Source organism: Gymnodraco acuticeps, unplaced genomic scaffold, assembly GCF_902827175.1.
Source record: "Gymnodraco acuticeps unplaced genomic scaffold, fGymAcu1.1, whole genome shotgun sequence".
Classification (NCBI taxonomy): Eukaryota; Metazoa; Chordata; class Actinopteri; order Perciformes; family Bathydraconidae; genus Gymnodraco; species Gymnodraco acuticeps.
The window spans coordinates 14151-86239 of NW_022992097.1; the positions used below are offsets into that span (position 1 = coordinate 14151).

At 41.6% G+C, this 72089-nt stretch overlaps 2 protein-coding genes and 2 long non-coding RNA genes across 11 annotated transcripts in view; all 4 read right to left on the bottom strand.

The window, feature by feature from the left end:
* Nucleotides 1-1716: 1716 nt before the first annotated feature.
* On the bottom strand, nt 1717-49502 carry LOC117537567 (NACHT, LRR and PYD domains-containing protein 12-like). 8 transcript variants are annotated; one of them, XM_034202824.1, is made up of 18 exons: nt 49439-49502; nt 48953-49087; nt 48337-48536; nt 46112-47939; nt 42929-43102; nt 41992-42165; nt 37670-37840; nt 37048-37221; nt 16497-16670; nt 15849-16022; nt 15340-15380; nt 11149-11189; nt 9080-9126; nt 7838-8100; nt 6762-7021; nt 5754-5870; nt 3348-3489; nt 1717-2580 (listed from the first exon to the last, which is right to left on the bottom strand). In XM_034202824.1, the coding sequence occupies exons 2-18, from the start codon at nt 49075-49077 to the stop codon at nt 2261-2263; spliced, it is 4425 nt and encodes a 1474-aa protein (XP_034058715.1). In that variant the 5' UTR covers nt 49078-49087; nt 49439-49502; the 3' UTR covers nt 1717-2260. The 8 variants fall into 8 exon arrangements, 7 of the variants coding, with proteins under 7 accessions (XP_034058715.1, XP_034058710.1, XP_034058712.1 ...); XM_034202819.1 differs by lacking the exon at nt 37048-37221 and having other exon boundaries at nt 46112-47936; XM_034202821.1 differs by lacking the exon at nt 37048-37221 and having other exon boundaries at nt 7838-8055.
* A 5086-nt stretch (nt 49503-54588) lies between these two features.
* Nucleotides 54589-55278, bottom strand: LOC117537571. The gene is made up of 3 exons (XR_004567741.1): nt 55155-55278; nt 55006-55076; nt 54589-54675 (listed from the first exon to the last, which is right to left on the bottom strand). It is a non-coding gene; the product is annotated as an uncharacterized LOC117537571 (long non-coding RNA).
* Nucleotides 55279-55553: 275 nt separating this feature from the next.
* LOC117537570 lies at nt 55554-56723 on the bottom strand. The gene is made up of 3 exons (XR_004567740.1): nt 56691-56723; nt 56335-56403; nt 55554-55698 (listed from the first exon to the last, which is right to left on the bottom strand). It is a non-coding gene; the product is annotated as an uncharacterized LOC117537570 (long non-coding RNA).
* A 14306-nt stretch (nt 56724-71029) lies between these two features.
* The window catches only part of ndufaf6 (NADH:ubiquinone oxidoreductase complex assembly factor 6), a gene marked incomplete at its 5' end in the record, with an annotated part of 4214 nt that continues 3154 nt past the window's right edge, over nt 71030-72089 (bottom strand). Inside the window, 2 exon segments of the mRNA XM_034202825.1 lie at nt 71030-71270; nt 71522-71578. Of these exon segments, the coding sequence (XP_034058716.1) occupies nt 71142-71270; nt 71522-71578 (186 nt within the window).

Consider the following 72089-nt stretch of genomic DNA (forward strand, 5'->3'; position numbering starts at 1 on the left):
ATACGGTGTGATGCGCGCGCATTCAGGTAGGCCCGCCCAGGGCCGGCTACGTCTATAGAAGTCTCAGTGGGAGAATGCTTGCGGGGTAAGATAGTACCCAGAGTCCAGTAGAGGGCTCCGCCTGTGCTAATATAACAAGGGTTACACTACGTAACCCGACGTTTCCTGCTGCTGCAGTGTGACGCAGGGAGAATACAATCAAAAGGCTTGTGTTAGTGTCTTGTTGTGATATCTGAGTGCACTGTGGCTCCCTACTACTCTGTTTCTCATCTTTTCTCCTCTCACTCACTCCCGACCTCGCTCATATCGTCACTTATAATTATCCCGCTTAATGCCAGAGACGCAGCAGCTGATGCTTTCTCTGCCGCAGTAAAAGCCTCGCTAAGTGTCTGAAAGTGTAAACAGAAATCAGAGGTTACTTTGTTCAAGAGGCTTTCGCACCCTTCCTCATTCAGGTTTTGTTGTTTTGTTGCAGGACAAAATAAATAGTAGGCTACCGTTATCTTCTTCTTGCTTGGGTTTTGCAACTAATTGAGTAATTCATGAATCCCTATGTTCAATATTTTCATACTTGTTTGCAAAGTAAGCTTTTAGCTTTGAGCTCTTTTCTCTTCCCTGTAGTGTTCTATAGGTGTTAGTGCATGTAAATGGTCTGCAAAGGCTAAAATCCCTGTGTTCCCTCCAGAGGGAGTTTATCTCCCACAAACTCGGTTTTAATTTGTACTTAAATACATATTTGATCATAAACTGTCTTTTTAAGTTAAAGTTACCTTTGGATTGAAATAGTTTACACATTACCGTTTACCTCTTGAAAATGTATCTTTGACTACTTTTCTAACTAATGATTTAAATGGGCTCTTTCACTAGAGATCATATTTACTTTATAAAATGTCAATAGTTGCTCTTTTATAACATCATAATTTGTGTTACTGTTTCTATATCTGCACCACGATACACCAAAGCAAATTCCTGAGAAATGTTCTAATTCTGAAAGTCTGAGCACTTTAGAGTCCTGACGTGTTCTGCCCCCTGGTGGTCCTAGTGGTTAAAGCAATGGATGCATTCACCTTTAAAGTGACTTTCAGTGAAGTTGAAGAAGCGTCTCCTCTAATGGCCTTTGACCTGCTGCAGCAGATATGGACTCCTTATTGCTGCTTGTCTGCTGATGCAAACAGCTAGGCTCTCTGGGTAATTAGAGGCCTCTGTGCTGACAGGGAACAAGGCTTAATCAGGGCCTAACGAGGCCACTGTCAGGGAATGAACCTGCACTCACATCTGACATGAGACCAATTAGATCTGTGACCCCTGCAGGATTAACCTCATCGTTACCTGTCGTGTGTTTACAGTTTAGTGTTTCAGACTCGTTAATGAAGCTGTTCTTTCAGCAAGACACCAAATGGAAAACTTCTGTTCATATCCTTGCAGAGCTTCATTGAAAGTACTAATACAGCAGTGTAGAACAGTAGCAGTGTTACTTAAGTAAAAGTACAAAAGTATTAGCTTAAAAAAAATATGTAAAGTACTAAGTAAAAGTACTCACTATGCCAACTGACCTTTTTCACAATTATTTATATATAACATTACATTATTCTCAACTTGAAGAGTAAGTGCAATAAACCATGTAGCGGCGATCGCTCATCAAAAAAGGCCACTCATCGAGGTTAGCAGTCAGAGTTCCCAACGCGTGTTGTGGTGAAGGATGAGGTCCACCATGACGTCATTTGTAATGCTTTATTTCTTTCTCCAAGGTTAAAATGTTATTTTACGACTCACGTAGGCCTATCTAAAATCTTGGTTAAAACATAACTATCACACTCAGACACAAACAATCACGGTCAACACGGTTGAAAAACGTGTGGCTTCCTCTCTAACCTCTCATCCCAGCTGATCACCTGTGCCCACATATAAAGCTTAATTACCTCCCGTGCTCCCAGGTGCGCAGATTGGATGATGACGCGTTCACACACATAGACAAACCCCGTGCACAACCCAAAGCAAATTGGCTCCAACAAACCATAAAGATACAAACTCTTACAAGTCTACTACTAAATGATTACATCAACATATCATTTATCACTTGCATTTGAGCTAGAGCCGCAACCAAATCATAAACGCTGAAAAGCATTGTCCTCATAGGATGATGTGATAGTCCTAGCGCAATTAGTTTATCATTCATACATCGTTTATTATCGTTTGTACCAAAAGGTGAGACGGTACACCAGGCGGCTGATCTAGAGATTCCACTCATCTCACGTTTGCTTCAGCTCAAGCCGAGCTCTCTGTAAAGATACGGGTCTATCTCTCGGAGAGCATCGATCAGAACCCTGCTGGCTGCAGCTCCTTTTCGTCGCACCGTGTCCACCACCTCTCCGGCTTTTTCAAATTGGGGTTTCACTCTGGCTGATGTCATTTCAGAATAAGTGATCACTTCCCGCTCAATAAGTTTATCCAGAAGCTGATTCAGAACAGCTTGAGACACTCTGTTAATGAACTGTGTCCGAACTGAGCCACTGAGCCTCTGGTCTGCTGGGACTCTGTCCTCTGCTGGGACATTTCTCTGGGTAAATTCCCGTCTTGGACCTGGAAGATAAACAAGCAAAATACTTTGTTATGTAACATTACTTTTAAAAAAAATACAGTAAAGTTGAAAATACATTTAAAAAAGTGTTCACTCAGCAGATAACATGTACTCTGTGAATGACTTTCCCCCCTCAGAGATAAAGAGATATTTATGTTCCTCAACATTCCCAGTGGGGGATTTTTCTTCACTTCAAAGTTATTTTATGTAACATCAAAATGTCTAAAAACGACTACTCCTTTGTTATATATTTTAATGAAGGTTACGGTGCATTTCATCTGGTCTCCTGTGACATTGTGTATTCCCTTTAGTCATGCGTCGATGCTGTCTGCTAAAGGTCATAAAATGACTTTTTATCCAGTTTGTAACCACAATTTCCCCATACACTTATGACATGTTAGCATCAGCCGAACAGCATGCAGGGAGAAACTGTGATTTTTAAACACCAAACTGCTTCATTCAGAGTTTTTACCGGCCTATATATGAGGAGAGGAGGAGACATTAAAAACATCCTGAACCAGGAACACTGAAGGTATTCTAACCGGGAGAAGCTGAAGACTGAAACTCCATGCTGCTTCAGAACCACAACAAGCAGCTTTTACTATTGTTTGCATACAGAGACTTCTAGTAGCAGAAGATGTAATTGTGTGTTTGAAGTAGTAATGATGCGCTGCAAGCCGCATGGAGCATTAACAGAGATCGACATGAGATGGAAGATTAAAGCTAAACTTTTTCTATTGTATATCCAGCCTATCACTGGAGTCTGTACCTTCCAGTGACACGTGCCGTTTCCAGACTTCATTTCCACCTTGGTCCTGGACCTTCAAATCCACTCTCTCTGTTCTCGTCGTCAGGAAAACTTCAAATGTCGGATCGTAATCTGGTCCAAACATTGATTCAAATTTTTCATGCTGGAAACCAGAAGCAGAAGTTAAAGTGTATCTGTTTCTTTCCTGATGGTGAATCCACATGCAGCGAAACCTGTGTTAATGATCATTGTGTTTCTTTAGAGCAGTGTTTCTCAAAGTGGGGGGTGCAGAGGCATGACAGGTGGGCGAGAGACCAGGAGGAAAAATTGTTTTGAATTTTTATTTTTTATAAAATCATAATTTGAAAAATTATTGATTCGAAAATAATATGATACAGTACAGTACAAGTACGTCTGGGTCTCTGTGTTTCATTCAAGCTTGGCTCTGTGTGTGTGTGTGGATCGAGCCATTTTGTGTGCGAGCGAGTGCGAGCGCGCGCACCGGTACCGGAGATCGTTGTTGTTAGCTTCTGGTGCTAGCGAGCTAGTGGCCAGGTCTCAAACGTTTTAGTCACCATTAATGTAAACAATTATTTCCGAGGCACACGTTTATATGATCATTATAGTTATACAAAAATAAGAGAATAAATGAAAAGCAGTTATGAAATACTATATGACAGTAAAACAAGAATAAAGTTTGAAAGGGGAGTGATTTGTAAAATATCCATAAAGAAAAAGAAAATCTGTTTACAGTTCTGTTTCATCTGGGTGTTGACAGAGGTATCCATAGATCTCTTAATGTTGCTCTCAAAGTGCACCAGATTGATGCTTTTAACTTCAATATTTAGAAATAAATCTTCCTGGGGGAGCTTGCCCCCGGAACCTCCTAGAGGAGGTGAGGTCCACCCCCCACGTATAAAAATAGCACTTGACCCCTGCTTACACCTATATGCCGTGAGCTGATTACCGAGCCTTCATTGTAACAGTCGCGGGTACACTGTGTGTGTGTGTGGGGATTGTTGCAGTAGAAAATTCCACTCTAGCGCCCGGTACATTAATGGGAAACCCTAAATGTTTGAGCACCCTCTATGAAACGTCAAGCTACCCCACAGCACGCCCAAAAGAAATCTCTGGCGCCGCCACTGAGCCTGCAACCCCGTTTTGAAGAAATGTGCGGTGGAACCAGAGTTCCCGTTAGAATATTTTTTCGCCGGTCAACATGTCCGTTAAAGTTTAAATCTTCCGGACAAAATGAGAAAAGTGCCGGTCAAAGGTATTCTTTGTTATTTATTGTGCTTTAAAACCAATTGATATGATTCGATATTAAACAAACTAATTATAGTAGATTAACTACATTATTCAAACGTGTTCAGTAATTTACAATAACACGGGAATAATAAACGGAGCGCTCTCCCTCTCCTGACAGCCCGTCAGTATCATGCAGCTCGCGGATCCAGTAATGAGTGACCCGACAGTAAAACTAAACATATCTATAACTAGTTACGGTAGTTTGAGAGATAATTAAAATAGCTACGTGTGATATTCTAACCTGAAGTGTGTGTTTTGTCCGCTCACCGCTGCATGTGATCATGCAGAGCTGCGTGTCGACTCGTCAGCAGCAGCTGATCTCTCTCTCCCGTCAGATTAGACTTCACTCGCGTTTATGTCCATATCGATCAGATCCAGCTAGTTCTAGCTAATGATAGGACTACCTGCTTATCAAAAGACACCAACACAATAAGTGTCGCTATGCAACTGGGTGAGGCCACAAAGTATAGCGCAGCATTATGCATTTGTTTACATGCCCACCGGAACCCCGAGGCATTACCAACAGATCAACGCACAATCAACCCATACAGGACATCTCTTTCTCCACATTACGTGTTAGACATTAGAGTTGACTATTCTTGTCTGTCACATACTCTTTTGTCTGTCACATAAATGGCGCAAGTTGCGCAACTGATGTAGTATTGCGCTAAACGGAAATTATTTTGAACGGACACTTTGACCGGAGAGATTTAGATTTGCCGGTCTTCAGCATATTTTACCGGTCGTAGTCCGGTAATTACCGGCTAACGGGAACTCTGGGTGGAACACAGGCTCATTGAAGCCACTAGCGATAAGCCACACTTTTTTGCACAGATTGCAAAGTGGCAAAGTATTATAACTTATTGTTCTAGCAAAGGGATTGCACAATTGTATTATGTATTTATTTTTATGACCAAACAGAATTATGGAGCATTATTTTATTATCACTGTTCTAGCAAAGGAATGCTCACGTTCATATTGATGTATTTTAATAAATGTTAACTTGGCCCATTACGTGACTATTTGTGTTGGGGGGGGCCGACTTTTTTTTTTCTCCAAAGGGGGGCCTGACAGAAAAAGTTTGAGAACCACTGCTTTAGAGGAGCATCAGTGACTCACCTCAGGCTGAATGAGGAAGCCCTCAGGTTCACAGTGCACACTGTAACTGTGATCAATGTCCAGCTCACAGCGGGAGGACATCTTGATGAACACAGCACTTCCTTGTTTGACAGCAACCTTCAGTAACAGGACATTTTGTATCACTTTAGTTCATGCTCTCAGTCAGGGAACATTGATTTAAAGATCACATCAAAACACAACAACATAACAACCGCAGAGTGATGAGATTTACAATCAATTACAAACATAATAATAAGGATGTATTGCTCTCTGTATCGGGACATTTAAAATAGTTATTTTAATTCTTTGAAATAAGCTATTGAGGAATACTGCTATTTTTTTAACAGGGATGTGGAATATAGAATACTTCTCACATAACTCTTTGAAGTCTTTTCTGTTAATAGCATGTATGCAACACAAAAGACTGCTGCCCGAGCGTCAACACATGGTGAGTAAGGATGAGATCACGTGATCCATCTCAGGAAGCCTTTCAGTTTTGCGCTGTGTTTACCATAATGCCGTAAGTATCACAAATGACACAGGCAGACAGAAATACAAGCTGAGAGAGAATCCAAAAAAACCACAACCATCGAACCATCTGAAGATTCTGTTCAGATAGATCTTACAGCCCGTCCACCCGGCGAAGTGTGTTGAAGCGTCAACGCTTCTGCCCATTCACTTTTAATGGGGTGACGTCACGCTTTGCCGAACTGCATTGTGGTTCCGTCGCTTCAAAAGTAGAGCAATGTTCTACTTTTGAAGCTTCGACGGAAGCGTCAGCCAATCAAATCATATGCCAGTACAAGATCTAGCCAATCAAACGACGTGCTTGTGTGTCCGGGGCGGGAGATTCATGTGATTGGTTGTTGGTCGAGTTTCAGACACGCCCACCGGCAAGCTTCAACGCACGCCGCCGTGTGGACGCTGCGTTACTCTCTTTGTGGAAACATCTGTGGTTAAAAACAAGTGTTTAGTCTGACAGTGAGCATGAATAGAGGCTGACTTTACCTCCTCCTTAAGGACGTTGTTCTGCAGCAGAAATACATCCAGTATTTGCTCCTCTCGGTCCGGGGGTCGCAGGAACAGCAGAATTTTGCCCTTTATCCGCGGAAGCAGAACCCTTTTAATGCTATCCCAGACCAGGCCAAAGAGAGAGAGGTGAAGCACCTTCACCACCACGTGAGTGGGTGTGACCTCCAGCGGCTCCAAGATGCTCAGGCCTTCATCAGTGATGTGGCCGACAGACAACAGGCCGTCCAGGAGCAGCGCTGTGGAGCAAAGAGCTGGTCATCTGTTGCTTTGCTGCTGAAACAGCTTCATCTCTGCATAATCAATGTCTTGAGTTCAAAGTTAAAATACTTTTTTTGTCCAAGCATGTACCAGTTTATATCCTTCACATGTTATTTGTAACGTTGTATTATTTTCTGTCCCCGTTGTGATCTGTCTGGATGTGAGCATTAACTCCATGAACTTTATTTTTTCTAAAAACAATATCGCCAGATAGTTTGTAATCTGATGCCAGAAAAACTTGATTGTGTCCTTTTTCATTATTTTTGTTTACAGAGTTTAACCAGACTGACAGTGTAAAGGAAACAGCAGGTGCATTAGGAAAGAAGAATAAAACTAACTGTTAGCTTAGCATCAGTATATGTGCAGATTTGAACAGCTTCCTGTTTCAGTGTCAGGTGCACAATAAAGCCTTTAACAAGCGACAGGCACTGTGTTGCTTAGCAGAGTTCTTCCTCAAACTTCACAACAGAAACACAAGTTTAGTCTTGAGTTAGCAGCTGACCGCACTCTGAACTGAAGAATCTGTTTAAATCACTTACATCTTAATATTACTCTGAGGAAACGGCAGCGGTTTCAAAGAAATCTAACTCTGTATTTAGAGCTGCATTGCACCGATACATTTCTTTGATTGAAGTGATACCTTTGGTGTCTGAATTATACTGTTGTTATCCTTGTTAAACTAGTTTTAATAAAGAAAGAAGACCAATAATATCATCAAAACTCTTAAACAGTAGTGGAGAGTATAAGGTGCTAATCATTATATAAGTATATTTGTTAACACTAGATGTCTTTACCATCCTCTGTCTCACTGTGTGGCAGGTGGAGCTGGCAGACGGCAGCTTCATCAGAACTCTCCACGTTGAACAGCGGCCCTGCTGCCTGCTTGCCAGCTGATTGGAGGAGGCCCTCCTCCCAAGGGACCGCCCTGTACAGAAGCTCCGCCTCCTGAGCCATGACGAACACCAGGCCAGTCAAAGCACACTGGAACTCACCTGGACCAGGACACCTGAACCTGTAGACACACAGGGGTCTCCAACCTTTCTTCATCTGAGAGCTACTTTGAAAAAATGAAAGTGGCCAAGAGCTACTTGCATCACATCGCTTACAGCACATTTATTCACATAGCACTCATCAGTTGAATTAAGCTACTTTTGTACACGTGTGAAATTGCAATACCCAAAGCTTATAAAAAATCTTAACTTCACATCAAGGACCAAGAAAATGACATCTTAAGAAAGTTATCTCCAAACATTTTAAGAATGTTTTTAGAGAATGTTATCCTACCTTTCAGAAGAACATTCTGGAAACCAAAAGAAAACTTCCCGCTGAAAACATTCCTAGAACCGTGAATGGTAACATTCTCAGAATGTTTTTAGAACCAAAAATGTCTAGCTGGGTACCCCCTTAGGTTCACTCTAATAGAGTCATTTAAATGTTCATCACTCAGTCTTGTTCTGTATTTAGATTTCATTCATGTCAGAAAAAGCTGCTTCACACAGATCCGACTGCAGTGTTCAACGTGGAGAGTTCTGATGAAGCTGCCGTCTGCCAGCTCCACCTGATAATTTAAGTTGTGCCTCGAGATCATCATGTTTACTTTCTTTTGACCACAACTCATACTAGGCCCTTCATCTGGGTCAGAATTTATATTAGTCCAGTTCAGAGTCTTTTCAAACATTTATCCATCACTGTTCATCTTGTCACTGCATCCTCTCCCGCGCATCACTTAACTCTACTGTCATAAATTAAAGAGGTCATTAATGCGCTACCTACTGCCATCCACCGGCATGGGAGAGTATTTAGTTACTTAGAAAGCCTCTTTTATTGCAGGCACCGACCGGATTATTCTGAGGGGTCGTGACTGGAAAAGGTTGAGAACCACTGCTGTATACCATCTTACAGATAGAGCCATTATATTATATATGTCTGCTGGAAAGAGATTGAATACAATACCTCATGGTGAAAAGCACAATATTAAATACAAATGATTATATACATACTTTTTAAAAAGCAGTAGGAACAGGTTATAGGATTACCTGTATGAAGATTCAGTTGTGTGTTCAGGTGAGAAGGAAACTGGAGCCTGGAGTTATGATAGACACAGAGTTATTTATTTTAATAAAAATCTAACCAAAGCATAACATCGTAAGACCAAATGAAAAATTCAAATGAGTCTAGATCAGGGGTTTTCAAAGTGTGGGAAGGTGAGCCTCCCCTCAGAGGACATAAGAACAGCCGCGCCCCCCCCCCTCTCTCAATTATTATTGCTATTATTATTATTGTTGTTGTTGCTATAATGCAGGGGTATTCAATTGCATTTCAAAGAGGTCCAGTAAGAGAAAAATGTCATTAAATGCTCTGTTTTTGCTGTCTACCTTCCGCCATTTGAAATTACTCACTGCTGTTTCTCTCCTCTTGTCTCGTCTCTGTGTTTGAATCTATCGTGCTGACTCACTGACTGCACCGATTTGATTGGCTCCTTAAAACATTAAACAATAACTTTTTTAAACCTTTCTATCTTTATATTTTACACATATTGTATAAAACTCCCCCACTACTTGGACTATTCCTGCACCCCTCTAGAATAAGCCAGAATGGTCTCAACCATATTGCATCAGTGACGTGCACTTGTTGTTATAACAAGATCTCAAGGACACTGGTAGCGATCGGACAATTGAGTGTTGTTCAGTTTGTGTGTTGTGGAACATGCGTGTGCGTGCATGAAAATATACCACACACCCAATTACAATTGCATGTTCAATTCACTACCCTGGAAGTTAATACAGTTGTTAAAGTTGGAACAGCCTGTGGACAGCCGTTCTTCCTTGCATGTCAGTCGCCGACACCTTCTCACAGAGGACAGGCAAATCTAGCTGCAGCACGACCCGTATATTTTCGCACGCCGTGTTCTCGACAACACATATTTTTTTAACATTTTCAACATCGTGGATAAACCCTTATATGCTCCCGGCAACACACTGAACGTCAACGTTGCCTCCTTATTACACTCACCCCTACTTTAGTGGGAACAATGAGTCTGCGTCTTTGATGCACACAGGAATAAACACAGATCATCCTCTGGCTGCAGCCTTGACCGGCACTTGCTTTTGAAGGGAATGAGCACTTGTACAGCCTTTTTGGCGAGGTGGGGGAACTCGGTCTCCACAGACAGCCAAAAGTGTGCAAGTGTGACTTTACTCATCTTTTTCTCGTTATTTTTCTTCTCACGCTGCGCCTCCCCTGAAGCTCTCTGGCGCCCCCTAGGGGAGGCGCGCCTCACACTTTGAAAACCGCTGGTGAAGATCATTGTTGATTTCCATAGGGTTATTAAAACCTGAGATTGCAGATTTGTCTGGATCCCAATAAACAATTAGCAATAATTATACACTATATAGACACAAGTATTAGGCCATTCGTCTTAATCATTGAATTCAGGTGTTTCATTCAGTCCCATTGCTACAGGTGTATAAAATGCGCTGATGCGCATAGTGCGTAAAAGTGGCATTAATATCAGCACCAAAACTGAGCGCCGGGAGCTTCATGGCCGAGCAGCTGCATCAAGCCTTACATCCCCAAGCACAATGCCAAGCGTCAGATGGAGAGGTGTAAAGCCGCCACTGGACTCTGGAGCAGTGGAAACGTGTTCTGTGGAGCGACCAATCAGGCTTCTCTATCCGTCTGATGGACGAGTCTGGGTTTGGGGAATGCCAGGAGAACGTTATCTGCCTGACTGCATTGTGCCAACTGTAAAGTTTGGTGGAGGAAGGCTAATGTTATGGGTTGTTTCTCTGGGGTTGGCCTCTGCCCCTTAGCTCCAGTGAAGGAGATTCTTGAGGCTTCATCTTACCAAGTCATTTTGGACAATTCTATGCTTCCAAATGTGTGGAAACAGTTGGCAGGAATCCTTCCCAGAAGAGTGGAAGCTGTTATAGCTGCAAAGGGGGGGACCAACTTCCTATTAATGCCTACTAATTTGGAATGGGATGTCATAAAAGCTCCTGTAGGTGTAATGTGTAGGTGGCCCAATGCTTTTTTCTATATAGTGTATTTTATTCAGTGGTGAAACCTCAATAAATATACTTCTGCATAACTGCTCCTCTCTCACCTTTCTGTCTGTTGAAACATTCTGTTCCACATCGGAGACACCTGATGGAGAGAAGAGGCGACAGCGAAGGAATAATTATATTAATACAACTTAAAGAAAGAGAAACATTGGCAGCCAAAAATAATTTAAAGAAGAATATATTGAAAATGGAATTCCAAAACGTTTTTTGTTGTTCTATGAGGGCATGCATTTAAAAAGGGACCTATTATGCAAACTGCACTTTTTGATGTCTTTTATACATAAATATGTGTCCCCGGTGTGTCAGGGAACTCACAAAGTGTCAGAAAACAAAACCTTCTCTCTTTTCCTCCATACCCACATCTCTAAAAAAAAAAAACGGGGGTGCAAACAAGCAGATTCAGAATTTGGCTCCTATGACGTCAATGGCAAAATGTGGCACACGTGACACGTCCCAACCAGGGCTCTCGACTAACTTTTTTCACCATCCTCCCGGAACCTAAATACCTAGGTATCTGACTTGATGATTGTCTTACTTTTAAACTTCAGGTCATTAATCTGCTTAAAAAGTTGAGGGTTAGACTAGGTTTCTTTTTCAGAAACAAGTCCTGTTTCTCTTTTGAAGCCAGGAAAAGGCTCTGTGACCTTTTTACCTGTGCTGGACTATGGTGATCTGATCTATATGAATGCACCTGCCCATTGCCTGGAAAAGTTAAGATGCCACAGTGCTCTGAGATTTGTTACTAACTGTAAAGCACTTACTCATCACTGTACCCTGTATGCCAAGGCAGGTCTGCCTTCAATAACTGTACGGAGGCTCAGTCACTGGTACATGTTTAAACTACCAACTTATATATGCTCTTTGATCTCACAGAGAGTGGCAAGTAGCTATTGCCTGAGATCCCTGGATGTGTTTTTTTTAGGGCCGGGACTTGATTAAAAAAATTAATCTAATTAATTAGAGGCTTTGTAATTAATTAATCGAAATTAATCGCATTTTTAATCACATATAAATATTTGACCTGAGAACAGTGAGAAGCAATTTTTTTCACATGGATTTTAGTATACCATTAGGCGCATTCACACCGCAGTACTTTTCCCACAAAGGTTCATGAGAACTTAGTTCATGAGAACTCTTTGAACCTGGGGGTGGATTAGGCAAATGAAGCCGCTGACGTCACTTGTTCTTCTTCTGCTTTGGGTTTACTGGCAGGCCGCAAACCACTTCACGGCATATACTGCCGCCCAAAGTCCCCGGGGTTGGGGACTGGCTTCAGTAGAAGCTGCTGGGACTCCCAGCAGCTTCTACTGAAGCCTTCCGAGTAAATCGCCAGAACGCCGACACCTCCTCATCTCCACCGCTCCCATGTTTTATTTTGTGTTGCCATAAGTTAGTCTCTCTGCGTTTCTGCGCTGGGCTAATGCTAATGCTAACAATGCTAATGCGAGGATAATAAAATGGCGGCTTCACAAAACTTTTTGGGAGTTTTACGGGGCGTGGTTTGCAATCCGCCCTGCCAATCAGACATATAGGTCTTTTCTCACAAGAGAGCCGTACGAAATACCCTGCTCTCTAGCAGGGACTTTCGTGGGGGTAAAAAGGTTCTCATGAACTAATTTTAGTACCGGCTCTTTTTGGTGTGAACGCGATAAAAGAGGCTAACGTCCACACTAGCTTCCACGCTAGCTGCTATATGTTTTGCATTGAGGTGATACTTGAGGCTTGATGTGCTGCGGTGATATGCGAATTCCTTTTTGCATAATTTGCACACAACCGTGCTCTTATCGACGCTTCCATCCGTCCGTTTTTTAAAACAACAGTGGGAAATGTTGTTCACTGTGGTTTGTTGTTGTCTGAAGTCATGAACGTTAGTTGGTGCTCCAGTATAATCGGTACGCCTGAAACTCATCCAGTGAGAAACGTTCCGCGGTGCAAAAATAAGTGCGATTAAAATGCGTTAATTTTTTTAACGCGTTAATTTTTGTGTAATTAATTAATCTTAATTAACGCGTTAAAGTCCCGGCCCTAGTTTTTTTATTACATGTGCCAAGTGCTATGACTGTTTTAGGTACTAAAGCTTTTATGTGCGCTGCTCCTCTAGCTTGGAACACTATGTAATTTTTTTTTTGAAGCTGAGCATTTTGGTTCCCTTGCATCATTTTAAAGCTCAGATTGATGAAATGTTATTAGATATCTGTCATTGTGAATAGGTTGCTAATGTATACCCCTTTAATTATGTTGTATGATGTCCTTTTTGTTTTCTGCTGTTTTTATGTGTAACCAATGTGCTGCAGGTCTCCCTTGAAAAAGAGATCGTTGATCTCAATGGGATTTTCACCTGGTTAAATAAAGACTACAAACAAACAAACAAACCGTCCCGAAATTAATGTGGACCGTCCGGAATTAAAAATATTAGTTTTTCTACATTATCATTAGTTAAAATCATTCAAAGTGACCTTTAACATGAATAAAACATCATACAAATCATTAGATGATAATTCATCAACCTTTTTATTTGAGTAAATCATTCAATCACATAAACAAAGGCCAATATATATTTTTTTAAAACGCACAAACGAGAAAGTTACTCTAATATTGAATCCAATCAAGTCCCATCCAATTAACAAAAAAACCCAACACTGTGTCCTGAAGACAGAACCCAGAGTAACCACTAACCAGGATGACAGTCTGTAACACAGTCAGGAGACCTTTACAAACGGCCCCGCCCCCTCGCACACAGACGGGAGAGAGAGATCTCGTCTGGATTGGAAAGCTAGAAAATAAGATCGAAAATACATCATAGACGCATTTTGAAGTCATATTAGAAACGGAGTTGGCGAAACTAAAACTGCGATATAATGTGTATGTAGCAATAATACATATGACATATATTTTTTAAATGTCTCCAGTACGATAAAAAGTCTGATAACGTCGGAGCTTAACGTTACCACTGTCTTTAATTCCGGCCCGGGGCCCGTTTAATACCGGGGCTCGGTACCCATCCCTACATGGGGAGAGGCGCAGCATATTGCTAAGGACTAAATACGATGGAGAGTTCTCTTCTCAGCCTTATTACCCATAGGGGATGAAGAGGAGTAAGTAAATAAAGAGGCCGGCGCTCCAGGGTCTGGTTCTGCTGTGCGTTTTTGTGATGTAACGGTAAAACATTTCAGAATTCCTCCACGGGATACCATTGTACATCACTCAACCCGCGAAATACACACACTCAGTACATAGCTAGACCCGCAAATTTGCATCATTTGTGTGTGTGTTTCGCGGGTTGCTAAATGTGTTGTGTGTGTTTATGTTGACAAGGAGGTTTAATAACTGTGTGCTACACAAAACGTGCAGTCAGTTTCATTTTCATCGCCGTTCGTAGAGTTAGCAGGGTCTTTTTATTTTAACTCTCGTCCCAAAATTATTTTGTATCCTCCCCGACCCTATTTTTTTCGGCCCCGGGACGACGGGACGTCCTTAAGCTCGAGCCCTGGTCCCAACCCATCGTCTCCGGCACACGGGACACATCCCAACCTATAATCTCCGTTTACAGTCGAAGCTGTGTGTCTGTGTATTCAGCAGGATGTCTACAGGAGGCACTTAGAGTTAAGTTGTTATATATAATACATATAATGGCACTGTTCTAGCGTTAAACACTTAAGGAAGAACATGTCAAGCTATGTGCTGTATCAGAAACAATCCACGGCGTGTTTTGGGAGTAATATGGTCTGTGTTTACATTAGCAAGCATGCTAACACTCAGAGCTAACGCAGGCTACTGGAGAGAATATGTGTAACGTAATGTCCTTGTGGAAAACCCTGCGAGAGAGAAAGGTTTGAGCTCCATACTGTTTCAGAAATAATGCTTGAAGTGGTTTGGAACATAATATGGCATTTAATCACCGCAGCGTTTAGCTGAGTTTCTCTCGGTAGAAATCTCTCTTAGCAGGGGAAAGTTGCCTGACGCTACAAAGGGGCGTGGCTAGCAGCAGCCGTTCCATTTAAAGCAGAATCAGCCTTTTTGGAACAGGGCTGGAATAGAGGGGTATGAGCAGTATGAGGGATGGCTACAATGGGTGATCTGTTTGGAATTTTAAGCAAAAAACTTCACAGACATGTTTTGTAAAGGTATGGCCCAACAATATAGTTTTCAAATATAGCATGATAGGTCCACTTTAAGTTCCGATTTTATTGTACAATATCTTGATGAATGGTGGATATGGTTCCAATACTCACGTTTTTTCTGTATATTGGCTGTGATCGTTCTGCCATCTATCCTGTAGGGATGAACACAAACCAACAGTTTTGGATCCAGTTTAAAATAAGTGTTTCTTCTTTGAGTCAGCTTCAGAGTGCTGACTGATCCAATGCTTTAAATCCCATCCTATCTTCTCTGCAAACATTACGACTGACAGCCACAGCTCTTAGCTGCATTACAGGAAGTAACTGCTCGTTAATCTAGAAACTAAAAACATGAGAGGAAACACAACAGAATACATTTCCCACTCTTCTGTAAAATCACTTCATGTCTTTTAGAAAGTTCCTTACTATCTAAAGTGTGGCTTTGCATTGTAAGCTTGCATTCTATTGATGTGAAATAATTAAAGATAAGATAAATAAGAAGAAAAGGAGCAACTGCAGTCAGTGGTAACTGATCTGTTGTGATTCCCCAGTGAGAGAAACACCTCACTGTGTTTAATACAATACTGATGAACCAGCAGAGACTGAGTCGACCCCTTACTGACCTGAGAGTCTCCAGTCTGCAGTCTGGACTCTCCAGAAGATCACAGAGCAGCTCCGCTCCTGAATTCTGCAGATCATTGTTACTCAGGTCCAGATCTCTCAGATGGGAGGGGTTGGACTTCAGAGCTGAGACCAGAGCAGCACAGCTGATCTCTGTCAAACTGCAGCTCCTCAGTCTGAATAAAGAACACATGATGAGGATAAAAATATATTTATAATCCAATCAGAGTTTAATATGTTTAACTCAACATTCCTGTGTTCTAATCAATTAGCTTTTCCCTGAATTACAGTGACTTTGTCATTCTGTTATTGTGGATCATCATAATATCAGCCTTCTGTTTATTATCTGTGAAAACACATTGAAATGAATGTAAAGCAAGACAAATATCTATACTTCAGAAAGTAAACTTTATCAATGTAAAACTAATATTAGTTCAGATGACCTTATTTATTCAGACTTGAACATTTACTAAAGATTGAAAACATAAATATACTTTAACAACTAAAAGTGCATATCTAACATATTTCCTTCAAGAAACAGTCAACTGTTATGACTGCAGACTAAATGTAGTACAAGAAAAAAAAAAGTGGTTCAATTGTTAATGAAACACATGAGATCTCCAGCTGTAACAGAGAGTGAGTGAACTGACCCGAGAGTCTCCAGTCTGCAGTCTGGACTCTCCAGAAGATCTCTCAGCAGCTTCACTCCTGAATCCTTCAGATCATTGTCTCTCAGGTCCAGCTCTCTCAGGTGGGAGGGGTTGGACTTCAGAGCTGAGGCCAGAGCAGAACAGCTAATCTCTGACAAACTGCAGCCACCCAGTCTATATGAAGAAAACATGATGTAACTTTAGAAAACAATGTCCATGTTTTAAATAATTCAAGGTTTCATAATCTGTCCAGAGCTGAAGAAGTTTAGAAAGTGGAAACTCCAAATAGGTTAAAAACTGTGAGATACAGAAAGAGAAAAATAGCTCTCATTAACCTGTTAAACCCCATCCCCCCGCCGGCGGGTGGAAAAACGCATCATTTGCAGGAAACAGCGTCTGAGGGCTTCTTAATATTTAATAAACTATGAATGTTTCATATCCATGTAACGGGAAGAAACTCAGCTAACTGATGATATGAACAATTTTTAGCAAAAAAAACCACAAGACTAACGCTGAGCCTCTGAATTAGCCCTGAGCGAAAAATTCTAACGCCGTTAGAACAGAGCTCACTCATATAACCCTTATTACTTATCGTAAATGCACATCCAACCCACCGATTAGCATCGTGAGAGTACACAGAATCGATAGGTATCTGTATCATCACTCCATGATAAGAACTCGCGAAATGAGAAACAAAAACAGACCTCACAACACGTGGCATTAGGTAGCAAACACAGCAATATGTCTTACCTTTGTCGTTGTCTGATCAAAAGTTGTGTTCAATGGCATTAAAACGATAAAAATGCTGCTGAAGGTTAATCCATAGGTTAATCCAATGTGTCTGTGTCTGTGTGAAATGATTTCTGATAATCCATCAGCCATAAACCTAGTTTTAAGTTTTCAGATTTCAGAGCGGAAGATAGGTTTTGCTTTGGGCAAACTGCGTGCGCATAGCTCTCATTCCTTAATGGTAACGTTGGTGTGTACAGTATGTGGAAATTCCCTTTCAATTATATTGGCTCTAACGGTTCAAAAGAGATGTCAATCATCAAAATCGACCAATGGGTTCCAGAGAAACGGAAAAAATGCCCATTTCCAACCAAATGACCTCAGAGGTGGAGTTTTTTTCTTCTAAACCTCTCTAAAAAGGTCAAATGTCACTTGTTTTGCATCAATCTTGATACAGGGTACTTATTATATGTTGTACTTTGGATTCCTAAAGCTTTTAGTCTACCTTACCATCATCCAAGGGTGGTTTTCAAAACCAGTAAAAAAATCATTTTTGGACGGACACTATAATTTACATTTTTTTACTATGTTCAATCTGAATTTTCTTTAAAATAAAAAAAATCTATATTGATTCTGACTTTTCTACATCCAACTCACAGGTTTAATGTCAACATTTCATTTTCGAGCCTGAGACCTGAAAAACAGGCTTGGGGCTTAACAGGTTAATAGAATAATGAGAGCTTAACCTGTTAAGCCCCAAGTAGTAGTACAAAAATGTAAATTATAGTGTCCGTAAAAAAAACATTACTTATAGTGAAAACTACCCTTGGATGATGGGTTAGTAGACTAAAACCTTTAGGAATCCAAAGTACAACATATAATAAGTACCCTGTATCAAGATTGATGCAAAACAAGTGACATTTGACCTTTTTAGACAGATTTAGAAGAAAAAAACCCACCTCTGGGGTCACTCATTTGGGTGGAAATGGGCGTATTTGATGTTTCTCTGGAATCCATTGTTCGATTTTGATGATTGACATCTCTTTTGAACCGTTAGAGCCAATAGAATCGAAGGGGGATTTCCATATACACACACACGTTACCATTGAGAAGTCAGAGCTATGCGCACGCAGTTTGCCCAAATCCAAACCTGTCTCATGCTCTGAAATCTGAAAACTAGTTTTATTGCTGATGGATTATCAGAAATCATTTCAAAGTGACAGACACATTGGATTAACCTTCAGCAGCGTTTTTATCGTTTTAATGCCATTGAAGACCACTTTTGATCAGAAAACAACAAAGGTAAGACATATTGCCGTGTTGGCTACCTAACGTGTTGTGATGTCTGTTTTTGAGTTTTGAGATTTGAGTCCGATATGACGTAATATCTGACATGCGGACCCACGGCGTTATCAGAAACGTTGCTATCAGAAACATTGCGCAACGTGTTTTGGACGTAATATGGTCTTTGTTTACATTAGTAAGCATCGCTAACACTCAGAGCTAACCTGCACTGGAGAGAGTATGTGTAAAAAAGCAAGAAATAAAAAAAGGTTGTGGTAAACCTGAGAGAGAAAAAGAGTTTGCGCTCCATACTGTTTCAGAAATCATTCTTGATGTGGTTTGGAACATGATATGGAGTCTAATCACTGCAGCATTTAGCTGTATCTCGTAGAATTCTGAGCAGGCATTAGCTCAACCTCCTCTTTTTTATTTTTTTCAAGATAAGGACCCAGAATCAGCGTTTCTCTAACAGGCCTGAAATAGAGGGATATGAGGGATGTCTAAAATGCCTGATCTGTTTGGTATTTTGAGCAAAACACATCATAAACATGTTTTTTATATATTTTTAGTATATATCTGAGACCCCTAATATATGCCTAAAGATAGCATTATAGGAAACCTTAAAGACAACATGCTTCTACTTAAATATATAAGTGGTAATCTTAAACATCCCACAGGTGTCAAATTCAAGGCCCACCACCTAATTTGTATGTGGCCCACAACCAGTGTTGGGCAAGTTACTTTTAAAAAGTAACTTGTAATAGTTATAGTTACTGCTCTCAAAAAAGTAACTAGTTACTTTATTAGTTACTAAATTATAAAAGTAACTAGTAACAAGTTACTTTACTTTAAAAATAATGACAATAAAAATACAAGTTTTTGTGTTGTTTTTTGCTGACTAGTTCTCTGAAGGCAACAGACTCGACCGTTGCGATGGGCAGCATGTCCTCAACAACATACCTGGCAATCAATCTATTTAGTTGGCTCTGGGTGACATGTGACGATTTTAAAAAATCGTGTTTTGACTGTTTAGATGGTGTTGCTCCATCTGGGTCACTGCCGGTGGTTGAGACGTTGGGGTCTTTGGCGACTAGTTTTATAGCCTCATGTACATTACTTAGGTGCTTCAGGAGATTGGCTGTTATTCGATGTGGACAATTATTTTTGTCCTGCACAGTTTACATTTGACCGTAATATTTTTTGCGTCCTTTATCCCCACAAATTGAAAATAGTGGTTATATCTCCAAGTTGTAAATGCTCGCTGATACTTGCATCTGCCATTGTGTGTGTGTGTGTGTGTTGTGTTGTATGTGTGTGTGTGGGTGTGTGTGTGTGTGTGTGTGTGTGTGTGTGTGTGTGTGTGTGTGTGTGTGTGTGTGTGTGTGTGTGTGGTGTGTGTGTGTGCTGGTGGTGGGCGTTGCCGTGTATGTGTGTGTGTTAGCAAGTGTTTGTGTGTCTGTGTATTTTCCCCATAAGGCAAGACCCGCCCAACTCTGTCTCTGATTGGCTTACCCTGAAATGTTACCCCGCGTTAACCAATCATCACTCCTCTCTGGTCACTTTCACTTTTCCATGGTGCTGTGAGAGGACATCACTGTATTCGCCTGTAAGTTACATCCACAGGGAGATTCGGTTCAGTTCCATCACATAATGTAACGCAGTAGCGCACCCATTTAAATCACAGTAACTATAACGGCGTTACTGAATGGGAATAGGTAACTAGTAACGATATTAGTTACCGCAAAAGGTAGTTGCGTTACAGTAACGTGTTGGTTTGTAATGCATTAGTCCCAACACTGCCCACAACGCATCTCGTTTTGTGACATGCGCACTGAAATGACTTCACGCCAGCTGTCTATAGCAGCGGCACTTGTGAGGCGGTCAGTGACACAGAGCTGAATGAACAGCAGTTAGAGCAGCACAGGGACACCAAACATGGAGCAAGGTCTGCTTCAGCAACAGAGACTGGACTGAAATGAGAGAAGACTATGAAATGGACAGATTATGCAGAATGGAACAGTGTGTATGGGATGTACAGCAGCAGGTCAGGATGTTACAGAGCACACTACAGATGTCGTTGGAGCCCGGTAGGTGTACGCCACATGCTCACCAGCTTATGTCTGGCCGTGCTGCTAGTCTGCCTCTCCTCTCTTCAGACATCAGACGACCTGCAATCATCACTGATGAAGGCCGTGCGGATATGCCTCTACCTACATCACCTACCTCGGTGCAGTCATCACCTGCTGTGTTCGAGACATTGCCTCCAAATGCACAGCCCTTTTCTTTCCAGCCACCTCGTCAGCAACAAGCATCTCTCCTCAGTCCATCACAAGCTCCAGTCTAACTACCTCCAGGGTTTGTTTCCCCAAGACATCACGTCCCCTTTCCTCAAATGCCTGTCTCAGCTGCGCATTACCCTCTGGTGCCACGGCCTGGATCTGCTCCAGCTGGCCTACCATATCCACCTTTGCTACAGCAACAGCAGTACAGGGAGCTGCAGCCTGCTGCATTTTCAACTGCATGACCATCACCTCACCATCACCACTTTTATAATGTTTGGCAACCTGCTCCTCCTCAGGCACATCCAAATCCTATACAGGACCCACGGCACGGGCCTGCTATGATTCCCAGCATAAACTCACTCCCTCTGGGGCAGCCTCTTGTTCTCCAATCACAGCATCCCACTCAGACGGCTGGCCAACAGTATATGTCTCAGCACTCAGCTCTCCATACGCATCTGCCTGACTCCACTAGCTATCCAAACTCTTTTCTCCAGCCAGTTCATAATAATGTGCCTATGCACGCTCAGTCCCAGCCAGCGGCACATATGCCAAACCTGATGGAGATGGCCATATCTTCCTCATATGGTATTCCGCGGCCCAAGCTAATCAGTTTCACGACTGGGAAAGAGTGATTTCCAGCTGCTGAAGAAAGGGCTAGATGGGGTATTAGGTCCACACTATCACCTGTCTGAAGACTATAAATTCCAAGTGCTGTTAGATCATCTCAAATTCCCCAGCGCTTTCCAAATAGCCAAGAGGTATGTCCATGACCCCATACCATACACCAAGGCCATGCAGGCGCTGCAGCAGTGCAATGGACAGCCCAGACAATTAGTGCAAGGTGAAATAAGCACCATCCTTAATGCGCCTGCTGTGAAATATGGAGATGCAGGGAGCTTTGAGGACTTTGCTCTGTCAGTAAATAGCCTTGTTGGTCTGCTTAACAGCCTGGATTGGAGCAGCTAAAAGTAAACTCTTGTGCGGCTCTCATGTGGATAGACTGCTTGCTAAACTCCCATCCTCATACAGGGACAGCTTTGCAGAGTATTGTTTAACAAAAGGCATTCTGCAGAGTGGCACTACTAACACCTACACACTCCCTGATCTTGCTGTGTGGTTAGCAGTGTTGGGACTAACGCGTTACACAGTAACGCGTTACTGTAACGCCGTTATTTTTGGTAGTAACTAGTACTCTAACGCATTACTTTTTAAATTCAGTAACTCAGTTACCGTTACTAAATGATGCGTTACTCCGTTAGTTTTTTTATATAGTCAACAGCCAGGCGAACAGAGATGAGAACTGTACTTAAGTACAGTACTTGAGTAAATGTACTTTGATACTTCCTGTGTCACATGCGGAGACGGGCTGTGGGCGTGTTTGTGTTGTTTACTAACAAGACTATCATGGCGGCGGCGGAGCTCAAGTCTAGTTTCTCCACCTGGAGATTACATTACATTACATTGCATTTAGCTGACGCTTTTATCCAAAGTGACTTACAATAAGTGCGTTCGTCCAACAAAATACAACTTGAAGAAAACAGAATCATATAAGTACATCAGGTTTCATAGAGCAAAAACATTTCAAGTGCTACTCAACTGGCTTTAGAAAAGCCAGTCCTTTATTAGTATAAAAGTGCTTCGTTAATAGTTCTATCGCTCGAAGTGGAGTCGAAAGAGATGAGTTTTCAGTTTGCGCCGGAAGATGTGCAAGCTATCTGCCGTCCTGATGTCAATGGGGAGCTCATTCCACCATCCTGGAGCCAGGACAGCAAACCCACGTGTTTTCGCCGTTGAGAACTTGGGTCCCCCTCGCAGCGAGGGCGCAACGAGTCGTTTGGCTGATGCAGAGCGTAGTGCACGCGCTGGGGTGTACGGTTTAACCATGTCCTGGATGTACGAAGGGCCAGATCCATTCGCAGCATGGTACGCAAGTACCAGTGTCTTGAAGTGGATTCTAGCAGTTACCGGAAGCCAGTGAAGGGAGCGGAGGAGCGGAGTGGTGTGGGAAAATTTAGGAAGGTTGAAGACCAGACGAGCCGCTGCATTCTGGATGAGCTGCAGAGGTCGGATGGCACATGCAGGTAGACCAGCCAGGAGGGAGTTGCAGTAGTCTAGGCGTGAGATGACGAGAGCCTGGACCAGAACCTGAGTCGCTTTCTGTGTCAGCTGGGGACGTATCTTCCTGATGTTGTAAAGCGTGTGTCTGCAGCAGCGGGTTGTAGCAGCGATGTTTGCAGTGAAGGACAGGTTGTTATCTAGGGTCACACCCAGATTCCTTGCAGTCTGAGTCGGGGAAACAACTGAGGTGCCGATGTTGATTGTTAGGTCAAGAGTGGGACAATCTTTTCCCGGAAGGAAGAGCAGCTCAGTCTTGTCAAGGTTGAGTTTGAGGTGATGAGCAGACATCCACTGAGAGATGTCAGCTAGACAAGCAGAGATGCGTGCGACGACCTGGGTCTCTGAGCGGGGAAAGGACAGAATTAATTGGGTGTCATCAGCGTAGCAGTGGTAAGAAAAACCATGCGGGCTAATGACTGATCCGAGCGAGTTTGTGTACAGGGAGAAGAGGAGGGGACCAAGAACAGAGCCCTGAGGGACCCCCGTAGTTAATTGACAAGGGTTGGACTCGGACCCTCTCCAAGTCACCCTGTAGGTACGGTCTTTCAGGTATGAGGTGAGGAGGGAAAGTGCAGAGCCTGAAACTCCAAGTTTTTGGAGAGTGCGAAGGAGGATCTGATGATTCACCGTGTCGAATGCAGCAGACAGGTCCAACAGGATGATGACAGAGGAGAGGGATGCAGTTTTGGCAGTGTGCAGTTCCTCCGTGACAGCAATGAGAGCAGTTTATGTGGAGTGACCTGCCTTGAAACCAGACTGGTGCGGATCCAGAAGGTTGTTCTGATTGAGATAACAGGAGAGTTGTTTAAAGACAGCGCGTTCAAGTGATTTAGACAGGAACGGGAGGAGAGAGACAGGCCTGTAGTTTATAACATCAGATGGGTTGAGAGTGGGTTTCTTTAGGAGAGGGTTTACTCTTGCCTCCTTGAGACTGTTTGGAAAGTGACCAGAAGTTAGAGAAGTGTTGATGAAATGGGTGAGAAACGGTAGAATATCAGGAGCGATAGTCTGAAGGAGGTTTGAAGGGATAGGGTCCAGAGGACAGGTGGTAGGGCGGGCAGAGGTAATGAGCTAAGAACCTCACTTGGAGAGAGAAGGGAAGAGGAGGTCAGTGTGTGGGTGAAAGGTGGGTCTGGTGACCCAGCGGTAAGTAAAAGTGAGTCAGAAAAAGAAGAGCGAATATCATCAACCTTTTTTTGAAAGTACGTAGTTAACAAAGTCGCTTGACAGAAGGGAGGAGGGGGGAGGAGCTTTTGGAGGGTCCAAGAGGGTGGAGAAGATGGAAAATAGTTTTTTGGGATTGGAAAAGGAAGATTGGATCTTATCTTGAAAGAAAGTGTTTTTTGCCTGAGAGATCGAAGCAGAGAAAGAGGAGAGGAGAGCCTGATAGGTTAGGAGGTCGTCACAGTGTTTGGATTTCCACCGTTTCCGCTCTGCTGCCCGAAGGATGGTTCTATTAGCACGCAGTGCGTCATTTAGCCAGGGAGCAGGAGGGGACTGACGAGCCTGCCGAGATGTGAGAGGACAGAGAGAGTCCAGAGAGGATGAGAGTAGAGAGGAGAGTTTCTGCAGCAGAGTTTGGAGGTAGGAGTTGGAACGAGTCAGAGGAAGGGAGGGCTGAGAGCACCGACGAGGCAAAGGTAGAGGGGGAGAGGGAACGGAGGTTACGGCGGACAAGTGTAGGATGGGAAGAGATTAGTTTGTTATGTTTGGAAAGGGGTAGAGAGAATGAAATGAAGAAGTGATCGGATGTGTGGAGCGGGTTTACAGAGAGGTTAGAAGTAGAGCAGTTCCTTGAGAATATGAGACCAAGGACATTGCCAGCTTTATGAGTTGGTGGGGATGGAGACAGTGAGAAGGCAAAAGCGGTTAAAAGAGATGTTAGTTCAGATGTCTTCCCTGTCTGGAGGTTGAAGTCTTCGAGAAGTACAGCAGGAGGGCCAGTTTCAGGGATGTGTGAGAGGAGATTATCTAATTCCTCCAAGAAGTCCCCCAAGGCGCCTGGTGGACGATAGAGAACAACAATGGTTAATTGTATAGGATGGGTTACTGTGACGGCATGGAATTCAAAGGTGGAAGGAGTGAAGTTAGGTAGCTTGAAGAGGGAAAAGCTCCATTTGGGAGAGAGCAGGAGACCAGTGCCACCTCCTCTGCCAGTGGGTCTGGGTGTATGGGAGAAGGAATATGCTGTGGAGAGAGCTGCTGAGGTGGATGTGTTGGATGGAGTAATCCAGGTCTCAGTGAGAGCAAGGAAATCCAGGGACTGCAGGGAGGCGTAGCCAGAGATGAAGTCAGCCTTAGGAACAGCTGACTGGCAGTTCCACAGGCCACCTGAAACTAGATGTTGGATCTCAGAGGAGCATGTGGGATAGACGAGAGCAGGCCGGTTATATCGATTAGGAGATACACGGGGCCAGTGATAATTGCGAGAAGACACATGAACAGGAATGGAGAAAATACACATGATTATAGCATGAGAGGCTAAACAATTAAATTAAATTAAATACTAGAGATACTTAGCTCAATCAAAGTAGGATTTGCCTCCTCTTTGACTCCCGCAGGACTCCAATGTCTTTGTCAGTCTTCGTCTGTCTGACGCTCCAGGAAAGAGCTACCTAAAATGGACACCTGATTGCTGAGTTCTCACAGCTGTGGGGCCACGCCCCTCTAATTAGTTAACTCTCTACAGCTGATGGGCGACAGCAGAGTCATCCTGCCTATTGTAATGCATGGTTGAGACGCGTGACCCACTGAGACCTGAATATCTTCTTCAACAGATTTGATCAGTCATGCACCTCCCCCCCCGACCCATTCCCCCCTGCTGCACCCCCCATTGTCCCCACTGCCTGGAAATTGCCCTGTTACCTCTCCCACCTCTACTCAGCCACCGGCCATCAGCTCACAGACACTTCTCACATCAACCCCCGGTTCTTCTCCACTCGCTGACGACACCTTGTCCTTCACAACCTACCAGGTGAGGAGGGAGCTGCAGAAGTGTAAGACGAGGAAGGCGGCGGGTCCAGATGGCATCAGCTAGAGGCTCCTCAAATCCTGTGCAGATGAGCTGTGTGGGATTGTGGAGCTTCTGTTCAACCTGAGCCTGAAGCAAGGGAGGGTACCACAACTGTGGAAAACGTCCTGTGTGGTACCTGTGCCAAAGACCCCTCACCCCAAGGAATTGGGGTGACTCCGCCATCGTTGGCCTCATCACCAACGAGGATGACAGGGAGTACAGGGAGCTGACGCAGGACTTCACTCTCTGGTGCCAGAGGAACCACCTCCAGCTGAACCTCCTCCAGAGGAACCACCTCCAGCTCAACGCAGGGAAGACCAAGGAGCTGGTGGTGGATTTCAGACGGCGCCAACACTCCCCCCCGACACCAGTGAACATCCAGGGAGTAGACATTGAGATTGTGAAATCTTACAAATACCTGGGTGTTCATCTGAACAATAAACTGGACTGGCCTGATAATTCTGCTGCTCTGTACAAGAAGGGACAGAGCAGACTCTTTCTGCTGAGGAGACTGAGGTCTTTCGGGGGGCAGGGGGCACTCCTTCAGACCTTCTTTGACTCTGTTGTGGCATCAGCCATTTTCTATGGTGTGGCCTGCTGGGGCAGCAGCATCTCGTTTGCTGACGGGAAGAGACTGAACAGACTGGTAAGGAAGGCCAGCTCTGTCCTGGGGAGTCCTCTGGACACTGTGGAGGTGGTGGGAGACAGGAGAATGGCAGCCAAGCTGTCCTCCCTGCTGGACAATATGTCCCACCCCCTCCAGGACACCATGTCCTCACTGTGCAGCTCTTTCAGCGACAGGCTGCTGCACCCCACCTGTCACACGGAGAGATACCGCAGGTCCTTCCTTCCTGCAGCGGTCAGACTTTACAACCAGCACTGCCCCTAGTAGACCCTACACACACACCACAACACAGACTATAACACCCCTTGCTGCTAAATACAAACCAACGTTGTGCAATATGTGCTATATGTGCAATATATATATGCCATTAATAACTGTGTAATTTATAACTGGCTGATAAACCCTTGTTACTGTTACAAGGTATGTATCTTGTATTTTGTAAATTGTGTAACTTGCTGCTGTTAAATACCGTCAAACCATGGGCCATTATAAGAGGGTGGGACAAGTCCCCCCCCACTTTTTCAAATGATTAGTTTAGACCCCCCCACTTTTACCATGTGGAAAGTCCGTGAATCGGTCTATCCACTCGCCGCACTTTGTAGAGCGCTGTGTCAGTGCTTCACTATCAAATCCATTCCACTTGCTTATTGAGAGAATGCCCAAATTAATGAAACTCCGTACCATATTTTCACTGCTGCTTTGTACCAAGGCAGATTCTCCCATAGCGCGCGCATGTTCAAGGAGTGTTGTCATAGTTAGACAGCTCAGATCTGTTGCATGAAGCGATGCCGGTAGCGGAGGTAAGGCACACACACCAAGTGTTCAGGACATTGTTAATACAGCGAAAATCAAAACTGACGATCTCTTGGTTTGATATGTTTTCTCCCCCAGACAACATGGACATAAGAACATTTGTTTCAAAAAAGAGGAAAGTAATGGCGCATTTCCACTGCAGCGGGGTAGCCCCGTTTAAGCGTCCTCGCTCAGGCCTCGGGCTGCCTCGCTGGCCGTCCGAGGCCGTGGCGCATTTCCATTACAGTTTAGGACCTGGGGTAGCAACGCAGTGTAGGCGGGGCGATCGGCTTTTTGGGCGGAGCGACGCTGGGTAAAACTGCAGTGGCGTCATCTTCAATGCGACACAACTCACAAAACACATACAACAATGGAGGATGTGGAAGCGATCGTTTACTTGTTTCTTGGTGTGTGGCTTGTTAACATGCTGTGCTCTGCATAACCTCTGCGAGAGTCATGGAGAGGACTATGATGATGGGTGGAATGCACCAGCAGCAGCAGAGCCTGGGGTAGCAGTGGCTCAAGGTGCAGAGGAGGAGGGCACTGACATCAGAGAGGGTTTGATGCACTACCTGAATACCTAAATATGCATTGTATTGTATTCATTGTATTGAACATAAATACATCTTTTTTTTTTCATATGCGTTTGTCAAATGTTTTAAACAAATGTTATCTGAATTTAATATTTAGTAAATATTTGAATTTCAAGCACCAGTAAGTACTGCCCCATAATAAGAACATTTGAGGAAATATCAGATCATGAAAAGAAAATCTTTCTAATCAATTAAGCGAATATCAAAGCTAACTATAAACATAAATACTAAAGTGTAAAACACAGCAAAACTATATTCATAAATGCAAGTGTAAAATAGTGTGGACAATTGTAAACATGGATGGAGGCTAAAGTATCCACAACATAGAATAATATATTAAAATATAACCTCAATCTTTCTTCTTGTTAAAAGCTTGCTTGAATTTGTTATAGGTTTCTTCTTTTGTTCTCTCGTCTTTGAAATATATAAGGAATGTGTTGTTTGAGTCTAGTAGAACGAGGGTATTACAATCGAGCAATTTCTACTACATGTATTTATCATGTATTCTTAATACTATTACAAAATAAACATGTAATAATGTTTTAGAGGAGGACCTCAAGCTAGCAAACTCAATTTCTTGCTTTAAATCTCTTAAAACTAAGGGGCTTTTTCCTAACTGATGGTGTTTGTTATTGCTTTATAAATTCATGTATGTTTATATCTTCTCTAAATCAAGATTATGTGAATCTGATTTTTTTCTGTTGGGTGCAATTCATTATCAACAAGAGATAAGATAAGTCAAATAAGTACTTTATTGATGGCAGTATAAAAAAATAAAAAATAAAAATTGTATCAAAAAGGCATGCCATTAAACAATACAAATAAAAAATGTAAAACTGTATTGCAGCCAGCATAAATATACATGGCATTGTAAAAATAAATATAAAAATGCACATTTTAAAGAAAATAAATAAACAAGAAAGTACAAATGTTGCATTTAAAAATTAACTAGATAAAAAATATATAATATGTACAATAACTATAAGGTTATTTGAAGTATCATGGAGGAGACGGGCCACGTCGGCTGCCCAGTCCCCCTAGCACCTCGCCAAGAGTGCGCAGGAAGGCTAGGTTGAAGGTCTCTGCTTGAGCGGCCTCCTCCCTTCTCAAGGCCGCATCCAACTCCCATCTCCGCTCAGCAGACGCTTTGGCCCAGTCCAAGTGCCGTTCCTGCTGGGCCATGTGCTGTTCATGGTGCCGTTCCTGCTGGGCCCGATCCTCTCCTCCTCGTTTCCTCTTGCCTGGGTGACAATAAGATAATAATTAGCAATAAGGAAAAAACACTGGACAGGTACAGGTCACACAAGGATATAAGAATAACATGTATAAACAGAACAACAGTAAGGTGAACTAAAGAAAGTTCTGGCCCTAGATGTTTACAATGATTGTGAATTACATTATGTCCAGCCTGTTGATAATGAATATAAATATATGTATATGATAGGATGTCACACACAACTGTACTAGCTGCTTACTAGCTAAGACTTTACTTGTAACAGAGCATTTCCACACAGTGGTATAGCTTATTTTAATTACTGACGATGGATGATCCAAGGTTTAAAAAAACAAAACACAATTCCAGTCGTTTTGCCATTTCTATTTCTTACCTAGAACCACACGCTGCGGTGTCGTGATGGCACTCGGCGTTGGTGGTTGAGTTGGTGTCGGTTCTTCGGCTAGTGTCTGTGGTCGAGTTGGGGTCCGTTCTGGATTCGATGACGATGTTGTGGACGGAACACTGCCATCACCAGTGTTGCCAACTTGGCGGTTTTCTCGTTAAATTTGGCGGCTTTCCAAACCCTCCGGCTACTTATCTGTGTCAAAAGCGACTAACGACTAATCTAACGATTTATAATGGTGTTATTAGGGACTTTTCTGGTGTTTGGAGACTCACATTATTACTCGTATTGTTCTGCAGTTAACGAGCCGCGGGTGCTGCCGTGAGCCCCGCCTCCCTCCCATAGTACTCACAGGCGCTCAGACTGACAGTTGCCTGGCCGCAGCAGAGCTGCTCTGCAGTCAGAGCAGAGCGGAGACAACCACACTCCCCCGCGTCGAGACTGCAAATGAATTGCGCATGCGCCAACTGCCAAGCCGTCCTGGTTTTGAGCGGGATTTAAATGTAAAATGTAAATGTTTCTTCACTTACTTTCACACTATAATAAATAACGTTTCGCAATTATGCCACATCAAGGTGGAACGCTCTTCCCACAACTGTAAAGGAAAGTAAAACTATACTTACCTTCAAAACCTCTCTTAAAGAGCACCTTCGGGGGAGAGCATTGCAAAACTGGCCCCAGTAATGGTACAAATCTCAACCTGTCGTTCAATGGACAGCTTCCCCCCCCCCCCATCTATGTATATACTCGCATTTTAGACTCTGTTACTAACTGTATATCTGTAGACTTGGTATGTCTTAAATGTCCGGTTAGGATGTATTAGAACGAAATCTAAAATGAAAATTGTAAATAAGCAATCTGTATTGGTCTGCATCCCCTTAATAATTGTATGTTTTGAGCGGTACTGTACTGTACCCAATATACAAGCTGTTAATAAACTTTTCAATCAATCAATCAATGCCTTTGCTTTGCCTCACAGCCTCAGTCACTCAATCACCTCGTCCACTGTGTGTGTGCCTCTCTGTGACAAGCTAAACATCTCTGTGACAAGCTAAACATCATGATGCTTTCCTGGAGAAGTCCAGAATTTGATCCTTGAAGGATTGGGAACGTTTTTTGTACTCCCCTCTACCATGCTTTCTCCTACAGCTGCCATTACATGATATGCAAATTAGACGATGACGTCATTTAGCGACTTCTGGCGACTTTCCGGACAGCCAATAGCTACTTTCCTTACTATGGAGTTGGCAACACTGGCCATCACCCGTTGTTCGGGAATGTTCCTCCTCACTAGTCCCAATGTAATCATCTAGAACAGCAAAATGACTTGTTAATTCCACAAACTACTGCAGCACAATACTAAATAGCAACAACAACTATAGAAAAGAAAAACTGAACGTAAACAATGGCACATATGGTGTTAGCAAACAATAGCTCTAGCTAAGGCTATCTGCCTAGGCTATCTGCCTTAGCTAGCTATGTAGCTCTTCGGGGCTCCATAAAAGCATGGGTTGTCGAACATTAATGTAAGGATAAAATAGACTTCTTTGTTAGAAGTGAGCGTACCTTGCAGGGACTCCAGTAAAGCCGTTGCAGAGTCCAGGCCTCCCTCCCTCCCAACGATGGCCGGTCTATGGCCGTAAATCTGGTCCAACAAGTCGAACCACTTCCATTGTTTCCTACCCGCACCACTCGTGTTATTGTTGTCCTTTACTTGGCGATATTCACTCTTCATCTTTTTGAGTTTTTCCCTACACTGCAGGAAAGTCCTCGGAAATCCGCGTTCGGACATCTGTGCAGAGACATCCTGGAACACTTTCACATTTCACGTTGTTCCATTGAGCTCCCGCTGAATTGTATCATCCCCAATAAGATGTAGGAACGTCGTCACCTCCTCGGTCGACCACGGTGTGCTTTTCTTCGACGTTGCCATTTTTGTAGCTCCTCCGTTTACAAAATGCTGTTTATAAAAATGCTGCATGCTTGCTTCTAGATATATATGCGACGCTAGGGATGATCTCGCGCGCGATCTTGTGACGATTCTCTCTGACCAATCAGCAGTCGAGAGTGTTGACGTCACTAGTTTAGCCCTGGCCTGATAGAACCACGATTTTATGGGGCCGGAAAAAGTACCCGCTAGCCGGTGCTAGGCTATATGGAAAGGCCACCAAAAACTGGCCTGGCCGCTTGAGGACGGTTAATGACGCTTAAACGGGGCTACCCGCTGCAGTGGAAATGCGCCATAAGTCTTCAGCTGGTAGCAGTTAATCAGTTAACAGTGATGGCGGCGGCGGCTCACTTCTGGAGAGGAGTTTCGTCTTTATGTCATGATAGAGAGATACAAATACTGAATAGTTTAGATGAGAAAAGGCATCGAAATGCCAGGTTACTAGTATTTATCATGTAAACAGGGAACATGAATAACCCGATATCTCTGTGCTCATGTAAACACCATGATGTCCATGTAGAGATGCAGTCAGTGTGTTTTACTGGTTGTTCTTTAACTTCGGTACTCTCTCTCAAAATGGTAATGTGCATTATGTTTTAATTATACTTCTTATCATTCAGAAGTTTTTTGTGTGTGTTTATGTTTTACTGAGTGCTTATAGGCAATTTCCATCCCAGTATTCAGTTAACTATTTATTTTCTGTGCACATTACATATAGACTAGCTAATATTCTACCTACTGCTTGGGGCTTTGAGTCTTCAAAATGTCCAATGTCACAGACGGGGACTTACTTTAGAGTCAGTTGTATTTACATTCAGTATGACTTGTTATGATTCAATGTGAAAGAGTATACTGCTCAATAAATAATGATCACTTCACCACCTCTCTTGACATCTAGGCGCTTGAGAGTGAGTCAGAAGCAGAACACAGGGACAGTGGAGAGAGGTCCGTTGCTGAGGTGAGGGATGAAAGGGAAATGACAGTTTATAGTAAATTGTGATGTGGACTCTCATCCCAGAATGTTAAGGAAGTCAGTGGGGATATTGAACAGGAAACATTTCAGTCAAGGGGCATCATATGACCAATATAGACAGAAGAGCACATTTATTTGAACATTTAAGTCAATAATACCATTCCTAGGTGAACTTAACATCTGTATGGAGTCAGATCAGTCTCAATATTAATAAATGCTCACAGAAGGATTCACAAATGTATTTTGCGATTTATATATAAATGACTCTCCACACCAATATCTCTCAATGCACTCACAAATATTTATTGTTGTATATAAATGTACAAAAAATGGGCATTTAAACTGCTTTTTATTAATTCAAAGACGGCTCTGAATTAATAATCAAATATGTTTCCTTTCTTTACTACTGGATGAAATTACAAAATTTACCCAACCACCTACAGGAAATCTATTTTTTTTTTCGTGGGGGGGAAACCCCCACACCCCCCCGTTAAAAATGTCCCCCCCCCCACATGTCCCCCCCCCACATTCAGGATGCTTCCATGCGTCAAACTATGTGCAATATGTGCTTTATGTGCAATATATACTTACTTATGCCATCTTTAATACAGGCATGAAAACGGGTCAGGGGTGAAAAAGTTGAGAAGGATATTATCCCTCTAGGGGGGTCCGGGGGCATGCTCCCCCGGAAGAAAATGTTGAATATTCCATATTTTAAAGCATCAATCTGATGCATTTTGAGATGCATTTTTTTGCCAACCTGGGGAGAGCTGGAGAAACTTAACTTCAGCCATGAGTCAAAAATATTATGGCCTCCTTACTAAGTATTATCAGGGATGCAAACTCATCAGGTATGGAAAGGTGACAAGGACCCGAGCCCCCCGACCCCACGGAATATCGGCTTTAAAATGAGGAATAACAGAGGATTTTAGCAGTCAAAACAACTAAAGCAGCAGTTAATAATAACAGAAACGCCAAAGAGTCACATCTAATAGAAATATATAAAAGCATTTATTTTAATTGTGTAGCAGTCAGTTTATAATTTTGGCAGCACTGTTGAGCATTTTGAAAATCTATTGTCATGCCTCTGTGCAAGGCTTAGTCTTTCTATCTTTATGGCACCTGGTGTAAAGTAACTAAATTCATAAACTCAAGTACTATAGGCCTACTTGGGTACAATTTTGAGATACTTGTACTTTATTTAAGTATTTCAATGTTTTGCTACTTTGTTCTTCTTCTCTTCTACAGTTCAGAGGTAAATGGTGTACTTCTACTCCACTACATGTATTTAATACCTTTAGTTACTTTACAGATGTGGATGAATGATGTGAAATCTAATCAAGTGTTGAATCAGACTTTAGTTCCACCTGGAGTAAATCCACCAGCTACCCTGCAGTATACAAAGTACTTCAAACTAGCTGCACCTTTACCAGCTTTGAGAACACTTTCATGATCAATCATTATACAACATATCATATATATTATTCTGAAATGGACCAATCTGCACAATGACTACTTTTACTGTCGCTACTTTCACTATATTTTGATGAGAATACTTTTCTACTTTTACTTGAGGAACATTTTGAATGCAGGACTTTTACTGTAACAGAGTATTCCTACACTCTGGTACTTCTACTTTTACTCAAGTACAAGATCTGAGTACTTCTACTTTTACTCAAGTACAAGATCTGAGTACTTCTACTTTTACTCAAGTACAAGATCTATACTTATACCACCTCCGTTTATAGCCTATGAAAAAAAACTATTAGAAAACGAAGGCTAAAGCTAACGTTAGCAGATAGTGACAATGTATGCTACTTAGCTAGCTCAACGATAATATTGCGACAGAAACACTTTTCAGTTCACATCAGGCTCTGCCGCTCCAACAGGGAGCTCTGCTCTGAACACCTGAACGGCCCGTTCTAACAGCTGTTCACCAGTGGTCCAGTCTGTGCCACAGTGACTCCGGACCGCACAGTTAATATTAACGAACGCACCCGTAGGTAATGTGGCTGCTGAAGCTAGACCATCATCGCGGAGCAGCAGAGCCTTATTATACATCCATGAGCAGAGCCGACAGGCAGGAAGACTCGAGCACACAGCTCGCGCTTCATTATAATATAAAAAAAGAACACCATGCTTGTCATGATGGCACATAACAGCTCGCGGCCGCAGAGTCCGGGTCCCAGACCCCCCCATACCCCAAAAATATTTTTATTGCAGATCTACGTGAATCACACAAACGACCTATTTTGGATTCAAAACGGCGAATTTCGCCGAAAGGTGAGTGATTTTCATGCCTGTTAATAACTGTAATATATACCAGGCTGCTAAATCCTAAGAACTGCTACAGGATTTGATTTGTTTTTGAAAATTATGTAACTTTTTTTGTTTTTGTCTTTTTTTAGCATATTGTTTATTATATTATAACTTAGTACTTTTTTAGCATATTGTTTATTATATTATAACTTTTTTAACGCATGTAAGATATGCAACACTACAACAACAACACTTTCCTGCTGTAACGCTGCAAATTTCCCCTCTGTGGGACTAATAAAGGTATTCTGATTCTGATGACCCTAGCATTTGATATTTATCCATTGCTGTTCGTCTTGTCTCTGCAACCTCTCCCGCGCATCACTTAACTCTACTGTCTTAAATTAACAAGTTACCTTCTGCTACCCACTGGCATGGAAGAGTATTTCATTACCTAGCCAGCCACTATATTGCAGGCACAGACTCTTAAAATTGGCAAATTATTTTCAGCAACTAAATCGATTTCCCACGGAACACCTGACGATCTCACACACTAATCTCACAGTGGTTGAAACTCACATATTTTAGCTCTAGAAATAACTCACCTGTACTGGTGACATCATTAGCCTGAAAACAGGTGTTATTGAGTGAGAGTCAGAGTGTGTGCACAAGAGTTTCTGACGGGGGACTTCCAGCAGGTCGGAGGACACCGACCGGATTATTCTGAGGGGTTGAGACTAGAAAATGTTGAGAACCACTGCTGTATACCATCTTACACATAGAGCCATTATATTATATATGTCTGCTGGAAAGAGATTGGATGCAATACCTCACGGTAAAAGGCATGACATCAAATAAAGATGATTACATAAATACTTACATAAAAAAGTAGAAGGAGCAGGTTATAGGATTACCTGTATGAAGATTCAGATGTGTGTTCAGGTGAGAAGGAAACTGGAGCCTGGAGTTATGATAGACACAAAGTTGGTTATTTTAATAGAAATCAAGTTCAACTCAATGAACATAAACTACAGAGCATAACATCAGAAAACCACATCAAAAATCGAAATTAGTCAAAAAGATCCTCCCCCTCTCGGTTCATTGTTGATTTCACAACAATTAAAAGAAGATAATAAAGATAAGAAGTACTTTATTGATCCCAATGTGGGAAATGTTTGTGTTGCAGCAGCATAAAAAGACATGGCATTGTACAATAACAATTAGAAGACTAGAAATAAACAAGAAAGTAGAAAATATAATATAAAACAGAGACTAAGATTTGTCTGGATCCCAATGAACAGCTATGACATTTTATTCAGTGGTGAAACCTCTATAGTTACTTTGCACTCTACACTGCTCCTCCTCTCATCTGTTGGTCACTAACGGGTTAACATATGAGATAGCGCTGAGCAACCATTGTAGCCCACCAGCCAATCACAGCACTTTGTGGCAGGACAGCAGACGAGTACATAATTTTATATATTTCTTCATTTCCCAAAATGTACTGTTTTCTAGTCTATGTTTATGAATAGCTCGCATCTTTCTCTGGATCCCGGAAAAATAATGAGCAATAATTACATTTGATTCAGTGATGAAACAATAATAAATAAACTTCACTCTGTATAACTGCTCACCTTTCTGCCGGTCTTCACTTCCTGTTCCGAGTCACCTGAGAGAAGAGGTGACAGAGAAAAGTAATGATAATAAAACTTATAGAAAGGGAAACATTAAACAACTAAATGAAAATGGAATTAAAACAAATGTTTTGTTGCTCTATGAGGGCATGCTTTTAAGATCAGATTTAATGTACAATGTCTGGATGAATGGAGGACATGGTTTCAGTACTCACAGGTCTTCTGGGTCTTGGCTCTGATCGTCTCACCATTGATCCTGTGGGGATGAACACAATCCAACAGTTTTGGATCCAGTTTAAAATAAGTGTTTGTTCTTTGAGTCAGCTTCAGAGTCCTGATCTCTTGCTTTACATCCCATCATATCTTCTCTGCAAACACTACGACTGCCTGCCTCAGCTCTCAGCTGCATGACAGGAAGTAACTGCTCGTTAGTCTAGAAACTAAAAGCATGACAGGAAACAAAACAGAGAACCTTTTCCACTCTTCTGTAAAATCCCATAAGTCTGTTAGAAAGTTTCTTACTAACTAAATGTGGCTTTGCATTTTCAGCTTACAATATATAATTGATGGAAGAATGAGAGAACCTGCAGTCAGTGGAAACATCACTGATCTGTTTCCCCAGAGAGAGAAACACCTCCCTGAGTTTAATACAATACTGCTGAACCAGCAGAGACCCCTTACTGACCTGAGAGTCTCTAGTCTGCAGTCTGGACTCTCCAGAAGATCTCTCAGCAGCTCCACTCCTGAATCCTGCAGCTCGTTGTCTCTCAGGTCCAGATCTCTCAGATGGGAGGGGTTGGACTTCAGAGCAGAGATCAGAGCAGAACAGCTGATCTCTGACAAACTGCAGCCCCTCAGTCTGAATGAAGAGAACATGATGAGGATAAAAAATGTAAAATCCATTTATAATCCAATCCAATAACTGAATGACTTTGATCATCATAATATCAGCCTGCTGTTTATTATCTGAGAAAACACATTGAAATGAATGTAAAGCAAGAAAAACATTTATACTTCAGAAAGTAAACTTTATCAATGTCAAACTAATATTAGTTCAGATGACCTTCTTCATTCAGATGTGACCATTTACTAAAGATTGAAAAACTACATTTACATTAACAACTAAAAGTGGATATTTAAAATGTTTCCTTAGGAACAGTCAACTTGTATGACTGCAGACTAAATGTAGTACAAGAACAATTTAAATATGAACAAAATGACATATACTAAATAAATGTATAAGCATTTGATTAAACTGTTTATAATACATGAGTTCTCCAGCAGTAACAGAGAGTCAGTGAACTGACCTGAGAGTCTCCAGTCTGCAGTCTGGACTCTCCAGAAGATCTCTCAGCAGCTCCACTCCTGAATCCTGCAGATCGTTGTTACTCAGGTCCAGATCTCTCAGATGGAGGTTGGACTTCAGAGCTGAGATCAGAGCAGAACAGCTGATCTCTGACAAACTGCAGCCCCTCAGTCTGAATAAAGAGAACATGATGTAACTTTAGAAAACAATGTTCCTGCTTGAAATAACTCCAGGTTTAATAATCTGATCAGAGCTGAAGGAGTTCAGAAAGTGGAAACTCCAACAGGTTAAAAACTGTGAGACACAGAAAGAGGAAAAGAGCTCTCATTCACATTAAAGACAACGTGCAGCTACTTCAATACAAAAAAGACTTCACATCTGAGACTCTGCTCCATCTACACCAGGGGTCACCAACCTTTTTTAGGGTGAGAGCTACTTTCAAAAATTAAAACAAGTCGTGAGCTACTTTTACTCCTCTTTTTTGTTTTTTGCAGTGTATATATTTAGCACATTTTAACATTATTATTATGCTGACCTTTAACCTTTGTGCTGTTTGGGTCTGTGGGACCCGTTTGCAGTGTTTACTAAAAGAACATGTATTCAATTTAATTATTTAAACTTCTTTATTTGGGAGGGTCCTCACCTCCTCTAGGGGGGTCCTCACCTCCTCTAGGGGGGTCCTCACCTCCTCTAGGGGGGTCCACACCTCTTCTAGGGGGGACCTCACCTCCTCTAGGGGGGTCCACACCTCCTCTAGGGGGGACCTCACCTCCTCTAGGGGGGTCCACACCTCCTCTAGGGGGGACCTCACCTCCTCTAGGGGGGTCCACACCTCTTCTAGGGGGGTCTTCACCTCCTCTAGGGGGGACCTCACCTCCTCTAGGGGGGTCCACACCTCCTCTAGGGGGGACCTCACCTCCTCTAGGGGGGTCCACACCTCTTCTAGGGGGGTCTTCACCTCCTCTAGGGGGGACCTCACCTCCTCTAGGGGGGTCCACACCTCCTCTAGGGGGGACCTCACCTCCTCTAGGGGGGTCCACACCTCCTCAAGGGGGACCTCACCTCCTCTAGGGGGGTCCACACCTCCTCTAGGGGGGACCTCACCTCCTCTAGGGGGGTCCACACCTCCTCTAGGGGGGTCCGGGGGCATGCTCCCCCGGGAAGATTTTTTTTTTTAAATGTTGAAGTTAAATGCATCAATCTGGTGCACTTGGAGCACAAAATGAATTTATGGACACATCTCTCCACTCTCAGATGAAAGGGAGCTGTATACTTTTCAATAATCCAAACATCTTTAGAATATGATCACAACCAATAACAAATCATTTAAACTTGTTTATTTTTATCTTATGTTACCTAGTTAGCATTCTTTCTTTTTCTTTATGCATATTTTACTAATCACTCCCCTTTGAAACTGTTTACTGTCCGAAAGCACACATTGGAATGATTTCTTACTTTATCTATATTAATAAAGGGGTGCTCTCACTCACACACACACACACACACACACACACACACACACACACAGGTGTGCTCCTCCGTGGCGATGACGGCTTGCGTTAAAAAATAATAATAAACATATTTGTAAAGTGGGGGGACACAAACGGGATTTCGAAAAGTGCTGGGGACATGTCCCCCCTGGAGATTACGCCATGCGTGTGTGTGCGTCAAGTGGAATAAATAAATATGCAAGTTACAACACACACAGTAAAACTCTGCCCCTCATGTGCAGTATAGGCTGGCATGATAGGCTGTTCAATGGGGCTGATGTGTAGATTCTGCCAGAAGGAAAATCAGCGGGGAGGTGCCACATTGCTTTTCTTCCCGACTGCAACGCTGGTCCCGCAAATCAAGCAAGAACGTGATTGGTCGATATTCATTGTGGGGGTGGGGGAGGAGGGGTGTTAGATAGATATAGAGTTGTAGTAAGTAGATAGAGTTCGCTATGATTTAGGTTTCATTTATGCATGGGGTCGATTCTTTTAATTACATTTCCTTTTTAGTTTTGTGTATTTTTTACATTTTGGATTTGCTTGGCGAGCTATTTTTAGAACGTGCCCGGCGGGCGCCTCCCGTTGCCCCTGCGGGCGACTGAGTGCCCGCGGGCACCGTGTTGGCGACCCCTGATTTAAACCAATCAATGTTGTGTAATTAACAAGGATAATCTGGTGTTTTTTAGTCGATGAGTAGTGCAGATATCACTGTAAAATCAATCGACAGTAAGGGGAATACTTACTTCCGTGTGTACAATTCTCCGTTATCCAATGGGAATGGACGCTCGCATTGCCTTTAAGGGCAGCCGACACAAACGAATGCCGTGCTTCCATGAGCGTCAAATCCCGCCGCAGATGGGAATACATTGCAATCAGTTGAAAGCTATTTGCGTCCCTTTATGAAGCTGAAGGAGCCTAGGAGCGTCACAACTGCACGCCACGGACCCTGACCAAACGTCGCTCCTGGACGATTATGGAGTGAGAGTGTGTTGGTATGAGTTATGCCGCTGAGAGGCTTAAACGTTGCTCTTCACTGTGATACGTTCCATACAAGAGTCCGTACTGTAGTTAGATTTAACAATGTTTCATAACGGGAAAAAATAATAATATCCAAGTCCGGACCTCAGTCAACAGAAAGTGTCGGAGATATTCAGCCTGTCCTCTTAGTCATACACAAAACCAGCATCCAACAGGTGACTCATGGCAATAAACCACACCCATGGGACAGTTGCCAGTGGTAACCAATAAGAATTAAACATGGTGTAAACAAATAAAGATAATAATAGAAATAATAAGCAATGGCAAAACAAGAATTGTGGCTACTTTATCATTTTACTCCACTATTTTGTAGGCAAACGTTGAACTTGTCGCTCCCTAAACTTATGTTATATATTTAGTTACTAGTTACTTTGCAGATTTTGTTAATTAATTAAACAAATTAAATCGACCCACATTATTATATATTATAAAAGTAAAGCTACCCAGCAGGGGAGAGTGGGATGAGCCAGAGGGTAAGTTGACCCACCCCTGTATCCAGGCAACTGTGCACATTTGTTGTCATGTGACCATAAATTCAGGAAGCACCCATCATTTCTATTTCACTGTGAGGGAGAGAAGCACATGGTAAAGTGGTAAATGGTTTTTTTTACACAATAAACCATGTTTTTTACTTTTCAAAGTAACATTTCAATATGTCAGGTTTAATTATTGAGCAAGGTGTAAAATCATTTGAATCATTCAGCTAAAGATTAGCACAATTGACTAAGTTAGACAGTTGTTTTCCCCAAGAAGTGGCAGTGGGGAAAAGGGAGCCAAATGCTGTGGGTAAATTGAGACAGTGGGTATACTTATCCCCCATTGAGTAACTGGAGTTAAGTTAAGTCTCTGTAGTATAAACTTGTATTTAAATGTAGTTTTACACAACTGATATGTTTTTTATGTTTTAAACATTGTATCAAACCCATCATGCCAAGAAAGTCCAAGAGAAAGAGTGAGGAGATGGAGAGAGCAGCAACTCATGGCGAGGCTGGAGAATCCATCAGAGCAGTGGCAAAAGACAGAAATATTGACAGGTCAACCCTGAGTAGATACTTAAAAAGGAAGGAGGACAGGAAGTGGAAAGAGTAGGGTACAGTGGAACAGCAGAGAGGAGGAGCTTGCAGACTAGAACTAATAACTGTCTGACCAGTTCCACGGCCTTACTCCAAAGAGATGTTGTGAACTGGTCTTTGAATTACAGACAGAAACAACATTCCTGTACCAAACAACTGGACAACAAGACAAGGGTTCAGCATGTGGGCTGTGAAAGAGATCACATGATACATTCTCTCCAAACTTGATTTATAGTGTTGACCAAACAGGTGTCCCTACAGTTGAGACACCAAAGCAGGTAGTGGCAGAGAAAGGATGTTATAACTTTTTACTTATGCAGGACTTTTACTTGTAACTGAGTATTTGTACACTGCAGTATTGCTACTTTTACTTGAGTACTTCTTCCACCTCTGGAAACAGAAAACACTGAATACTTTGTTAGGGTGGGATTGTATTTATGTATTTATATAATTTATTCAAAAACATGATAGAGAATATAAGATGTTTAAAAGGTTCAGAGTGAATTATGCAGTGTTATATTTTTCTTGTTATATTTAAATCTAAAGCTCAACATAGCTCTGCTACAGTCAATGAACTAAACCAGAGAAGAAGAAGTTAGACTTTAGCATTAAGATGCTCAGTGAGGATCAGAGTGATATCAGCCTGATGTCTGCAGCTCAGAGTCAACACAACTCTCACATATTCATCTCAGCACAGAAGTTACAGATGGAGAACTGACCTGAGAGTCTCCAGTCTGCAGTCTGGACTCTCCAGAAGATCTCTCAGCAGCTCCACTCCTGAATCCTTCAGAGCGTTGAAACCCAGGTCCAGATCTCTCAGATGGGAGGGGTTGGACTTCAGAGCAGAGATCAGAGCAGAACAGCGGATCTTTGACAACCTACAGCCACTCAGTCTGAATAAAGAAAACGTGATGTAACTTTAGAAAACAAAGTTCCTGTTTGTATAGTGAATACATTTGTTAGGGTGTAATTGTGTTTAAGTATTTTCCATATCATTTAATTAAAAGATGATGTTAGAGGTTCAGAGTGAATTACGCAGTGTAGAATGTTTCCTTAAATCTAACGCTCGTCATCGCTCTGCCACAGTCAAAGAACGAAACCACAGAAGAAGAAATAGACTTTAGCATTAAGATGCTCAGTGAGGATCAGAGTGATATCAGCCTGATGTCTGCAGCTCAGAGTCAACACAACTCTCACATATTAACCTCAGCACAGAAGTTACAAATGGAGAACTGAGAGTCACCAGTCTGAATAAAGAATACATGATGTAACTTTCTTTAAATAACTAAAAGTTTAATAATCGGTTCAGAGCTGAACAATGTGTTATTTTCAGCAATGACGTAGATTCAAATCTAAGATAATCTGAGCTCAAACTCTCTGAAGCAGTTTCTCTCTGTCATCAGATCTTTGACCTAACCTGAACTCCTTCATCTCCCTCACAGCTCATCAGTCCTGACAGTGTCTTCACTGACTCATGGAGCACAGTGAGAGTCTGTGGAAGCTCAAACACTCTCTTCTCACACATTGACCTTCTATAATGTGTGTTATTCTGCTAGATATTCCATCATTAGCAAAACAGAAATCATATGAAATAATTTAAATGTTCTTAATCATAAACACAAACAGATCAGTATGGACTGCAGTCAGTGAACTGACCTGAGAGTCTCCAGTCTGCAGTTTGGACTCTTTAGTCCAGAACTCAGCAGCTCCACTCCTGAATCCTTCAGCTTGTTCCAACTCAGGTCCAGATCTCTCAGATGGGAGGGGTCGGACTTCAGAGCTGAGGCCACAACTTCACATTCAGTCTGTGAGAGCCCACATTCAGAAAGTCTATAATAACACATATTACAACACAGGTTAGTATAAAAAAGAGGAAACATTATAACCTTCAAGCATTTGATAACAAACATTTTACATATCATGTTCTGATTAACATTCAGTGTTAGTCCATGTAATATATCTATGAGTGTGATAAATGCATTGTCAGCCTGTTAGAGCTTATTCTAAACTCTCAACATACATCTACTGATGCATTAGGACACATCTTCAGTGGTGTTTCTGGAATCATCGGGTGTTTACGTTTTTTCAACATCTACCCCCTCCTCCAGGCGACCCAGCCGGGGCTGATCAGACCCCAGCAGATGGCGAGCTACTGAGGACTCTAATTCTCTTCTCTTTCAGCAAGATCCATAATAAGCATCAGTGTTTCCCCTATATACAAATAGTGGCGGCGCAGCGCTGCTGCTGAAATATGCGCGCCGCTGCTAGCTGTCAGCCAAGTACCCAAAAAAACAAAAAAAGTGGCGACCCTTTTTCATTTTTGATTGTTTGTTATGTGGATTTGTAGTATTTGTGTTACTGTTTGTTCAATAAAGGTGTATTTTTGCTAAATGTTGAGACATTGCCACTGTATGTACTAGGCAGGGCCGATTTTTGGCACAGGCGGTCGCCTAGGGCACCAGATCTGTGGAGGCGCTGCGCTGGCAGCTCTGGGAGGGAAAAAACATTTTTGACCGTTGGGGCTCATCCTAATTTTCGGCCTTGATGTAACAATATTCATAATTAAGTAAATGTAACACCCTTTTCACCCCGGTTACACTTTTCATTTGCCCTGTACGATGGGCGCTGTAAGTGATGAACGTGGGGGATGTTGGCTTATCAGGCGCCCGCAGCTCACAGCCAAAGTGCGAGCGTGGGAGCGAGCGAGCGAAGGAGAAAGAGAGAGGGCGCACCGGTACCGGCGCTGTTGTTATTAGCATCTGGTGCTAGCAGCGCTAACGGATATAAGAAGTAGCTGTTTCTAGAGCTCTCCTGTCAGACTGAGAGGCTCAGTGAGGTAAAGGACTCTGAGTGTTCAGATAGTTAATTTTAGTCTAAGTTATCTCAGTGAGTCTCAAACGTTTTGACCACAAATTATGTAAACACATATTTCCAAGGCACTCCTTTATAATTATTAGGATCAATAAAAACATGTTTGAAATCATTCCAATGTATACAATAGGACAGTAAACCAAAAATATCGTTTAAAGTTGGAGAGATACAAAAATATGCATAAATAAATAAATGTTAAGGTAAAATAAGATATGAATGAACAACAAAAATAAAATAAGCTACATGTATTTGTTATTGGCTATGGTAGGTTATTGGTTATGTTCACATACTTATTTGATTATTAAAATGTAAACCGATCTTTTTCATATGGGTGTTTAGAGTTGTACCCCCTAGATCAGTCTCTAGTAATTGTGTGCTCAAAGTGCACCCGATTGAAGCATTTTACTTTAAAATGTTCAAAAAAATCTTCCCGGGGGGGCATACCCCCGGACCCCCGCCTAGAGGATGTGACGTCCACCCCCCCAATTCAAACATGTTCCTACAATAGTGAATACATTTGAAGCCATTTTGACGTATATTACGAGGGATGTCCCGATCACCTTTTTTTGCTCCCGATCCGATTCCGATCGTTTGATTTTGACAATCTGCCGATACCGATTTTTCCCGATCCGATCTTTATGCAATGCATTAAGAGAAAACAAAGGTAACAGATAACGGCTGGTCATCCAACGCGATGAATTCAGCTCTCTTGGCTGTTATTTTGTTGGCCTTGTCACTGTTCTGGGGCAGTTTCTCTTTCCTTTTGAAAGTCTCTGAAAGTGTCGGTTGTTTCAGTGCCGTTCCCTGAGTGGCCGCTGTGTACTCGTCGTGTTGTTGTTGGTGTTTGTTTCTCAGGTGGCGTATTAGATTGGTCGTGTTGAACGTAGCTCTGTTCTTTCCACCACGAGGAACCTCCGCCTTGCAAACATTGCATCTGGCTGTTACACTGCCTTCGCTTTCAATTTTATAATACTTCCAAACTCCTGACATTTTCTCTGTCCCGACTCCCGAGTCACCAGCTGAACGTAGCCTCTCGTTAGCTTGCTGCTACTATTAGACACTGCGCCCACTCTGTTGCTTTGAGAAGAATAAGCAACCAGGTCTGAACAAGCCCAAAGAAAGCAACACATACATGATGTTGAGTCATTTCAAACCAAAACTAAGTCCTCAGGATGACTTTAAGACGTGAACATGGTCATTTTTGTTTTGTAACATTAAATAAAATAATACAAATATTTTATAAAAATGAAATAATAATAATTCCCGATCCCCGATCTTTTTTCCCGATTCCGATTTTTTGAAAATCACGTGATCGGCTCCGATCCCCGATCACGTGATCGGATTCGGACATCTCTATATATTACCTATGTCAATAAGTTTCTGTTTTTGTAGTGTATTTGCCTTTTGTAGAGATTTTTCATTTATTCTTTACATATAAAATCTCGCCTAGGGCAGCAAATTGTCTAGAACCGGCCCTGGTACTAGGCCTCAAGAGCCTTTCTTGTGCTGACACATAGAAACAAATTGGCGGCGCGCACACACTAAAAATGTCCACGCGGTCCGCGCTAACATTATGCTGGGCCCGTACCGCTGCTATGACTCCATCCTAGGGGAAACACTGAGCATTGTGGTAAAAGAAAATGATGAAGAAACTGAAACAAATATTAATAACTTAAATGAAATCACAGATTACTGTAAAATACTGCTGTATGTTGTGACATGCTGCTGATTAAACCTGAACCTCTAAAGTCCTTCAGTTTGACATGACTGGGTGTCAACTGCCTCACAAAAAGGAATATGAAGAGAAGAAACTGTAAAAGGTAACAAATAATATAATAAATAGAATTACTGTGTTCATTTTATTTTGCTCTCAAAGTATTTGAAGCAGCAGTAATGTTATAATGTTTATTGGAAGAGCTAAACTTCTGATCTACATTAGTTTATAAAGTTAATCACATCTGGACTCACTTGGCCTTCCTGCAGTTCCTCACAGCTGGAATCAGTCTCCGTCGTCCCTCCTCTGATGTTTTGTACTTCCTCAGGTCCAACTCATCCAGAACCTCCTCTGACATCTGCAGCATGTAGGCCAGAGCAGAGCAGTGGATCTCAGAGAGTTCTTTCTCTGATCTGTTCTCTGACTTCAGGATCTCTGTGATCTCCTGATGTACTGAGTGGTCCTTCATCTCTGTCAGACAGTGGAAGATGTTGATGCTCCTCTCAGGAGAGATGTTATAACTGCTCATCTCCTTCAGGTTGCTGATGGCTCTCTGGATGGTTTCTGGTCTGTTGTCTGTGCGACCCAGCCGGCCTCCTAACAGTCTCTGGTTGGACTCCAGAGAGAGGCCGTGGAGGAAGCGGACAAACAGGTCCAGGTGGCCATTTCTACTTCTGAGGGATTTCTTCATGGCTCCTTTAAGGAAGACATCCAGGGATGGGTAATCATCATCACTGCTGTCATCACTGCTATCACTGTTGTCTTCGTCCCAGACTCTCTTCAGGAAGTCCTTCAGTACCGCTGTGTCTCTGTTGGTGTAACAGTGCAACAAGTAGACTGCAGCCAGAAACTCCTGAATGCTCAGATGAACAAAGCAGTAAACTGTTTTCTGGAAGATCACACTCTCTCTTTTGAAGATCTCTGTACAAACTCTTGAGTGCACCAAGGCCTCGGTGACACCAAGGCCACAGTGCTCCAGGTCTTCTTGGTAGAACATGATGTCTCCTTTCTCCAGATGTTCAAATGCCAGCCTCCCCAGCTTCAGAAGAAGCTCCCTGTCAGCCTCCGTCAGCTGCTGTGGACTCGTCTCATGTCCCTCTTCATACTTCTGCTTCTTCCTCTTGGTCTGGACCAGCAGGAAGTGTGAGTACATGTCAGTGAGGGTCTGGGGCAGCTCTCCTCTCTGGTCTGTAGTCAACATGTGGTCCAGAACTGCAGCAGTGATCCAGCAGAAGACTGGGATCAGACACATGATGTGGAGGCTCCTGGAGCTCTTGATGTGAGAGATGATTCTGCTGGACAGGTCTTCATCACTCGATCTCCTCCTGAAGTACTCCTCCTTCTGGGCGTCAGTGAAGCCTCGTACTTCTGTTACCCTGTCCACACACTCAGGAGGGATCTGATTGGCCGCTGCAGGTCTGGAAGTTATCCAGACGAGAGCCGAGGGAAGCAGCTTCCCCCTGATGAGGTTTGTCAGCAGCACGTTGACTGAGGACTGCTGTGAGACATCAGACACAACCTCATTGTTTCTGAAGTCCAGAGAAAGTCTGCTTTCATCCAGGCCGTCAAAGATGAACAGCACTTTGCAGACAGCCAGCTGCTCTGCTGTGACCTTCTGTAAGGTTGGATGGAAAACATGGAGCAGCCTGAGAAGACTGTACTGCTCACCTTTGATCAGGTTCAGCTCCCTGAAGGAGAGCGGGATCACCAGACTGACATCTTGGTTCCCCAAACCCTCGGCCCAGTCCAGAGTGAACTTCTGCACTGAGAAGGTTTTTCCAACTCCAGCGACTCCGTTGGTCAGGACCGCTCTGATGGGAGTCTGTTGGTCAGGTGAGGCTTGAAAGATGTCCTGGCACTTGATTGGAGTGTCATGGAGGGTCTTCTTCTTGGAAGCTGTCTCCAGCTGACTCACCTCATGCTGGGTATTAACCTCTTCACTGAGGCCTTGTGTGATGTAGAGCTCAGTGAAGATCCTGTTGAGGAGGGTTTCACTTTCATCAGTTCCTTCAGTCACACGTTCACATCTCCTCCTCAGACTGAGCCTATGTTCATCTAAAACCTCCTGCAGACCACGATCTGCTGGAAGAGAAGGAAACATGAGAGAATCAGGAAATTATTTTGAAAACAATAAACCAGACAAATAGAGACAGGGTTAAAAAATGTGTTTTTTATATTTTCATAAAATATTCTAACGTCTATGCTTTACAACTAAATATTAAACCCAACAAAAATGAAACAAGAAAAATCCTGGACATGAAGACACTAGTAGGAGCCTACCGGACATCTACCGTCTAAAAACAGCACTTTCTATGAAAAAAATATTGCTGTTCCTCAGAAATAATTTTAATACACAATTAAAAAACAAAAACAACAAGAAAAAGATTCGATGGTTCGATGCATTCATAAAAGTTGCCACAATAGCAGACACCCAGCGCCCAGACGGCGGTAAAGATGCTGAACGTGTTCGGCCTCTTACTTTGTAAAATGCTGCATCTTTCTCCACACCGAGGACAGCAGGAGTCTCCTGATGGAGGTCTCTGCTCCCGGTATGAGGTGATGCACTTTCTGCAGAACCAGTGTCCACAGCTGGTAGAGACTGGATCCTTCAGGACGTCCTGACACAGAGCACAGCTGGACAGCTGCTCCTCCACAGGAACAGGACTCTTCCTCTTCCCTCTGTGGAGATGAACACATCCTTTATAGCACTTTACATTAGTTTTCCCACATTGTTAAAATCTACATTATAGCTATGTATTTAGAATTATAATCACAGAATCAAGATCTTTGGGAATATATTGTTACTTAGTCTAATGTCTGATTTTTGGACTTGCTCTGAACTTTCTGTTTTGGTGTCGTGCTTAACAGACTTAACACAAAGTCTTAAATGTCAAATGTGAAAATGATTTGACCAAAGTAGATTATTTACTATCGCTGGTAAAACCATGGAGCACATCAATAGATCAATTCAACTTCTTTACTGTAATCAACTGTGTTTCTTTATTGTACGAATGTGGTTATTAAAGAACAGTTCAGATTATCAGATTACATAAAAACTGAATCCTCTTCAGGTCACAGTAGAAACAGACTCTTACTTCCTGTCTGAGGGTCCAGGTTCATCACTGAAGTCTGGAGGTTCCTCTTCAGACCGTTCACTCTTCAGAGACAGACAGCTGGAGACTGAGGATGTGTCCTCTTCCTCATCTTTAAAATCACTCATCTTCTCCAGTCTGATAGGTAAACCAGTAACACCACACACACACACACACACACACACACACACACACTTGTTTAAATCAAAATCATCATTATGATAAACTTTGGTTTCATTATAACAAATCAGTCAGACTTCAGGCAGGCTGCTCTCCATTTTGACTGCGCTGTGCTGCGACATGTTATGTTGCTTTGATGACTCACAAACCAGGAAATGCAAAAGTTTACAACATTTGAAGATATCACCTTGGACTCCAGGATGCTGATTGTATAGAATATGTATTTTCTGACATACAGTTCAACAGAGTAAATAGTTAATGTTATTTAATGTGTTAAAAAACCAGCAGAGCCTGGTTTTTGACACTCACCGTGCTTTCCTCCTCCTGCTCTGACGAAGTGTAAAATGGAGTCTGGCAGTTTGACTTCATACATCAGGCTTGTTTGAGACGAGTTGCGGCTCGCCTCGAAAGTAGACGAGAATAGCCGATCGCAGCCCGGGGAGGTATATGGGTTTAATTACACATAATCGCACTAAATGAATCGTGTCAGTAGCGGGACCTTAGCATAGATATATAGGATATATATATATATACAATAAATAATAAATAATAATAATAATAAATAATAATAATAAATAATAAAACAAATACACAATATTGGACTCAGACTATAAAGGGCACAACGTTTCATTCACTAATGAAAGTCAAACACGTGTTTGTTTCCACTGTTTTATTGTGTGCATAGGCCTGTCGCGATAAGCAATTAATTGACTTATCATACGATAAATAAAAATGAACTCCATAACTTTTCTGACCTCGATAAATTGCCATTTACATGAGGATGTGACTAGCAGTTTGAAAGGATGTACTTGAATTATTGTTATATATTATCATTATGTCAGTGGTCTAACCGTGCCGACAATATTATCGTTTATCGCAATAATTTCCGGGAAAATGTATCCAACAAAATTAATTATCTTGAGAGGCCTATACGTGAAACACACACACACAAACAAATCTACAGACTCACTCCAAACTGCCAAATATATTAATTAACCAGTGGCGAGCCGTGACTTTTCTACCTAGGCCCTCTGACCCCACCCCCCTTTTCCCTCGAAAAAAAAAAGAAAAAGTGTTTACGTCACAGCCTATAGTAGACTTCAGCGGAATATCAAAACAGCGGCCCGGGGTGCAAAACGCATCAATGACAGCGACCCTCTACCACACAAAACAACACCATTTATATAAACACCTATCATGACAGGGGCACCCACAGCCAAGTAACAATTACAAATGAATTAAGTCGGCACGGCGGCCCCACATTGAAAATCACTTTGACTTACCTTTGATGATCAAATCACCTAAACACAAAGTCCATCCTCCTGTCTTTTTGGATGAAGAACTTGATGGCGTCGTCATGCAGGTGATCCTTTGCTTTTAAAGCAATCAGCAATTCCTTCTCGATCGAAATTAAGGCCAAGTCTGACAGTCGGACTTGCCCAGTCGTGGACCTCGAGTAGCTTTTTATGCGCTTCAGCGCAGAGAAGGACCTCTCCACAGAGGCAGTGGACACAGGTATTGTCAGGATGATGCATGAGAGGGTGTACACCTGTTTCATGCTTTCACTCAGTCCTTTTTTGAGGAGAAACTGATGAATGTCGGCTGGGCTTTTCCCCAAAATGTCAGACATGCCGTACATCACGGCGAGTTCCGTGTGCAGTCGAGGCTGGTCGAAATATCCGCCATAGCTCTCCATCAAACTGTTCAAGGCAGCAGTTGGGAAATAGTTACAGTAATGCCCGAACTGTTGCGGGTCCAGAAGGGCCAGGAATTCCAGCTTTTTGTGGTCACTGAAGCGGTTGGAAATCTGGGTTAGCAGGCTGTCAAGAGTTGAGTAAAGTTAGAACGATATTGGCAGATTCGGATTTCACGGATCAATAACTCATGAACAAAACGTTATTCACACACAAATGATGTCTCCTATGTACCGTAGTAAGGTTGACAACGAACTACAATCATATGTTGATAAAAAAAAAACAATATGCGCCGTCCTCCGAGCTGGACACATTAAATTGGTCTCTTTCAGCAGCCGGAGATGAAACAAGTGCTCAGGGACCGTCTGCAAAGTGCAACTCCGAAAAAAGAAAATACAATAATATTCAATAACGTCACTATTATACAGTATATTTCTACCAAACTCACTACACACATCAATAGTCTCCTGGTGGTTGGACTACAGCAGAGAGTTTGAAAGAATGTGCTTTGGAATAATTTGAATAATTTTGGTGAATATTTATAGTGTAAAATCTTCAATAAATATGGTATAATCTTCAATAGCGTCACTATTATACAGTATATGTCTCCCAAACTCACTACACACATCAATAGTCTCCTGGTGGTTGGACTACAGCAAAGAGTTTGGAAGAATGTGCTTTTGAATAATTTTGGTGAATATTTATGGTGTAAAATCTTCAATAAATATGGTATAATCTTCAATAGCGTCACTATTATACAGTATATGTCTCCCAAACTCACTACACACATCAATAGTCTCCTGGTGGTTGGACTACAGCAAAGAGTTTGGAAGAATGTGCTTTTGAATAATTTTGGTGAATATTTATGGTGTAAAATCTTCAATAAATATGGTATAATCTTCAATAGCGTCACTATTATACAGTATATGTCTCCCAAACTCACTACACACATCAATAGTCTCCTGGTGGTTGGACTACAGAAGAGAGTTTGGAAGAATTTGCTTTTGAATAATTTTGGTGAATACTTATAGTGTAAAATCTTCAATAAATATGTTATAATCTTCAATAGCGTCACTATTATACAGTGGAGTGCTACCAAACTCACTACACACATCAATAGTCTCCTGGTGGTTGGACTACAGAAGAGAGTTTGGAAGAATTTGCTTTTGAATAATTTTGGTGAATATTTATAGTGTAAAATCTTCAATAAATATGTTATAATCTTCAATAGCGTCACTATTATACAGTGGAGTGCTACCAAACTCACTACACACATCAATAGTCTCCTGGTGGTTGGACTACAGAAGAGAGTTTGGAAGAATTTGCTTTTGAATAATTTTGGTGAATATTTATAGTGTAAAATCTTCAATAAATATGGTATAATCTTCAATAGCGTCACTATTATACAGTATATGTCTCCCAAACTCACTACACACATCAATAGTCTCCTGGTGGTTGGACTACAGAAGAGAGTTTGGAAGAATGTGCTTTTGAATAATTTTGGTGAATATTTATAGTGTCAAATCTTCCATAAATATGGTATAATCTTCAATAGCGTCACTATTATACAGTATATGTCTCCCAAACTCACTACACACATCAATAGTCTCCCGGTGGTTGGACTACAGAAGAGAGTTTGGAAGAATGTGCTTTTGAATAATTTTGGTGAATATTTATAGTGTCAAATCTTCCATAAATATGGTATAATCTTCAATAGCGTCACTATTATACAGTATATGTCTCCCAAACTCACTACACACATCAATAGTCTCCCGGTGGTTGGACTACAGCAGAGAGTTTGGAAGAATGTGCTTTTGAATAATTTTGGTGAATATTTATAGTGTAAAATCTTCAATAAATATGGTACAATCTTCAATAGCGTCACTATTATACAGTATATGTCTCCCAAACTCACTACACACATCAATAGTCTCCTGGTGGTTGGACTACAGAAGAGAGTTTGGAATAATTTGCTTTTGAATAATTTTGGTGAATATTTATAGTGTAAAATCTTCAATAAATATGGTACAATCTTCAATAGCGTCACTATTATACAGTGGAGTGCTACCAAACTCACTACACACATCAATAGTCTCCTGGTGGTTGGACTACAGAAGAGAGTTTGGAAGAATTTGCTTTTGAATAATTTTGGTGAATACTTATAGTGTAAAATCTTCAATAAATATGGTATAATCTTCAATAGCGTCACTATTATACAGTATATGTCTCCCAAACTCACTACACACATCAATAGTCTCCTGGTGGTTGGACTACAGCAGAGAGTTTGGAAGAATCTGCTTTGGAATAATTTTGGGGAAGATTTATAATGTATTATAACATACTGTATATACAATGTTACACATTGTATATAGGCTACAGTATGTTATATATAAATTAAGACATGAAACAACTTTTTCATTAGCTATGAAACAGTAAAATGGTCACAATCTTATGAACGATCCAAATGTAGCACTCGAGAAACCAAACCAAGGAGTATTGGTAATGAACTTTATTTGTAATAATACCAGAGCAGAGGGATAACAGAACAGTATCAGCCGGATGATGGGCAGGCAAACGAACCAGAGGACAGCGGGCAGAAGGTGAGTCAGGGCCGGGCAGAGGGTCAGGGAGCAGGTGAGGCGGTCAACGGAGGTACAGGCAGGATCAGGGATCAGGCAGAGCAGGCAGGTCGGGGACAGGCAGGGTCGGAACCGGGTAGGCAATCTAGTAACACACGCGTGAAAGACTAGCATGAAGGCAAAGTACGATCTGGCAACGGGTGTGTGTCTGGTGAGGGTTTAAATACTGGTAGTAAAGCTAATGGGTGCAGAAGAGAAAGACAGTGAGCAAAAACGTGGGTGTGGTTAACAGGTGAGACAGGTGAATGGAAAACTACTGGTGAATGATGGAACAGACAAAATAGAGTTAACATTGAAAAATAAAAAATGTCAGGCTTTTCACCTATCTTACTGTACAATATTAATGAACAAATCCACAATCTAATGTCAGACATGGAAAACATCATGAACATCTGTGACTACTTTAATCTGTAATTGAAAATATATTTAACATCTTAATTAAGAATATAACAAGTTAAAACTATGGACAGGTGATTATTATGTCACGATCTGTCTTTATGGTGTTTTGTCTTGTCTAGATCTATCTTTGGTTTTCTGTCTGCGTTGTGTTTTGTCCTATTTAGATCTGTCTGTGGTTCCCTGTCGTTAGTTTCCCTGGTGTGTCTGATTACCCGATTGTGTTCACCTGGTGTCCCTGTGTTTTCTCCTCCCTCCTCACCTGTGTCTTGTTTGTGTGATTAGTCTTGTGTGTATTTAAGTTCTGGTTTTTCTGTCTGTCTTTGTCGTTTTGTCTTGTGTCATGACTAGTTCGTCGGTCAGTGTTCTGTTTTGTCTTTGTTTATATCCTAGCCTTGAAATAAAGGAATTTTCACGTTAATCTGCATTTGGGTCCTACCTGCTTCACACACCGTAACATATTAATCATTACTTCAGTTGTCCAAAATCTTTAGCAAAGCTTTTTTCTGGATTTTTATTTGTTTTGTACAAAATTCAGCTTTCATTTAGCCGATTTCAAATCACTGGCTGGGCTGGATTTCCCCCCACATGCCGTTTGTAAGTGCACTACTTCTACTGTGGTAGTAGTTCAAACTACAAGCCTTACCTCCCCAAATCCTGGTACCTCTGGTAAAAGTTACACAAACTCACCTCTAGCCTCTGTAGTTTGTGAGGATACACAAAAAGAATACCACGGGGTATTCTTTTTGGGTATTCGTGCAGCAGGCATTCCGAGGCACTGCGTGTGAAACCATCTCCCACAAGTTTCACACTGAATCTACATGGGGACAAATACAACAAAGATATTAAGAAAATGTAAAGTGTAGGACACTTGTAAAGCAGGCATATTCATTTATATTTTAAAGAGATTATACTTTTTTTTATATACAGTATATATAAATATTTGTTGTTATTCAGGTTTATCTGTACTGTGCTAAAACTTTAACAAATTATAAGAAAAACAAAAGGAAACCTGTAATGCATACAAATATACAAAATGTCATTACTTTTATGTTATTCCTGAAATCTAACTCCAGATGATCTATATATTATCTATTATTCAGATTATCTTCTGGAGTTTCAAAAAAAAATCATCATTTAGTCTCACCCAAACAGCATCAACAGCAGTTGTGGGCAGGTCCTCAATTCCACAGAAGGAACAGAAGTCATCCTTTGAAACTGAAAAAATAACCGGTGTATTACTGTTCAATTTACAGGAAGCCGTCCATATATTCATTTCATATTTTTGGCTAATACCTGATCCTCTGAGAATTTATTCTGCCATGTCCCTTCGTAGATGTTGAAGACATTGTTTTGATGACTTGATGTGAAACGTCTTTGGAATTTTGGGAAATTCCTTCACTGTCATCTCGGCCATCTGGACAGATGGTAAAATAACATGACGTTATGACGTGTTTTTGAATTTCCCTTTAAAATAAATGCTTTATTATTAATGAACACAACATGTTGCATTAAATCACCTGCATGACAAAGGCTCCACAACTGGTGGCATCTTTCTGGAAGGTGTGGGTTATCTTTCCAGGCTGCCATTTGATGCTAACCCAGTCCTCTTTTCCCAGTCTGTTCCGGCGCATCTCGAAATACTCTCTAGAACAAGAGGAAATAAAATGTAATTGGCGCTTACTCTTTGCCTTTACCAAATGTGCGTTTAACCAATGTATTTCCTGTAATATATTTTATATTACCCAAATTTGTAAGCAGCCTTTCTGGAGTCCTCAACTTCATTTGACCCTTGCAGAGGATCAACCACATAAATGTGGTTTGAAAGGGCATGGAGGTACTGTTTTAAAAAGTAGCATACGGTATAATTAAACCAAACCTTTTTCAATATGTCAGCAGCAACAATAATGTATCAGCTTTTCTTCAAAAATGAAGACCACAGTTATTAAAATCACTTCAACTGTTAAAAAAGCTATTAAAAGTAATACTAAAATAATAACTACCCATTTTAAATGGGTATAATTAAGACTTAAAAGTATTGAAATAATTAAAGATATCAGATGAAAGAAAGTTGCACAATTGGGGGTCAGAAGACTCAAATCTTTAGCGGAGCAGTAGCGACCACCAATGAGAAAATGTTTGAATGAGTACTTTATTTTGGACTACATGTTATATGGTTTCCCTATGATATAGATGAACGTGAAGACATTAAAACTAAAAGAAGCATTTTTAAATCAGTCCTGAGGCAAAGATGCATTTACAAAATGGGGCTGCATGAGATACACATGTTAGTCTTAACTCTGTCACAGTATATGAGTAATGTATTGCAATATGTTTTAATAGCAATGTATATTTAGTTGTATGCATTTGAATAAATGTAATCATCATACATCTTCAAAGTAATAGTTGATGAACTTGAAATGTGCAAACTCTAAAAGCAGCTACAGTATGACTACACGAGTAGCTGTATACTCACCACAAACTTCCAGTGCACATTTCTTATATTGACAAATCCAATGGCTCCATCATAGAGATCAAATGTCACCTGAAAAAATTAGGGAACATGTAAACATAAGTGTTATTTTCTATAATATACAGGTGCAAAACAATAATTTAATTTACACAGTATTCATTTTTTATTTTTCTCAACAGGAACAAGAAAAAAAGGGAAGCTTAGATTATAAATGTATTGGTTAAAAACAAAACAAATGTCTCCAAAAACGACATACATATAATAACGCTGGAAGTTGCCTGTAGACACATATCTGTCTCCTTTCTCAAGCCTACAATACTAAAGGGATGAAAATACTTTGAATAATCAGTTTCACTCACCTTTTTTAGCTCTTGCCTGGCTATCTGCTCTCGTGTGCCGTGTAGGATCACACCCACGGTATAGTGATCCAGGAGATATAGACGACCAGCATTATCCTTCAGGTTGAGGATGCCTCTAATGTAACATTCCATTACCTTTTGGATAAATTGTAGGGGAAATAGTCATACAAAATGCCAGCTAATATAGAGGCCAAAGTCGGTTTTAATCACATCATTGTCAGATCATTTTAGAATGGATCAATTAAAACTGGTCTATTTAAAGTCACACTCCAGGTGGACTGGCCTAACAATTTACTTGGATATCATTTACATACTTTTTGTCAACAATTGAATCATTAACATATGGCTTACGTGAGATGAGCAGTCCGGTACAGCATAAGTTTTAATAAATACTTGCCTCGCCTATGATGAGTTCGTCAGGTCTCAAACTCTGAAATTCTCTGTGCCTCAGGGTGAAATTATGCTTCTCTTCAGCATGTCTTACAACAGCCACAACAACTTCAGTTGGTTTGCATGTCCAAAGGGCATCAACCTAAAATGAAATGAACAATGGTATCATAATAACTTCGTACAGCATTCGAGATTTCGGCATTTAGATTTTCTACGTTTTCTATGACAGAAAGATTGCCTCATGCTAAAACGTTTTTAATGCATTCTTAACGTTGTTTTTATAGCTCGAAGAATTGCTTACTTTGTTACTCTTTTTAAAGCATACATTTTAATATAGCAAAACAATACCTCTGTTGCAGGCTTGGACCCTTTACTTGTGGGGTTGCTGCTGTTCTCCACATCTGTGCTGCTCTGAATATCTTCACCAGTGTTCAGAGTTAACTTTGCTCTTTTTGGAACTGGAAGAATGTCTGGAGTGGTGTAATATTTGGAGCTGGAAGTGCGAGGCTTTGCTCCATCTCTCTTTGCCCAACCTTCCTTCGATTGACTGATGTCTTTTGGTAGCAAAGTTTTGAGGAGTAACTGCTCAGATAAGTGATGTGCCATTATGTGTTCTCTGTACCTCCCCTGGAGAGAGCCATACATCTTTCTGATGAATGTCGCTGGCCTCAGTCGTCTCTGCTTTTTTAGAATAGAATGTTTGACTATTCCAAACCATCTCTCCACATGGCAGTTTGTGTCCCTTGTTTTACTTTGGCCAAATGTGTCTTCCTCTGTGTCAGTTGCATATCTTTTCAAATTCCCCAACAGCAGCCCACTCCAAAGGGGAAACATCCCTAGATAGTTGTCAAAAAGGACATCAACAATGCCAGGGCAAAAGTATGGATTTTCATCCTGTGGGGTTTCGACCTCCTGTTCTTCAAGCTCTCCCTGTACCTCCTCCATGACCTTCCTAAACTCATATGTGAAGGGAGATCTGCCAACAATTGTGTGGGCATTTCTTCTTTCTTCATCATCTTCCTCCTGAGTTAAGGGACTGTCTCCTAACTTGTCCCCCTCTTCCATGTCGGGAATCCTGCATTCTTTTATGAAGTCCTTCATGGCTTTCAGATGGATCAGGACAGCATTGGAATTGTGCTTTCCAATCAACACAGTGCACAGTGAGCGGAAGATGTGTAGTGCTGTGGTCATTGAAGTAGCATTTTGCAACCTCGCAAATGCAAATGTTGCAAATTCCTTCAAACCCTTGTCTGCAGTCCTTCTCCCAATTGACTGAGCTACAGCTTTCAGCACGTGTGCAGAGCAAATGTGTAGCACTGTCAACATTTTGATTTCCTTCCATGACTTCAGCTTTGAACAGATAGCGAAAGCCCTGTCCAAGTAACTGACAATGCTCTCTTTGTTAAAAGAAAGGAGAACACTTTGGAGCAGGGCCCAGCTGTAGTCTGTTTCTACCTGATGTACTTTAGTTTGAGTGTACTGTGACAGTTTGCGGAGGAACTGCATTAGCCAGAATGTGATTGGTGGTATGGAGTGTTCATTTGTCAGCATTTCACAGACTGGGAGGGGAGGTACTTGCTGACCACCTCCAGGAAGAGTGAGGCAGTAATAAAGCACTCTTTTGGTCTGACCTGGATCTTTGGATGCAACATTACCTGTAGCATCTAGATATAGGGTCAGCGGTGTCTTCTTTCTCAGGTGTTGCACAACTGTGTTGACTCCGGTTTCAGAATACATATGTACTCCAAATGGGTCAACTTGAAAATGCTGTATGTACCCAGGCATCCTGCGATAATTTGAGTCACATTCCTTAATGATAATTTGTGTGAGGTACATCTCCATGAAAACATCCTCATGGATTCTTTTACCTCTTCTTACTTCTGAACGTTTCACTTTGAGAACATTTTTGTTCAGACTACGGCTTATGTTTCCTGAAATCAGTTCAGCAACAGGTGTTTTTTTAAGTTTACTGTAAAATACTTGACTCACTCCTTTATGCAGGGCTCTTGCAATTCTGCCTCTTCTTCTGTTTGCTGCTGGTCGGAATTTTGTCTCATTTGCTTTGTGTGCCATTTTCCCTCTTTGCAGCACAGATATTTTAACAAGGGTGTCTCCCACTGGCTGATTTTGGATTTTAAAGAAGAATTTGGCCCTGCAGGAAGGGAATGTACAAACTGCACAGATGTTTAAGTACGGACTTTTAATTTTCCTGCTGTTGGGAGTTTTTATGTGGTGACTCTTGAAGGCAAGCGTACAACAGGGATTTTTCTCTCGGAAACTCTTGTACAACACGTCGGTCCACGGTTGCCTCAGTTTGTTTGAACCCGTCAAAGGAACAATCTTTTGCCATTTCTTTCTATTTACTGTTATTCCGAACCTTTTAGATACTACTGGCAACTTCCGCCAATGTGTTTTGGTGCCTGTGTTTTTATTGACATCTTGTGCTCCTCTTTGCAAATTCTGTTCTTCAGTTTCTGCCTCATTCTTGTCTATGTCCTCATCTGATAACTGGTCATCTTCAAGTCCACTCTGAGAAGACATCCTTTGTTGTTTGTCTTCTGCCTCATTCTTGTCTATGTCCTCATCTGATACCTTATGCTGAATCATGCTCAGAGGCAAGTCCTTTGAAAGACAGTCTTCAGAACATTCCCCTCCAACATCTCTCTCGTTTTGATTTTCCTCCATTACCTGAACTTCCTTCTGCTCTAATGATTTTTGACGTTTATTGATCAAATCCCTCAATCCTTTTCGATTGTTGGTCCATACAACCCACAGCCAATGACGGTGTTTCTTATCATCATGACCAAAAGGATTATAGCGAGTTCCGACCAAATATATGAAGAATGTCCTGTATCTCTTTTGGTAATGTGAACACTCTTCAGTCCTCGGACCAATGCTTCCATTCCACCAGCCATTGCCCATAAGTCCTTCCTCTGGGCCCTCTTTCCTTTTTTAACTCTTCCCATTATTTTCAAACTTCCTCTAACCTAAAGGAGGAAAGGCAAAGCGAAATAGTTTTTCTCAATATAAAAAGATAAAAAGTAAACTTTTTAGAAGCACATATAATAAAAAACTGTGTTCAAATATGTAACACTAAGTTGGGTTTTTGTTTTGGTTTGCAAAAATAGTCATTTGTCATTTTAAAATGTGTAATATTACATCACAGGAACAAATAACATTTGTTTGTAGTTTTAATTCAGTAACATTTCAGTTGATCAAATACTAACTAACTTCAGCTAGGTTAATAAAAATAAAAAAACATAATTTTTTTTATTTAATCTGAATGATGGCTTGTTAAAGTATAAGAAACATGTTTTGGTTAAGCTCAGGATATTATGTTTAAATAATTCCACCCTGTTACTGTGAAAAATAGTAACAGGGTAGACGGTAACAAGGTGGACATTTCATGCTAAACTTGGCTATTGCTACATGTGTGATGATAATCAAGCTAGCACTTGTGACAACAGAGAAAGATATTTGATAGATATATTCACATTTTTTTCTAAATGTAAACATTTTGATCAGTTTCCACACAAAATGAGCATAACAGGGTGGACATGTTATGCTTTACCGCAATAGTTAAGTTCGTTAAAAACATTTAAAAAAAAGACTATTGATGTGTGTAGTGAGTTTGGGAGACATATACTGTATAATAGTGACGCTATTGAAGATTGTACCATATTTATTGAAGATTTTACACTATAAATATTCACCAAAATTATTCAAACGCAAATTCTTCCAAACTCTCTGCTGTAGTCCAACCACCAGGAGACTATTGATGTGTGTAGTGAGTTTGGGAGACATATACTGTATAATAGTGACGCTATTGAAGATTATACCATATTTATTGAAGATTTTACACTATAAGTATTCACCAAAATTATTCAAAAGCACATTCTTCCAAACTCTCTGCTGTAGTCCAACCACCAGGAGACTATTGATGTGTGTAGTGAGTTTGGTAGCACTCCACTGTATAATAGTGACGCTAATGAATATTATTGAATATTATTGTATTCTCTTTTTTCGGAGTTGCACTTTGCAGACGGTCCCTGAGCACTCATTCCTTTTCCGGCTGCAGATAGAGACCAATGTAATTTGTCCAGTTTTGAGGACGGCGCATATTGGCTTTTTTTTTTATCAACATGTGATTGTAGTTCGTTGTCAACCTTACCACGATACTTAGGAGACGTCATTTGTGTCTGAATAACATTTTGTTCATGAGTTATTGATCCGTGAAATCCGAATCTGCCAATATCGTTCTAACTTTACTCAACTCACTCTCCCTCAGGAACTCCAGCAGCCGTGTAGCTATGGCCTCTGCTCGTTTGTCCTCTGTCACATCTTCGTACTTGAAGAAACGCTCTTTTATCCCATCGTCAGTGACATATCGAAGCACATATGACATCTGCGCCACGTTGCTAATGTCTGTCGTTTCATCCAACATGACCGCGACAAAAGGTGCCTTCCTCAGCTCCTCTTTCATGCTACCCGTCATTACACTAGCGACAGCGCTGATCAGGTCATTCTGAATCCTTGAAGATGTGCCGGTAAATACTGTTGATGTGGCGAGGTGTGTGTGCAGGTCGCTGTCATATTCTGCCACTAAATCCAGCAACTCTATGTAATTCCCCTTGTTTGATGAAGTTACACTCTCATCGTGACCTCGGAACGGCAACTCCTGCTTGCCCAAGTACACCACACGATTTATCAGGCGTTTCAAATTCCTCGGTTCCTCTTCACCTTTTCATTATGAAGGATGACACCCCGGCGTTGTTGCTCATCCAGCTGGAGCTCTATCCTGGTGTCCCCAAATGTTTTAAGCCGAATAGTAGCTCTGAGGTGACCTGAAGCATTCTGATGGCGATGTGCTGATTTGGATAAACTTCCTAAATCAGAATATCCATCTCTGGCCCATGACCCACTGTCCGCTCCAAAAAGCAAGCAATCCCAGCAGTACAGCTTGTGTTCCCTGGTTGATCCGGTCATCAGTTGTATCTGGCGTAATTGCCGATATTAAAATGCCTCTCGAACCGTTTGGTTTTTTGAACCAAATTAAGCTGTGGTGTTGGTCGCCCTTTGGTAATTAACTCCAATTTATCCGTGTAACTCATTCTTGAAAAAGACTCGGTTAGTAGTTTCGCAACGATGTCATCACTATCACTAACGTGAGCCATCGTGAATGAACGTATGCTAATTCCGCCTAGCTTGACCCGTTGATATAGCACATGCAGTGGCGACTGGTCATTAGGGGCAGGTGGGGCACAGCCCCACCTAGTGTCAGCAGAAAGTATTAAAAGTAATGATTACAAAAAAATGCAAAAAATAAATTAAAAAATATATAAAATATATTTTAAGATCATGTTTATTCATCTGATTCGTCTGTACATTGCTGTTTTAGTCTGTGTTCTTCTAATTAGTGTCTACAGTGTGTGCCTATTGAGCTGTTTAGAGCCATGTGGGACAAAACCCGATCCTGCCCCTCCCTCTCCCTGTTTAAGTCAATGGTGACTGTAAAAACTACACTGCGCATGCTCAGAGTATTGTCCTATTTAATGTGTGTGGCAAAAAAATAATGACCATAGGGGCATAGAGCTGCCATCCCCACCATACGTCATCTCACATCATTCAGAGCTGATTGGCTGTAAGTACGTGTGCCGCGAAAAGTGTGGTGTGTGAAGAGTAGACGAGAGAGCTGCAGTGACGCGTCCTAAAACCAGGAAGTAAGCTGTGCATGGTTTCCCTCCACAAAAAAGCAATGATATTTCTCCATAGGATTTTAGAAAATAGCTCAAAATAAGATCTGTGGGAAACAAACCTGTTAGATAAATGCACGTTTTGTTCAGCCGGATAATATCCACATGTCTACCCTACTTTTATAATTTTCGAATCATAAATCTATTGATTAGATCAGATTTATGATAGACTTTTGAAACTACAATAACATAAGGAGGACTTTTACAAAAAAGTAATAGAGATGTTTGTCCAGAAGGATAGGCAAATGGACTTCATCTTCATGTCAAGGTAAGACTGCAATTTTATTGAAAATGGGATCTTACTGAGAGAGAACAATTCAATATGTAAATGATACAATTACATTTTTTGGGTATCCTTTTGTTGAACTGTCTGTTTAAAATTAATTGAAGCATCAGACAAAAAAAGCTTTTGAAAATAATATGATATTTTGATTTAGGTCAGAATATAATATTTGTAAACCTGAAGAGTCAGAGCCTCAGCAGCCATGAACCTCACTGCAGAAGCTTATATATAGACATCTAAGTTTTTTGTGCCCCACCACTTTTGTACATATAAAAACGCCACTGAGCACATGCATAAACTTGGCAGCGCAGCGGGCGGAACTTGTCATAAAGTCCGCGATAATAAAGCCCTCCCATTTAGAGGGAAGATATGATTGGTCAATTGTACTGTCACTTGACATTACTCTCTCGTTGTTTTACTATAGCGGTCCCTCTGTGAATCGCATAGAGGGCCAGACGAGCTTTTTTCATGTAACCCTTCACATTCAAACAGAAACTGAACAGGCAGATTCGAAGGATTTATTTCTTTGGAAATTTTATTTTAAATACAATTAAATCAAGTTTTTTTCGGTAAAAATATAACAAAAATAATATTTAAAAAATATATATTTAAAAAAAATAATATATTTTTTAAATGTTTTTAAATATTATTTTTTAGAATATCTTAGGCCCTCAGAGAGGGCCTAGAGGGCCCTGACGGCTCGCCACTGTAATTAACACACTCTCACTCTCATACTCTTAGACTCTATTTTGGCCTAGTAGAACAATAAGCAGCAGACTTTTACTTTTTATCATTTCTACTGGATCTTAGATCTGCGCATGCGCAATACGGGTCGGGGATTGACCAACCGGCTCCCACTGCTCTGCTGTCTGTTAACGTTGAGAGTGGTGGGGGCGGGGAGGGAGCGGGTCGACAGCTTGAGCAGCTGTTAACTCAACATTGTAAATAACCAACCAAAAACGATCGCCGGTTCATCTTGTTTTTGGCGTGAGAATAGTTTGGGCAGCGTGAGAGCGTGAGAATGAGAGCGAGAGTTGGCAACCCTGTCTAACCAGGAGTGCAACAAGCAGTAAAGTGAAAAGTAATGTACACAATCTACAGAATAAAATATAGAATTAATTGAATGATGAATAAACAGTGAGGGGTATGAATACACTAGATATACACAGCAGCCTGAGAGCAGTATGAACAGTGTGTATGAATATGCTAAGATATATAAAGTATGAAAACGGTAAGCAGTGCAAGTATAATATAAAATATATAGATATTAATTTCATGATGATAAAAATTGTGGAACAATGATGAAAAATGTGAATGGAAGTGGCGACGTAAAACTGACACAAAACAACAACAAACTTTTGCCGAGCCAATTGGAGAGCTTCATCAGCAGCAGGGACGTGCACAGACATTTGGAGGGGCTATTGCTCTAAACTGGAAAAAGGGCCTCCCCCCCAAAAAAACATAAGACCTTTTGAAAATTGTAACTTGTTTTTAATGTAAAAGTAACCAAACGATTATTACATCAACTAAATTGAACAGTGATTCACATCTCATAACAAAATAAGCTAAGGTGAGTACTTGCATTCGGTGACTTGATTTTTTTTTTTAATTGCGGTCCATATCTCATTAAAATATCTAATGGGGACAATTCTGTTCTAATGTAGTTTGACCATTGTAACTGCTGTGCAGTCCAGACATACTGATAAAATAGGGCTTCTAACTAATTACCTAAAATAAACTCACTAATGAATGAAACCAGTTCAATACGCATTATTCTTATTCTTATCATTCTTTATGAGCGCAGTAACGGTAAGGTATCTAATTACTTATTTATTTAGTATTCCGTAACTTAGTAACAGAGATGGTCAAACTAAAGTGGTAGAGACATGGCAGAAATCCTACACTGAAGCGGGACATTGAACTGTTCACCCGTGAGAGGGCGATCAAGAAAAGAGAGCGAGCGGCCCGGTTGAGGGAGTTTACAGATGAAAAGACTCAGAAAGACAGAAGCACAAAAACAACAAGTAGCTATATTTAGGTGTTTTTTTGTAAATAACCGACGGTATCAAGAGGAAGTAAAGTCCCCTGGGTTGTCCCTTATAACCTAACTGCCATGAGACAACTCAAAATCAAGTTTCATAACTCATAACTCATAACGCGCAGGGCTGGAGTGACTTTTGCTGTTGGAACTCGGGTTTGAGTCCAGCATGAACTTTTTTGTTATTTTCATGTCGATGGACACTGAATATTATGTAGTTTGAATAAAGGATTCCTAATATTGTTTGCCGAGACCAACATTAATGACCCATCAGCATTTTAAAGTCTAATATCCCTGCACATGCAGCAATGACATTTCTGCTGCTATCTTTGCAAAACGAGTTAACAGCATGTTATCTGGATGAGTGCTGCAGAATGCCGTTTTTATAAGGCATGTAGATGTGTGTGTCTTTCATATTAAACATGATCGCTGGTAGATAGCCACAGAAGTCGTAACACAGTTTAACCTGGGCGGATCCCATTTTCCCATGGGTGGATCCCAGTTGACCCTGAGCGAATCACAGTTTACCTGAGAGGATCACAGTTTAACACAGCTGAAGACTTCTCCACGCTGCTTTCAAACTGTGAGTAAACACCGTGTGCTTCACTTGGAGGCTGTCTGAAGGTGTACACAGGTCTCAGATGGACTTGGTATTAAGAACGATATTCAGAAATAAGTCTGGCAACAATAGCTGGTTTAAATGATTTATTGGAGCTCGCAATGTTTTGAACAGACATCCCCATGTCAACTCGTTTTTATTTTTGTAGTCCTCGCTGTTCGCGTCCGGATATCGCCATCGTAACCACAACCTCACACACTGGTACTGAATGTGCATCAAAGTGTTCCTATCCAGCCAAATATACCAAAAGATTTATGAAAACGACAGAAGAAGCGATCGAAGTGTGTATTTCAGTCGAAGGCCACGCCTCCACATCTGTCAACCAGTTGATCGGGGAACCAGTTAATCCAGAACACCGGCAGGCTGAACGCAGGTGGAAGAAGGACAAGCTTCATGTAACTCGTGACATTTTGAAAGAGAGTTGGAGAAAGTATCAGAGCACTGTAAAAGCTGAAAAGATGAGTTACTTTTCTGATATTATTTCTAGTAATTTAAACAAACCTCGTGTTCTCTTTAAAATAATCGATGCTATGTTAAACTCTCCTTTATCCACTTGTATTGATGCTTCAACTGAGATGTGTGAAAAATTCCTCTGCTATTTTATAGACAAGATCTCCACTATTAGAGCCAGTATCTCACCACCCTCTTTTGACCCCTCCATTGACTTCACATGCACTGCTGTCTTCCAGCAGTTTGGACCTGTGTCGTTGTCATCTCTCAGTGACATTGTTGCTAAATTAAAACCCTCATCTTGTCCCACAGACCCAGTCCCTCCTCGACTTTTTAAAGAGGTATGGGACACTATTGGACCTAATGTCCATAACATTATAAATAGCAGCCTAGAGTCCGGTTCTGTGCCAGTTTATTTCAAACAAGTGGTTGTGGCACCCCTGATAAAGAAAACTAATCTGGACACTTCTGTCTTCTCAAATTACAGACCCATCTCGAAGCTTCCTTTTATTTCAAAGATATTGGAGAAAACCGTACTCTTACAGCTGCAGTCTTTTATACATGCACACAATATTTTCGATATTTTTCAATCCGGTTTTAAAGCGCTTCACAGTACTGAGTCTGCCCTTCTAAGAGTATTCAATGACCTCCTGGTCACTACAGACCCTGGTGACTCTGCCATCCTTATGCTCTTAGACCTCACAGCTGCTTTTGATACGATTAACCACTCCATCCTTATCTCTCGTCTAGAGCACTGTGTGGGTATCAGGGGCGCTGCCTTAGGCTGCAGCCACACGAGGACAAAAACGGCCGTTTGCGTTACTGTTTAGTGTCATATAGACCATTCGGCCACACGAGGACGACCGCATACGGCACTAAACGACTGAGGATACGATAACGGGTCCCAAGGTGGATAGAACGGCATACGCAACGCCAGGGTCGGCTCCAGAACAAATCGAATGGGGGGGAAATCATTTACCATGGGGGGGCACACACTGCCGTCAACAACCAACACACAAACACCAACGCAACTTCAATTTAAAAAAACATGCTGTAAAGTGTATTTCACACACATTGCAGGGGTGTAGTGCTATTGTATAGCGTACTATAACTTGTGCATACATGCACGGTTGTGGCACGACCACCAAAACAGAAACATATGGACATAGGCCACCATATAAAAGTGTGCAAATGTATTTAGTATCCTATCCATGTGAACATGTTTTAGGTGGGGGGGGACCTAACCTCCTCTAGGAGGGTCCGTGCGGCAAGCTCCCCCGGGAAGATTATTTTTAAAATATTGAAGTTAAAAGCATCAATCTGGTGCACTTTGAGAGCAAAATGAAGAGATCTATGGATAGCCTATCTCTCAGCATCCATATGAAACAGAACTGTAAACAGATTAACTTTTTCTTTATGGATATTTTACTAATCACTCCCCTTTTAAACTGTATTCTTGTGTTACTGTCCTATAGTATTTCATACCCGTTTTTCATTTATTCTCTTATTCTTTAATAACTATAATGATCATATAAAGGTATTCCTCGCAAATACTTGTTTACATAAATGGTAACCAAACCGTTTGAGACCCACTGAGATAACTTACACTAAAGTTAACTATCTAAACACTGAGAGAGTCCTTACCTCACTGAGCTGAGGTTATAAGATCCTCTCAGTCTGACAGGAGAGGACTCTCCTCCACCTTGGTGTAGAAACAGCTCTTTATATCCGTTAGCATAGCTAGCTAACCAGATGCTAACAACAACATTCCACGTTACCACTCCCGCACTCACAAAATCCGCTCGTGCCACACACACACAGAGCCGAGCATGAATGAAACACAGAGACCCAGAAGTAGGCTACTTCTACTGTACTGTATATCATATTATTTTCGATGGCTTTACTGTAATCAGTGTAACAGATGAACAGATCGCCACTGGGCTTTCATCTAAACACACAGCCACGTAATGATAACAAAACAAAGGTCGGGGGTCATTGGTCAAGCAACACACCAATCAGAGAGCAGCAGTGAGCACACCTCAGGCTGTGTTTTATATTTGTATTCTTTATTTCTGATGTATTTCACACAAAAAACCTTTAGTGGAAACGTTTTCACTGATATGATTAAAAATAAAAAATAAACTGCAAAGTGGCAAGGCTTGCCCACCCTGCGTTGGGGGGGCACAGTGACTCATTTGGGGGGGCATGGCCCGCGAATGACCCCCCATCACGCCGACCCTGCGCAACGCTCTGGGGGGTCAAACAGCTCGGTGTGTACGCCTTATACGATAATTTGCTGATAATGATTGCGCAATAGCCCCGCCTCTCCCCACCTCTGCTGCTCACCTCGGCGTACCCCGCGCCATTGCTGATGTGTTTCGCCACCAACAACAACAACAATGGCGGATCGCAGAGTTGCTATCGTGCTCCGGACGCTACTGACCATGCTACAGTTCTTTGTGCAACATCTACAGCAGACTTACACATCCAGGGGGGATCTTACTCGCTGCTTTTGTGGATATGTACTGCAGCTTCAGCGATCATTTTCTGATAATGATTGCGCAATACCCCCGCCTCTCCCCACCTCTGCTGCTCACCCCCGCGTCAAAGTAAACTGCACACTGAATTCAGATTATTTATCTTTCTCTCGATATGGACATAAACGCGAGTGAAGTCTAATCTGACAGGACGGAGACACCTCTCAAACTACCTAAACTAGTTATAAATATGTTTATTTTTACTGTCGGCCGGGTCACTCATTACTGGATCAGCTGCTGCATGAGACAGACACTGGCGCTGTCCAAAGAGAGGGAGGAAAAGGAGAGGCTCCGTGTATTTATATTATTATATTATATAGAGTCGTTATTCATTTGTTTTAAAGCTCAATAAATAACAAAGAAGACCTTTGACCGGCACTTTTATAATTTTGTCGGAAGGTTTCAACTTTAATACACGTTGACTGGAGAAAAACTCTGCCCGGTTCCCTCGGCCCCCACCGCGGAGAATAAACAGAAGGGCAACCATGCTTCTTCGCTGCTTTTGTGGAGGAAGTTACAGCGCCACGTACAGGCTGGGCATATGTACTGCAGCTTCTCCAGCGGTTGGAGCTAAACGGAGCGGTCTCGTGTGGGCAGACACTATCCGGATAACTATTGCGTGTGGACGGAAGCTTGTTTGCGATTGCGTTTGCGTTAATCCTATGCGTTTAGCCGTTTTCGTCCTCGTGTGGCCGGGGTCTTAGAGTGGTTCAGGTCCTATCTGTCCAAGAGATCTTTCTCTGTTACGCTTGGTGACTTTACATCCTCTTCTGCCCCCTTATCCTGTGGAGTTCCCCAAGGTTCTATTTTGGGGCCTATTTTATTTTCCTTATACCTTCTCCCCCTTGGACTGATTTTTAGAAAATATGGCGTCTCTTACCACCTTTATGCGGACGACTCCCAATGATATCTACCCCTAAGAAAAAACACTAGCTCTCTGATGCCCCTGGTTGACTGTCTTAATGACATAAAGGCCTGGATGACGCTAAACTTTTTAAATATAAATGAGAGCAAAACGGAGGTAATTGTGTTTGGACCAAATGGTGATGTCCCTTCCATTGACCTGGGTTCCCTGCAACAGTTTGCAAAACCCATAGTCACAAATCTGGGTGTCAAAATCGACAGTGCTTTTAAATTAGATAAATAGATAAACTCTGTGGTTAAATCCAGTTTTTTTTATCACTTGAGGCTCCTGTCCAAAATTAAACCGGTTTTATCCTTTTTAAACTTTGAGCGTGTAATTCATGCCTTTGTTTCAACTCATTTAGATTATTGTAATGCACTTAATGCCGGCCTAAATAAGACTTCGCTGGCCCGCCTGCAGCTTGTACAAAACGCGGCGGCGCGGCTGCTTACAGGAACACGCAAGTTTGACCACATTACACCAGTTCTGGCTTCGCTCCACTGGCTTCCTGTCCATTTTAAGATTTTATTGTTTGTTTTTAAATCTCTTAATGGGCTGGCCCCAGAGTACATCTCCGACCTCTTACAGGTGTACACCCCTCAAGGGCTTTGAGGTCGGCTGATCAGCTGCTGCTTGTAGTCCCAAAAACAAAACAAAAGACCAGGGGAGACCGAGCGTTCTCATCGGTAGCCCCCAGGCTCTGGAACGACCTGCCCCCTCAGGTTAAATTGTCGCCCACTCTTGAAGTTTTTAAGTCCCGCCTAAAAACCCACCTCTTTTCCTTCGCTTACCAGTCAGTCTGAGCTATGTCTTACCTATTTGTATGCTTTTACTGTCTGTCCATATCCTTTATGTGCCTTGTATTTATTCTTATGTGTGCTTTTTATCTATTCGTGTAATATTATATTTTATTATAATGTTATGTTCATTGTGAAGCACTTTGGCAAACCCTCTGTTTTTAAACTGTGCTATATAAATAAAGTGGATTGGATTGGATTAAATCTCTGAATTCAATTTAATAACGTTTCATACTCCTTTGATTCAATAAAGTGATTTGTCAGCATTTTATTGTTTTTTGTTTATTCTAGAAAAATATTTATTTGGAATAAATGAATCACTTATTGTGTTGTAAAACATATTTTATTCTATCGTAGTGTTTACAAAATGAATGAATACTACAATCCATATCTCTAAAGGCCGTTTTTCTTTTTTCATACTATATTCTGAAGCTTTTAACAGAGGGTTGTAAAAAGTTATACATATTCACCTGTATTGTCTCTCATTAAGCTTGCATAAAACACCTGGTCAAAAACGGTTAGTAAGTGAAATATAAAATACTTGAATTACATAATAACATTAGTCTTCAAGGATTTATTTATTGAACAAAGTGTGTGAGGTGTTTCCTGCAGAAGGAGGAGGAAGAGGAGGAGGAGGAAGAGGAGGAAGAGGAGGGGGAGGAAGATGAGCAGGACTGATGTCAGTAGGACTTCTTCCAGGAGCGGAGGTACAGCTGTATGGGGAGGAGGGGGTTTCTCTTCTTCAGACTCGGGTGGAAAACATCAAAATCTGCCCTCCGCACTCTCTGCAGGTAGTCCTCCAACACCACCTGCAGCACACAGCACCACAGAAGAAGACATAGCTTGAGAGTGAATTGGGTTTGCATCAAATGGAGTGGTGCAGGGATGTCATGTTTTAAATCCATTCAGAGGTAAAAGTCTTTCATTCATTTACAAAATACTTCACTTTGGTTTGACTGTTTCTCCGCCAAGTAAAGGGAACCCAACAACACAGTCTGGAGCTTTTTGATCTATCATTTTGCATGAACTCAGAGATGTTGCTTGGTGTTTTGAGACTCACCGTCTGCAGGAAGGCCAGATTTGCGGCTTCTGGGATGTTGTGGCTAAACGATCGCGCCTGGAGGACAAGGAAAAAGCACATAAAGAGAGTTTTATTGTTCGCTGTACACCAAAGCACATTGACTGTCATTTTGTCATCCAAGTTTATGTATTTTCATACCGTGTGAATTGTTATAATTTATTTACATTTCTTACAGACCTAGGACCTGTTTTCATGACGGCCATTACTTCTGAATTAACCTCCTCTCTTGCTCTTTTTTGATTAGCTTAGCACTTTATAATTCGGTCAGGAAGATTAGCGGTGGTGACGTGAAGTCATGTGACCGTGCTGTAGTTCCTTTATAGCCCAACATTAGCCACCTTTAGCTTAGCGGTGGTGACGTGAAGTCATGTGACCGTGCTGTAGTTCCTTTATAGCCCAACATTAGCCACCTTTAGCTTAGCGGTGGTGACGTGAAGTCATGTGACCGTGCTGTAGTTCCTTTATAGCCCAACATTAGCCACCTTTAGCTTAGCGGTGGTGACGTGAAGTCATGTGACCGTGCTGTAGTTCCTTTATAGCCCAACAT

Coding starts and splice junctions, on each gene's coding strand:
- LOC117537567 (XM_034202824.1), bottom strand. CDS start 49,077: ATGAGTGATTTTAAAGATGAGGAAGAGGACACATCCTCAGTCTCCAGC. Junction 42,166..42,928: donor TGCAGACTGGAGACTCTCAG/GTCAGTTCACTG, acceptor TTCTTTATTCAG/ACTGAGTGGCTGTAGGTTGT. Junction 11,190..15,339: donor AGCCAATATACAGAAAAAAC/GTGAGTATTGGA, acceptor TCTCTCCATCAG/GTGTCTCCGATGTGGAACAG.